Source organism: Cucumis melo, chromosome 11 (genome assembly GCF_025177605.1).
Source record: "Cucumis melo cultivar AY chromosome 11, USDA_Cmelo_AY_1.0, whole genome shotgun sequence".
NCBI classification, from domain to species: domain Eukaryota; kingdom Viridiplantae; phylum Streptophyta; class Magnoliopsida; order Cucurbitales; family Cucurbitaceae; genus Cucumis; species Cucumis melo.
In genome coordinates this window covers 26,916,656-26,988,744 of record NC_066867.1, presented here as the reverse complement: position 1 = coordinate 26,988,744, position 72,089 = coordinate 26,916,656, and the positions used below count along the sequence as shown (strand labels likewise).

General features: G+C 34.3%; 3 protein-coding genes across 4 annotated transcripts; all 3 read right to left on the bottom strand.

Annotated features, from left to right (window-relative positions):
- Nucleotides 1-35,823: 35,823 nt before the first annotated feature.
- On the bottom strand, nt 35,824-37,611 carry LOC103501885 (UDP-glycosyltransferase 87A1-like). The gene is made up of 2 exons (XM_008465620.3): nt 36,866-37,611; nt 35,824-36,786 (listed from the first exon to the last, which is right to left on the bottom strand). Exons 1-2 carry the CDS (start codon nt 37,344-37,346, stop codon nt 35,897-35,899), a joined length of 1,371 nt encoding a protein of 456 aa, XP_008463842.2. The 5' UTR covers nt 37,347-37,611; the 3' UTR covers nt 35,824-35,896.
- An 8,575-nt stretch (nt 37,612-46,186) lies between these two features.
- On the bottom strand, nt 46,187-47,237 carry LOC103501884 (LOB domain-containing protein 12-like). Its single transcript, XM_008465619.3, has 2 exons — nt 46,961-47,237; nt 46,187-46,613 (listed from the first exon to the last, which is right to left on the bottom strand). Exons 1-2 carry the CDS (start codon nt 47,117-47,119, stop codon nt 46,287-46,289), a joined length of 486 nt encoding a protein of 161 aa, XP_008463841.2. The 5' UTR covers nt 47,120-47,237; the 3' UTR covers nt 46,187-46,286.
- A 9,752-nt stretch (nt 47,238-56,989) lies between these two features.
- Nucleotides 56,990-60,119, bottom strand: LOC103501883 (glucan endo-1,3-beta-glucosidase 9). Of its 2 annotated transcripts, XM_017047612.2 has the most exons (3): nt 59,560-59,968; nt 58,256-58,358; nt 56,990-57,901 (listed from the first exon to the last, which is right to left on the bottom strand). In XM_017047612.2, the coding sequence occupies exons 1-3, from the start codon at nt 59,907-59,909 to the stop codon at nt 57,245-57,247; spliced, it is 1,110 nt and encodes a 369-aa protein (XP_016903101.2). In that variant the 5' UTR covers nt 59,910-59,968; the 3' UTR covers nt 56,990-57,244. The 2 variants fall into 2 exon arrangements, with proteins under 2 accessions (XP_016903101.2, XP_008463840.2); XM_008465618.3 differs by having other exon boundaries at nt 56,990-58,358; nt 59,560-60,119.
- Nucleotides 60,120-72,089: the final 11,970 nt, after the last annotated feature.

Genomic DNA, 72,089 nt, shown 5'->3' with positions numbered 1-72,089 from the left:
ATAGCCAAAATAGTCTATAGTATATAAATAAAGGTTAGACGTCATATTTAGAGGTACTATGGATGCAGCCCGCTTTGTAGTTAATATAAACGATGTAATCCTGAACCGTTCATGAGAGACATAAAAGTGGGGGCACCCTAGGTAAAAGGTTTACATAAGACAGAACCCTGAAATAGTCACTTTTACGTTATAATGTTGTTTATTATTTAAAACTGACTATCTCGATTATTGATGACCTAGGTAACTTAATCTTAATCTTGAGCTAACTGTGAACTTCTGTTCACACAAGAATATCCTTAGATCTTCATAGGAGAGGACAACGCATTAGCGTTGACCCAATAAGCCTTCCATTTTAGAGGTAAGATCTAGTGGATAGTTGGAAACATAGGGTGTAAGACGGAATTCACTCCTACCCGCTTTAGGGTTAATAGATAGGTTGTTCCCTTAAAGACTGAATCTAAGTCTTGAACAAAGGGACTCACCCTCTCATTGGCTCGAGAAAGACTCGGTTTATAGGTTGATTCTTATAACCAATTGTTCAATAGTGATCAGTGGGACTTAACGAGAAAGATATAGTCTTAAGGGTAAAACGATACTTTTTGATCCAGCCAAGCTTACGAACAACCTGCGAAGGATTAACTTACTAATCAAGGTTATATCAAATGGACATAAATATATCTATAGTGAAGGGAGTGTAACTACGAGACTTTAGTGGAATGACCTGTTAGTTAACGAATGTTGATTAGCTCGGTATAAAAGAGTTTTAGCCAGTTAATCTCAGATTGTTGAAGCCCATGATCTATAGGTCCATTAGGTTCCTCTGCTAGCTTATATGGAATAAACTTAGAACAACATGATGGAATGAGTTGAATTATTTGATTTTGGAGATGAGAGAGAAACCAACACGTAAATGTGATATAGCCGTTGGTTTTTAGATTACTAATAGAGCTTTATGCTTAAATAAGATTTAAATATTAAAGATATGAATGTGGATTCATACTCGGAAGCTCGAAAAAGATGGAAATAGTCAAATATGTAAAAAGTCAAAATGTTGACTTTTAACTTTGAAAAGTCAAACTTTGACCGGCAATATATTCAAATGTGATTTGAACCTTGAGAAAATAAATGTGGATTCATGCTTGGAAGGTTAAAATTATTCAAGATGGACAAAATTGTTAAAAGTCAAAATGTTGACTTTTTTTGTTTGAAAACTCAAAGTTTGACTTTGACCAAATGACAATTTTACTCTGACCAAAGTTTGTGGAAAAATCCAACATTTTGTTGGATAAACCCACTAACTATAGTGTGCTAGGTGTTAGCGAACTATGAAGACATTAAGTCCACTAATGGTTAGTGGGTTATGTGTTGTTGGCCCATATGTTTGCATGCACATGCAACCTTGCATGTAAATTCTCTATAAAATGGGCTCTTGAGGCCTTAAGAAAAAGGCTTAGAAATTTTTCTAAAAAAATTGGCTTCTATTTTTCTGTTTGGTTTTTTAAAAATAAAAAATTAAAACCCAATCCTTTTCCATATTTTTTCATCTTATTTTTCTCTCTCCCAGTTTCCTTCATCTAATGGATCCCACAACCCGGTTCTAAGTCTGGAGGATAGTAAGTCAACCCTAATGGTGGTTCAAGCATCAATTGGAGCTTTGAACGTAAGTTTCTCTTTAAAAACCCTATATTTAATCTTATTTTGATTTAGGGTTCTTTGTTAATTAATTTCAATTAGGGTAAAATGTCTTTCTTCTGCCCTACTCTTTTAATCTCTATCCCTCGTAGTTTGTAATCATATTCTATTCAATAAAGTCGTTATTGAGAAATTAAATACTATAATCTTAAATCCAATAATTTCATCATACAGTTTTAAATCTATTCCATATGCGCTAGCAGGGAAACCTAATGGACCTATAGATCACAGGCTCCAACGATCTGAGATTAACTAGTTAAATTCTTTTATACCGAGCTAATCAACATTTGTTAACTAACAGGTCATTCCACTAAAGTCCCGTAGTTGCACTCCCCTCACTATAGATATATTTGTGTCCATTTGGTATAATCATGATTAGTATGTTAATCCTTCACAGGTTGTTCGTAAGCTTAGTTGGGTCAAAAAGTACCGTTTACCCCCAAGACTACATCTTTCTCCTTAAGTCCCACTGGTCCACTATTGAACAATTTGTTTTAAGGTTCAACCTATAAACCGAATTCTTATCAGGATAATGAGAGGGTGAGGCCCCTTTGTTCAAGACTTGGATTCAGTCCTTAAGGGAACAACCTATCTACTAACCCTAAAGCGGGTAGGAGTGAATTCCGTTTGACACCCTATGTTTCCAACTATCCGCCCGATCTTACCCCTGAAATGGAAGGCTTATTGGGCCAACGCTAATGATCTGCCCTCACGTATGTAGATCTAAGGATAATCTCCCGTGAACAGGAGTTCACAGTTAGCTCAAGATTAAGATTAGGTGGATAGTTGGGAACATAGGGTGCAAGACGGAATTCACTCCTACCCGCTTTAGGATTAGTAGATAAGTTGTTCCCTTAAGGATTTAATCCAAGTCTTGAACAAAGGGGCCCAACCCTCTCGTTGCCCCGAGAGGGATTCGGTTTATAGGCTGAACCTTAAAACCAATTGTTCAATAATAGATCAATGGGACTTAAGGAGAAAGATGTAGTCTTGGCAGTAAAACGGTACTTTTCGACCAAACCAAACTTACGAACAACCTTTAAAGGATTAGCTTACAAACCATGGTTATATCATAGTGAGGAAAGTGCAACTACGGGACTTTAGTGGAATGACCTGTTAGTTAACGAATATTGATTATCTCGGTATAAAAGAATTTAGCTAGTTAATCTCGGATCGTTAGAGCCCATGATCTATCGGTCCATTAGGTTTTCCTGCTCGCTCATATGGAATAAACTTAGAACTGTATGATGGAATAAGTCGAATTGTTTGAAATAGGAGAGGAGAGAGAATAATTCATACGAGTACAATAAACATACAAATATAATAAACTAGGGCACATGCCCAATACCTTGTTCATTGAGGTGGTGGGATTCCTAGATCTAGTGGTGGGTGGATCACTGATCAAAGAGATCATATCATCCAGAACGGTTGGGTAGCCGCATACCACTAACCTCAAATCAACCCCTAGTTCATTGGTTATTCATGGATTTCTTTCTTCTTGTCTTTTCTATGAACAATATTGACTTCGAAAACCTCTCGTTTTAGCTCAATTTCCCACTCGGACTCTACAAAGCCTCGTTACCCATTGAGGGGAGGCCCGGACGATTGTCAAGTAATGGAATCTTTGATTTAGTTGATAAAAAGGAGACATTCAAAGGCGAACTTTCTGTCGCTTCTCAAATTCTTTAAGCGTCATCCGGACCTATCCACTTTAGTTTAATTCTAGTGGAATTCAAAAGGCAGTTTTGAATTCTTTGCACCTCTCCTTCTTAGTCGAGTTGCTTCGCACCTTTCAGATTCATATAGAATTAAGCTACTCTGCAAATTCTTTGCTCCTTAATTGCCACTAATATTTGAACCTAGACCTTTGTTTTTGGAAAGATGAAAGTAGCCTATTCATTGAATTTTGATGCCTCCTCCACCACCAGGCCGAAGGAAAGGCATGAAGCGAAGCGACTGATGGATGTTGTTGTCAATCAATGAACAAGTCAGAGCCTCGGACGGAGAATGAAAGCCTATACTTGATACAACTCTTTCGACTCAATTACATCGAACTGCATAGTGGGCTTCTTGATATGTACTTATTGCTGCGGAAGGGCAAGAAAGCAAGGCAAAAATTTCTCTATTGGTGGTTGCATGAGTACCCGCAGCTTTTGTACTTATTTCAGGTTCTGAGGACCTAACCAAGAAAAGATGTCTTTTGTCTTTCATTTCCCATGGGAAAATTTCAATAAGTAGGCTTTGAGCCTCCCCGCCAATCTCGACTAACTAATCTCCTTGTCTGCGTGAGAAGAGAGTGAAGAGTTCTTTGACTGACGACTTTCCTCTTACTTACTAGTAGGTTTCTCTTCTATCAGGTTAGTCTCCTTCGGGGAATGGTGTGATCCTTCTATCATAGTTTGAAGATTGAAAGAAGAGAAAAGATGGAAACAACTTCCCCAACGACTACGACTGCTGGTCGAACAATTGCTTCAACAAAAACCTCAACAGATACGGCGCAAAAAATATTGAGAGCTGGTCAGATTCAGATCTATCTAGGTAAGACGCCCCTCCTCTATGACGTGACTGGGGCTTTTCCTCTATTTGTCTCGCTGACTCTTCCTCTTTCTTTCTATCTTCCCTTCTTTTTATCTGTGGATACTCTGCCAGACGTTTACCGACATCTTCGGGCACCATTTCTTGATCCACTACTTTTGTGCTCTATTAGGCTGTAACAACCCAACTTTCCGGACTAAGCTGAGATCATTACTTACTGCTAAACTCACTGTAAAATGTACAAACTCATAAAATACCTGTTTACGATTCATTAAAATCTTTCAATACATAAGAAAAGTAGTTTCGGACCCTATTTTAAATAACTTTCCAAAAGTTCCAACGCATAATCCATGAAGTCATCATAAAAAGACAGGGAAACAATTGTTCTAACCATGGCTCCATTTAATAAGGAAAAAAAGAAACAGAAACAATAAATACGTTCAGCGGAAGTACAAAAAAAAATAGACATGTTCATATGGCCTTCATGTGTTCTTCTTGCCTCTCGCCAATCGACTCACGTTACCTTTGCCTGAAAAAGTTAAAGAGTAAAGGGTGAGTATAAAAACATACCCAGTAAGAGACCCACTACTGGGCCCGCTAGGGTAATAACGGTTAGCTTCCTATTAAGGGGGTACCCTACATAAACAGTGTAGTGGTTCCGTAGAACGCACACATCAATCAGTCTAGTGATCCCGAAGGATATACGTATCAGTTGAGTGATCCCGAAGGATACACATATCAGTCTAGTGATCCCAAAGGATGCACATATCAGTCGAGTGATCCCGAAGGATACACATATCAGTCTAGTGATCCCGAAGGATGCACAAATCAGTCGAGTGATCCTGAAGGATACACATATCAGTCTAGTGATCCCGAAGGATGCACATATCAGTCGAGGAATCCCGAAAGATACCGTGCCTGTAAGGTATACTACCCCATAGATAAAGCTAACTGTTACCCCTCAGTCCATACTTAACCGTCTATAACCGTCACATCACAATATCGTTCAAGCTAACAGTTCAGTTCATAAGCTTAGCCAGTCAGACAGTTTAGGTTTAGTCAACAGTCTCATCAGTCGCTATACATAAATCCAATCCACGCACTACCGTCACCTTATCTAAATCCAGTCATAATCAATCATCTCTATGTAATTACACCTGGCAATCATTTCGCCTCAATTCAAACCCTAACGCAACTACAGGTAATCTATGTTATGCATAAAGTCCATATTATGCATAACGGTCGTATTCAGTCTATAACACAGTCCAATAGCAAATACACAATCTACACCCGAGGTTCCCGAATTCTTAGTCCATCAACGACATAACTTGATAAATAGGTAACCCAACAACATACCTCAACTATACATAACATCAAGATTTTCATAACCCATCGACATTACTATTTCGGTTAACAGCACGACCCATCAATATAACTATATCACACGGGACATCCGGGCATCCGTACTCCATCAGCAGAACCACCCCTTTACCATATATATATATATATAAGCTACAACTAACAATCATGTCACCAAGTGCATACTAGTGGTGTTTCTAGGCATACGTGCACCGGTCACTTAAGTGCAGTCTCTATTGTGCAACCCTCATTTGAGTTACTACTTATCCCCTTAACAGCTTGACTCAAATAAGATAAGTAAACTATGCCTCACACCTATGTTCAGTCTGCAACATAGTTCTTCAATATATACGACTACACACTATAGTCTAGAACCCATACTCCATCAATAGCACGACCCGACCCTATGCACAGACTACACATAACCACTCAAACATCACTATTCCATTAACAGTACAACCCATCAGTACGAATAAACTGCATATAACAGCCAAGTCATTTATACTCTGTCAATAATGTAACCCATCAATATAGATGATGATATATTTATATATAAACCACTCATAATGGTCCAAACATCCAAAATCAATCGACAGCACAGCCCATCATTATACTAGACCACACATTGCAGTCATGATGTTTACACTCAGTCGAAGGCATAACCTGGCAATACTTTTTGGTTTATACAAACAGTCGAACAATACAGTTATTATATTATAATTCTCATATCAGCCAATACGAGCCAATCTAAAATTGAGTCTAGTAGTAGAAGTCCCTTACCTGAACTGTAGCTAATATCCTTGTTCAATTCGACGTCCAAACGAATCCACCTAAACACAAACATGAGGGTTTAACAATGACATCACCAAAATCCACATTACAAAACGTTCCAAAGAAAAATCTACGGACTTACCCAAATAGAGGAGAGTTGTCTCCACTACACTTGCCGTAAAACCTCAAAACTCGAGTATTACCTCTCTAACCTTCAGGGGATTACCAGTTAACCCAACCAATAAGTTCAACATTTTAATCTAACATTTAAACTCGCGTTGACTATAGAAAACATTAGGAATTCCTTACATGGTCCTTACCAAAACTCACCGAGACTCAGCATGGATAGAAACGGCTTACGTGGCTCGGTGAACAGGGAGATTAGCTTAAAAAAATGACTTGGCTCGGGAGGCGGCTCGGCTCAGACTCGGCTCAATTCTCAGCTCGACTTGGCTCGACTCGCGGCTTCGTTTAGCTTGGCTCGCAACTCTGTTAGGCTCGGCTCGTGGCTCGGTTCACGGGTCGGATAGAAAGAGAGGATGGCTCAGGTCAGGTCAACTTGGTCGGCTCGGGCATGGTGTGCGGTGGGAAGAGGGTCGAAGGTGGAAGAAGAAAGGACGACGACGATGGCGACTGGGCGTACGCAGCTGGACGAGGTCAGGGCGGTCGATGGCATTCAGATCTACGGTTGGAAAGAAGACAAAAGGATTGGAGGCGGCGGTGGATCCGAATGCACGAACGAAAGAAGTCGAACGACGAGCGGCTGGGCTTCAACTACCACGGACGAACGAGGCAGCTCAGGCGGGGGGCGTCGGAGCACAGCAGACAACGACCGAGAGGGAGAGATCTGAGATGGTGGCGGCTGTCGGCTTTTGGGTGAAGGAGATGAAGGAGAAGAAGAAGTTGATGGGGGGGTGGCGGCGCGGTTAACCCCTTTTCTTTAGGTTTTATTTTAAATATATATATATATATATATATATTTAAATTAAATAATAATAATAATAATATTAATAATAATAATAATAATATAATTTTTATTATATTATTATTATATTATTTTATATCATATTATATTATTAAAAACTTACACCCTTCATTTTCTTTTTCTTTTCTCTTCCAAACCAAACAAAATTTAACGCCAAAAATTTTAAATTCTCGAAAAGTAACATAAAAATGTTAAAACTTACCTCGAAATTTTGGGGCGTTACATAGGCACTGGGTTTGAGAAAGGAAAAGAAAAGAAGAAGATCGAGATCGAAAGCTAAAACTATCTACATCATATAGATTCTCTTACTTCCCTTGTTCATTGATCAAAATCAAAAGGACTTGTCAAATTCTTCTTATATTTCATTGACCCGATCCGCGTAGAAGGATGAGTTTCTACCCTATAGAAGGGCTTGTTAATTCTAAAAAATAGCCATAGGAGAGGAGTGCAACTCATGAAATTCCACTACCACTAATAGGACAACTTTCTCTTTATTTGGACATTCTTCTTCCTTTATCTAACTGAACTTTCTTTTAAGCCTTTTTAGTAGGTTCCGACTTACCGTAGGCTCATTTTCTTAGCTTTCTTTACCCGCTCCGTTAGTTTCCCTGGGAGAGATCAGAGGAAGCTCCTCTTTAGGCAGTGGCTTTTGTTGTAGCTGTAGCCATCATCCCAGTAGTAGTTCAGCTTTACTGGCTTTTCTTGTTGGATTATCGATTCTGATGCACCCTCACTCTGAATTATAGGGGCGGAGACTAAAAAAAAGGATATGCTTGACCACCATGAGATCATAGGGAGGAATTCACTAGCGAGACCATAGGAATCTACAATTCTTGCATGCTTTTTTTTCAGCTCTAGCTTTCGTTCTTTCCCTTTCTGCTCTTCCTATTTCAGCTATAGATGAGGCTTGATCGGTAAGCTTTTCCATGAGATCTGAGTTCTAAGGCACGAGGCTTTTCACTCTTCATCCTCGACATCTACGTCCCACTCTTTACTCAAAAAGACTCTTTTTCTTCTAGTTTCCCAAGACAAAGCCAGTTTATTTTCACATTCAAAGTAGGGATCTTTATTATTCCAATGCAGATCTTTCATAACAAGTTCTCTTTGAGACCTGATCAAACGAAAGTAGTGGACAAGAGGTCCATATGAAAGCACTCGACCAAGAAGACAAGGCAGAAAGGAAATTCGACAAGAAAAAAGGAAAGTGCGAGAGGAAAAATAAAGAAGAGGGGTTGACTTTCCGAGGATCGGAGGCAGGCCGTAAATTGAGTTTGAGAGGTTTTTTAATAGAAGCTGCTAACCCAATGCTGAAAACCCTAGGTCAGAAGAAGTTTTCGGAGTAAGTGTCAGATGTCTATGGAGTTCTGAATCTTTCTCAAGAGTCACAATACGAAGGAGAGGTTCTCAGACTATATCCCAAAGATAGTACTCCACCGTTGATGGATCGCTCTGGGAGCCCACGATAAGTCAAGAGTAAGCGAGACCAGCCGTACCGAAAAAGTGGATAATGCGACATGTGAGTTTGCTCCTTTGTTCATTGACTTTATACTGAAAAGGCGAAGCTATTCCTCAACCCTATAGAAGGAGTTTTTTGGGTGTCTGAGATTCCAAAAGAACCAAGAAAAGAGGATAAACGATCAATCTCTACCTACTAAATAAGACGAGAGCGAGAGGCTTATTCATAGTTTGAAAGTGGAATGCGACAGAAGAAAGAAAAAGGAATTCTCAGTGAATTAGTAGTTTTAGTCTTCCACGCATTTCATGAAATCTTTTAGAAATTTAGATAAGTCAAAGTTCTTGTTCATTGAGTGGGTGGTTAAGTTATTCCTTGATTTCTGAATCAAGGGTAGAAATCAATTGTCGTCTTCTCGATTAGAAAGATCCCGAAGAGGGGAAGTGCCGAGTTTCATCAAGAAAGAGTCAGAATTTTCTCTTTCATCATGAAAGGATGAAGATGAAAGTAGGGATATGGTAGAAGGACTTGTCCCTATATTTTCGGAATCAGATAGGTAAGAAGAAGAGGCGCAAAGAATTTGCGAGTCATTCAACCTTTTTTCATTGCTCTTTCACCCTTTCCATAGGGTTCAACTATCTATCAATAAGCAACGATAAGTCACTAAAATCTCCATCTTATCTTTCAGGTTGGGATCGAGGAGTCTTCCTACTTATTCTATTCCCTAGAATAGTAGTAGATGCTGGAAAGCTTCTCGACTAAGCTGCTATCTTGATCCTTAAAGTAGTTCACATAAGAAAGGGAATGAGTGGAAAAGAAAGAGAAATTTTTCTCAGTAGTAGCCATCTAAGAAGAATCAGTATCGATCAACAGTGGAAGGTGAAAGAAAGAGATCGTGCACCAATATACCTTCCACGAGGTCTACAGGCTAGACACGCGAAGAAAGTAGCTCAACGCCCACGTAGCAGTAAGAAGAAGAAATGAAATCATTAAAGAAAGAGAGAATTCTATCATAGAATAAATAGTTATGACTTGATACACCATTTCTGATTATAAGAAGCAGATATAAGTCGATGCAAAGCAACTACCCACAAAGCAGATCAAGTTTAGTAAGAAGAATCGGAGGCAAGTCAGATAAAAAGCCAAAGAAGACTCAAGAGGAGAGAGGCAAGGAAAGAACCTAAAATAAGTACGAAGACTCCTAATCTCTAATTTATGGGACTAGAAATGTAACGCACTGAATTTTCGAGGTAAATTTTATCATTTGGTGTGATTTTTCGGAAATTAAAATGTTGGTGCAAATTCTCGATTTTCCTTCGAAGAGGGTAGAAAAAGAAATTTAGGGATACGAATTTCTTTAAATTTAATATTTCGTAAATTGATATAATAATAATATAATATTAATTATATTATTATTATTATTACTTATTATTATTATTATTTAATATTATTATTATTATTATTATTTAATATTAATATTATTAATTATATTATTTATTATTTATTATTATTATTATTATTATTATTATTATTAATTAATATTAATAATATTATTATTATTTGATATTATTATTATTATTTTATATATATATATATATAATATTTTTTTTTTAAAACCAACCCTAATCCCGCGCGCGTCTCCCCCCCACCCGCCGCCGCCACTTCACTTTCCTCTCCTCCCTTCTTGCCCGACAGCTGCCTGCCTTCATAGAGCCAACGCCACGCCGTTCTTCTTCTTCTTCTCTTCAGCTTCTTCACCCAACGAACGCAGCCATCATCCGCGCGTTTGCGTCGTCTGCCATCTTCGTATCCCCACATCACCATGGAATCCTCGAATCGGCGTCCATCCGTCTGCAGCCGACGTCTCTCACTCTCTCTCTTCGTCTCTGCCACCGCCGGCGGCTTCTCCCTCCTCATCTCGTGTTCCCGACGCAGACAGAACACCAAGGGGAGCTGCTCTCTTCCGCCGTCGTTGTTGAGTGGAGAAAGGATTTGAACCCGAGCCGCGAATTGAAGCCGACCCGAGAACCTGCTTCCAGTCCGACCCGCGATGCAAGCCGCAAATCCGAGTTGAGCCAAAGACTGAGCTGATCCGCGAGCCAAGTCAAGCCGAGTTGAGCCGAGAGCCGAGCCAAGCCGAGGGTGAGTCGAGCCGAGCCGAGCCGAGGGTGAGCTGAGCCGAGCCGAGGGTGAGCCGAGCCGAGCCGAGGGTGAGCCGAGCCGAGCCGAGGGTGAGCCAAGCCGAGTCGAGCCACCTAAGGCATATTTTTCTCCCTCCACTTCGGGTCACGGTGAGTCTTCGGTAAGGATCATTTTGGTAATTTACCCAATGTTGCTATAACCGTTTCGAGTTTGAATATTGGAGTAAGACTGGGTCCTATCTTTCGTTCCTTGAAGGTAATAGGGGTTTGACGCTCAAGTTCTCGGGTCCCACGATAAGTTCATTTGAGAATAGCTCCCTTTACTCAGGTAAGCCGACGTTGTTGTTTCGAATGATTCAAAAAGGTGACTTTTACTGGTGTCATCGTTTAAACCCTTGTGATTTCGTTTAGGTGGATCTGTTGAGCGTGGACTCGATCGAGGGACATAACCAAGTATCAGGTAAGGGTTTTCCTACTACTGGACCTCGGATCGAGGCTGGAAACGTAGTAATCCACAGGGGATTACACATTAGTAACTGTACTGAATAAATGGATGTATGTTTGACTTTTAAGTATCGTTGCTGTGCTCTTGTCTGATGTAAAGGTAACGTGACCGCTAGTTGTAGCTTGTGTGCTATCGGGTGTAAGGAGTTGTTTATGGATAGACACCGATGCCCGGATGTTCGGTATATTGTAGTTATGTTAATGGGCTACGTTGTGGATTGGAATTGTATGTCGATGGACTTTAAAGTCTTACGGTTAGGTATGTGGTAGTCTTTTGTCTGGACATTGATCATGGAGTTTTGTCGTGGAAGGACTGTGAGTCCGATTCTGATTGACTAGTTGACTGGATCTAGGGATATCACAATGGTGTGTGAATTGGAAACGCATATAGCAACTGAGGATGTAGTTATTTAAACCTATACTATCTGACTGGCGAAGCCTATGGCGAAATTGTAATATGAATGTTGTTGGGGTATGACTGTTGTAGACGGTTTAGTATGGACTGAGGGGTAACGGTTAGCTTCATCTATGGGGTAGTATACCTTACGGATAGGTGTATCCTTCGGGATCACTAGACTGATACGTGCATCCTTCGGGATCACTAGACTGATATGTGCATCCTTCGGGAGCACTAGACTGATATGTGCATCCCTCGGGATCACTAGACTGGTAGGTGTATCTTTCGAGATCACTAGACTGATACGTGCATCCTTCGAGATCACGAGACTGATGTGTACGTTCTACGAAACCACTAGACTGTTATGTAGGGTACCCCTGAATAGGAAGTTAACTGTTGTTCCCTAACGGGCCCAGTAGTGGGTCCCTTACTGGGTATATTTTATACTCACCTTTTCTCTTCTTTAACTTTTCAGGTAAGGGTACAGCGAGGGGCAGACCGACGAGGGGCAAGAAGGATGCATGAAGGCCATATGGACGCGTCTGGTTTTCTTTATGCTTCCGCTGATGTATTTTGTTAGAATATTTGTTTTTGTGATTTTGAGTTTGATGACTTGAGTATTGTATTTGAAACTCTCGTGACTGTGATTTAAAATAAGGCCCAAAACTGCTTTTGTAATATTTCTAACGTTTTTAATGAATCGTAATTGGTCCGTTATGAGTTTTTTTATGTTTTGTGGTCGAGTCTTAGTACTGAGTAGTGACCTCAACTTAGTTCGGAAAGTTGGGTCGTTACAGTTGGTATCAGAGCCTAAGTTTTAGGTTCTGTAGACTGACTTATGATGTGAGTGCGTGTTTTTGTGTCCTTATGGCTAAAACGATCCTTGCCACTCGTCAGGTACGCTCTCATGAAATTATATGTATAACTCTATATGCATTACCTTACCTAAGTTAAACTGCGGAGTTAATTATCACTTATGGCTAAAGGGATCATTGGTGGTTGTTAGGGAAATACCGCCAAGGAGAGGTGCACGTAGGGATGGCCGAAGAGGCCGAGGAAGGGGAGCAGGACGTATTCAACCTGAGGTACAGCCCGTAGCCCAAGCCACAGACCCAGCTGCGCCAGTTACTCATGCAGACCTAGCTGCTATGGAACAGAGGTTCAGGGATTTGATTATGCAGATGCGGGAGCAGTAGCAGCAGCCTGCCCCGCCAGCTCTTGCTCCAGCTCCGGCTCCAGTTTCAGTTGTGCCCCAGGTCGTGTCGGATCAGTTGTCGGCAGAGGCCAAGCACCTGAGGGATTTCAGGAAGTATAACCCCACGACATTTGATGGGTCTTTGGAGGACCCCACCAGGGCTCAGCTGTGGTTATCGTCTTTGGAGACCATATTTCGGTATATAAAGTGCCCTTAGGATCAGAAAGTTCAGTATGTTGTTTTCATGTTGACAGACAGAGGTACTGCTTGGTGGGAGACTATAGAGAGAATGCTAGGGGGTGATGTGGGTCAGATTACGTGGCAACAGTTCAAGGAGAGTTTCTATGCGAAATTTTTCTCTGCCAGTTTGAGAGATGCCAAGCGGCAGAAGTTCCTGAACTTAGAGTAGGGTGACATGATAGTGGAGCAGTATGGAGTTTGACATGTTATCCCGCTTCGCTCCCGAAATGATAGCGACTGAGGCGGCCAGAGCTGATAAATTTGTTAGAGGCCTCAGACTGGACATCCAGAGTTTGGTTCGAGCCTTCCGACACGCCACTCATACCGATGCACTACGCCTGGCAGTGGATCTCAGTTTACAAGAGAGGGCTAACTCGTCTAAGGTCGCAGGTAGAGGTTCGACCTCGGGACAGAAAAAGAAGGCTGAGCAGCAGCCTAATCCAGTGCCACAGCGGAACTTCAGACCAGGTGGTGAGTTTTGCCGCTTCCAGCAGAAACCTTTTGAGGTAGAGGAAGCTGCTAGGAGAAAGTCGTTGTGTACCACTTGTAGGAAGCACCATCTGGGCCGTTGTTTATTTGGGACTAGGACTTGCTTTAAGTGTAGGCAAGAGGGGCATACAGCTGACAGATGTCCGATGAGACTTACGAGGAATGCGCAGAATCAGGGAGCAGGTGCTCCACATCAAGGTAAAATATTTGCTACCAACAAGACTGAGGCTGAGAGGGCAGGCACGGTGGTGAAAGGTACGCTTCCAGTATTGGGGCATTACGCCTTAGTTTTGTTTGATTCGGGTTCGTCACATTCTTTTATCTCTTCTGCATTTGTGTTGCATGCCCACTTAGAGGTAGAGCCCCTACACCATGTTTTATCAGTAGCTACTCCTTCTAGGGAGTGTATGTTGTTGAAAAAGAAGGTGAAAGCATGCCAGATTGAGATAGCAGGCCATGTGATTGAAGTAACGTTGTTAGTCCTGGACATGCTCGACTTTGATGTAATTCTGGGTATGGATTGGTTGGCCGCTAACCATGCCAGCATAGATTGTTCCCGTAAAGAGGTAGCGTTTAACCCTCCATCGATGGGCAGTTTTAAATTTAAGGGAGAGGGGTCAAGGTCGTTGCCTCAGGTAAGCTCAGCCATCAGGGCCAGTAAACTGCTCAGTCAAGGTACTTAGGGTATCTTAGCGAGCGTGGTGGATACTAGAGAGGTCGATGTATCCCTGTTATCAGAACCAGTGGTGAGGGACTATCCGGATGTCTTTCCTGAAGAACTTCCAGGGTTACCTCCTCACAGAGAGGTAGAGTTTGCCATAGAGTTGGAGCCGGGCACGGTTCCTATATCCAGAGCCCCATACAGAATGGCCCCAGCAGAGCTGAAATAACTGAAAGTGCAGTTACAAGAATTGCTTGATAAGGGATTCATTCGACCGAGTGTGTCACCTTGGGGTGCGCCAGTTTTATTTGTTAAGAAGAAGGATGGATCGATGCGTCTATGCATTGACTATAGGGAGTTGAATAAGGTAACTGTTAAGAACAGATATCCCTTGCCCAGGATCGACAATCTGTTTGACCAGTTACAAGGAGCTACAGTGTTCTCTAAGATTGATCTTCGGTCGGGATATCATCAGTTGAGGATTAAGGATGGTGATGTACCGAAGATAGCATTTCATTCTAGATACGGACACTATGAGTTTATTGTGATGTCTTTTGGGTTGACGAATGCTCCGGCAATGTTTATGGACTTAATGAACAGGGTGTTTAGGGAGTTCCTGGACACTTTTGTGATCGTGTTTATTGATGATATCTTGATATATTCCAAGACGGAGGCCAAGCATGAGGAGCATTTACGTATGGTTTTGCAAACACTTCGGGATAATAAATTGTATGCAAAGTTCTCGAAATGCGAGTTTTGGCTAAAGCAGGTGTCCTTTCTAGGCCATGTGGTGTCTAAGACTGGAGTTTCTGTGGATCCAGCTAAGATAGAGGTAGTCACCAGTTGGACCCGACCTTCCACAGTCAGCGAGGTTTGTAGCTTTCTGGGCTTAGCTTGTTATTATCGACGGTTTGTGGAGAACTTTTCCCGTATAGCTACTCCTCTTACTCAGTTAACCAGGAAAGGAGCTCCTTTTGTTTGGAGCAAGGCATGTAATGACAGTTTCCAGAACCTTAAACAGAAGCTAGTTACTGCACCGGTTCTTACTGTACCTGATGGTTCTGGCAGTTTTATGATTTATAGTGATGCTTCCAAGAAGGGTTTGGGTTGTGTATTGATGCAGCAAGGTAAGGTAGTCGCTTATGCTTCTCGTCAGTTGAAGAGTCATGAGCAGAATTACCCTACACACGATTTAAAGTTGGCAGCAGTGGTTTTTGCATTGAAAATATGGAGGCATTACTTGTATGGTGAAAAGATACAGATCTTCACGGATCATAAGAGCTTGAAATACTTCTTTACTCAGAAGGAATTGAATAAGAGACAGCGAAGATGGCTTGAGTTAGTGAAGGATTACAACTGTGAGATACTGTATCATCCAGGCAAGGCAAATGTGGTAGCTGATGCTCTTAGTAGAAAGGTATCACATTCAGCAGCACTTATTACCCGACAGGCCCCATTGCATCGAGATCTTGAGCGGGCTGAGATTGCAGTGTCAGTGGGGGCAGTCACTATGCAGTTAGCCCAGTTGACGATACAACCGACGTTGAGGCAAAGGATCATTGATGCTCAACGTAACAATCCTTATTTGGTTGAGAAGCGTGGCCTAGCAGAGGCAGGGCAAGCGGTTGAGTTCTCCATATCCTCTGATGGTGGACTTTTGTTTGAGAGGCGCCTCTGTGTGCCATCAGATAGTGCGGTTAAAACAGAATTATTATCTGAGGCTCACAGTTCCCCATTTTCCATGAACCCAGGTAGTACGAAGATGTATCAGGACCTGAAGCGGGTTTATTGGTGGCGTAACATGAAGAGGGAGGTAGCAGAATTTGTTAGTAAATGTTTGGTGTGTCAGCAGGTTAAGGCACCAAGGCAGAAACTAGCGGGTTTATTACAACCCTTGAGCATACCGGAATGGAAGTGGGAAAACGTGTCCATGGATTTCATTACAGGACTGCCAAGAACTCTGAGGGGTTTTACAGTGATTTGGGTTGTGGTGGACAGGCTTACCAAATCAGCGCACTTCGTTCCAGGTAAATCCACCTATACCGCTAGTAAGTGGGCACAGCTGTACATGAAGTGCCAGTGTCGATTGTTTCTGATAGAGATGCCCGTTTCACTTCCAAATTCTGGAGGGGTTTGCAAATCGCTATGGCACGAGGTTAGACTTTAGTACAGCTTTCCATCCACAGACTGATGGTCAGACTGAGCGTCTGAACCAAGTTTTAGAGGATATGTTGCGAGCGTGTGCATTGGAATTTCCAGGTAGCTGGGACTCCCACTTACATTTGATGGAATTTGCTTATAATAACAGTTTTCAGGCTACTATTGGCATGGCACCATTTGAGGCCTTGTACGGCAAATGTTGTAGATCCCCCGTTTGCTGGGTGAGGTGGGTGAGCAGAGATTGATGGGTTCTGAGTTAGTTCAGTTTACTAACGAAGCGATACAGAAAATTAGATCACGTATGCAAACCGCATAGAGTAGGCAGAAGAGTTATGCTGATGTTAGACGGAAGGATCTTGAGTTTGATGTGGGGGACAAGGTGTTCTTGAAGGTAGCACCTATGAAAGGTGTCTTACGATTTGAAAGGAGAGGAAAATTGAGTCCCCGTTTTGTTGGGCTGTTTGAGATTCTGGAGCAGATTGGCCCTGTAGCTTATCGCTTGGCGTTGCCACCATCACTCTCGACAGTTCATGATGTGTTCCATGTTTCTATGTTGAGGAAGTACGTGCTAGATCCATCCCATGTAGTGGATTACGAGCCACTAGAGATTGATGAAAACTTGAGCTATACTGAACAACCTGTTGAGGTGCTGGCTAGAGAGATGAAAATGTTGAGGAATAGAGAAATTTCTTTGGTTAAAGTCTTATGGCAGAATCACCGTGTCAAAGAGGCCACATGGGAGCGAGAAGATGACATAAGGTCCCGTTATCCCGAACTGTTCGAGGAATAAAACTTTTGAGGACGAAAGTTCCCTGAGGAGGGAAGAATGTAACGCCCTAAATTTTCGAGGTAAATTTTATCATTTGGTGTGATTTTTCGGAAATTAAAATGTTGGTGCAAATTCTCGATTTTCCTTCGAATAGGGTAGAAAAAGAAATTTAGGGATACGAATTTCTTTAAATTTAATATTTTGTAAATTGATGTAATAATAATATAATATTAATTATATTATTATTATTACTACTTATTATTATTATTATAATTTAATATTAATATTATTATTATTATTTAATATTAATATTATTAATTATATTTATTATTATTATTATTATTATTATTATTAATTAATTAATTAATTAATATTAATAATATTATTATTTGATATTATTATTATTATTTTATATATATATAATATATTTTTTTTTAAAACCAACCCTAATCCCGCGCGCGTCTCCCCCCTCCCACCGCCGCCGCTTCACTTTCCTCTCTTCCCTTCTTGCCCGACAGCCGCCTGCCTTCACGAAGCCAACGCCACGCCGTTCTTCTTCTTCTTCTCTTCAGCTTCTTCACCTGACGAACGCAGCCATCATCCGCGCATTTGCGTCGTCTGCCGTCTTCATATCCGCACATCATCGACGAAATCCCCGAATCGGCGTCCGTACATCTGCAGCCGACGTCTCTCTCTCTCTCTCTTCGTCTCCGCCACTGCCGGCAGCTTCTCTTCCTCATCTCGTATTCCCGACGCAGACAGAACAACGAGGGGAGCTGCTCTCTTCCGCCGTCGTTGTCGGGTGGAGAAAGGATTTGAACCCGAGCCGCGAATTGAAGCCGACCCGAGAACCCGCTTCCAGTCCGACCCGCGATGCAAGCTGCAAATCCGAGTTAAGCTGAAGACTGAGCTGAGCCGCGAGCCGAATCAAGCCGAGTTGAGCCGCGAGTCGAGCCGTGAGCCGAGCCAAGCTGAGGGTGAGCCGAGTCGAGCCGAGGGTGAGTCGAGCCGAGCCGAGGGTGAGTCGAGCCGAGCCGAGGGTGAGCCGAGCCGAGCCGAGCCGAGTCGAGCCACCTAAGGCATATTTTTCTCCCTCTACTTCGGGTCACGGTATGTCTTCGGTAAGGATCATTTTGGTAATTTACCCAATGTTGCTATAACCGTTTCGAGTTTGAATATTGGAGTAAGACTGGGTCTTATCTTTCGTTCCTTGAAGGTAATAGGGGTTTGACGCTCAAGTTCTCGGGTCCCACGGCAAGTTCATTTGGGAATAGCTCCCTTTACTCGGGTAAGCCGACGTTGTTGTTTCGAATGATTCAAAAAGGTGACTTTTACTGGTGTCATCGTTTAAACCCTTGTGAATTCGTTTAGGTGGATCTGTTGAGCGTGGACTCGATCGAGGGACATAACCAAGTATCAGGTAAGGGTTTTCCTACTACTGGACCTCGGATCGAGGCTGGAAACGTAGTAATCCACAGGGGATTACACATTAGTAACTGTACTGAATAAATGGATGTATGTTTGACTTTTAAGTATCGTTGCTATGCTCTTGTCTGATGTAAAGGTAACGTGACCGCTAGTTATAGTTTGTGTGCCATCGAGTGTAAGGAGTTGTTTACGGATAGACACTGATGCCCGGATGTTCGGTATATTGTAGTTATGTTAATGGGCTACGTTGTGGATTGGAATTGTATGTCGATGGACTTTAAAGTCTTACGGTTAGGTATGTGGTAGTCTTTTGTCTGGACATTGATCATGGAGTTTTGTCGTGGAAGGACTGTGAGTCCGATTATGATTGACTAGTTGACTGGATCTAGGGATATCACAATGGTGTGTGAATTGGAAACGCATATAGCAACTGAGGATGTAGTTATTTAAACCTATACTATCTGACTGGCGAAGCCTATGGCGAAATTGTAATATGAATGTTGTTGGGGTATGACTGTTGTAGACGGTTTAGTATGGACTGAGGGGTAACGGTTAGCTTCATCTATGGGGTAGTGTACCTTACGGATAGGTGTATCCTTCGGGATCACTAGACTGATACGTGCATCCTTCGGGATCACTAGACTGATATGTGCATCCTTCGGGAGCACTAGACTTATATGTGCATCCCTCGGGATCACTAGACTGATAGGTGTATCTTTCGGGATCACTAGACTGATACGTGCATCCTTCGGGATCACGAGACTGATGTGTGCGTTCTACGAAACCACTAGACTGTTATGTAGGGTACCCCTGAATAGGAAGTTAACTGTTGTTCCCTAACGGGCCCAGTAGTGGGTCCCTTATTGGGTATATTTTATACTCACCTTTTCTCTTCTTTAACTTTTCAGGTAAGGGTACAGCGAGGGGCAGACCGACGAGGGGCAAGAAGGATGCGTGAAGGCCATATGGACGCGTCTGGTTTTCTTTATGCTTCCGCTGATGTATTTTGTTAGAATATTTGGTTTTGTGATTTTGAGTTTGATGACTTGAGTATTGTATTTGAAACTCTCGTGACTGTGATTTAAAATAGGGCCCGAAACTGCTTTTGTAATATTTCTAACATTTTTAATGAATCATAATCGGTCCGTTATGAGTTTTTTTATGTTTTGTGGTCGAGTCTTAGTACTGAGTAGTGACCTCAGCTTAGTCCGAAAAGTTAGGTCGTTACAAGAAAGTTCAGTCAAAAAATCAAAGCCTATCCTTCCATAACAGACAAAGGTAGAACCTACTATTCAGATATAAGGAGAGGGAACTTAGAAAACAAATAAAAACAAAGGTCTAAATTAACTTAATTAGACGAGACTGAAAGATGCGAAGCAATTTGACGAAGAAGAAGAGGCGAAAAGAATTTGCGCGAAGTTCAGAAGAATTTGAAAGGAGCCCTTAGATTAGTAGAACCTACTATTTCTAAGAAACTGAATAAGGATATAAACAAGTCCAGAGGCTTAAAGAATTTGAGAAGAATTTAAGAGGTCAAAGCTCTCAATAAAAAATAAAGGAAATGAGAGGTGCAAAGAATTTGTGGAGACTTCATAGTCGTGGAAAGACGTCGAAGGAGTCGAGAGGAAAATTCGAAGAAGAGGTCTTAAGTTTTGGTGTCTATTTGTTAACCATTCTCAATTAGGGTAAATATCAGTTCTTCACCCTACAAACCCATGTAGCGGGAAAGTCTACCTTTCACATAAAGGCAGACAGCAATATTACCTGATGGGCTACTTTGAGGGAAAAGCTCTATCTCAAGGATGAGGATCAGAAGACAGTTGGACGAAGTGCCCTCTTCTTAACTCCTACGGAACCTCTCTCTTTCTGTTGAAGTTTTTTTCGATGATCATTGGGTATTCTTTGAGCTATAACCTTGCTTTTCACTCCGGTAAGCCAACTCCCAATTAAGGGTAGAAAAGATCTTTCGCAAATAAAGAAAGAAGAAAGGCGAAAGGCCTTGGCAAATCATGCTTACGAATAATGAAAATGATGCCTCAACCCAAAGCCTACTTATTCTCTCTCATACTGACTCAAGATCTCATTCTGCTGCCTAGCAAATCAACTTCCGATCGATCCCGATCTTTTCACTCTTCCCCAACCAACGGGGATTCCTCTACCCCTGCCTCTGATTCTGATTCCTAAACTTAGAATGCTAACTCGGACTCGATGACTCTTGAAGTTATTAATGAAATGAAAGAGAGAAGGCACAATGAAATGTGCGTGGAGTTGAGAAAAATAAAGAGAAAAAGAATGAGACATAAAACTTTTCATGTTCTTCTTAGCTTTCTTATCTTATTGAATCTTCTAACTATCATCAGCAAAGGTCAGACTCCTCATCTTTACTGCCCCAAATTCATTGTCCTTCTACGTCAAAGAAAACAAAGGCGCAAAGAATTTGCGAACACAATCATCCAATTACTCCGGACTAAAATCACTCAATGAGGAAATATCTTTCTATTTGACTCTTCACAAATTCTTTGCTCCCCTGATTAATCTATAGAGAACAAGTAGTCTTCTTCCACATGATTTCTCATTCTTTAAATGATTCTCATCCTTCTACCCTGACAAAATGATATTCAAGGTCGGTCTTTGAGTTGAAGAAGAAGTAAGGGTCAAGGACTACTAGGTCCTTATCTTCTTCTTTCAGTATTCAATCATTGTCTTTCAGGAATAAGCTGAGGCAGAGTAATCACTCGAGAGCTAAGAGGCACAAAGGAAAGTGCTTGACCGCCATTGTATTTCTGGAATAAGCTGAGGTAGAGCAGGAGTCATCAGTCCCAGTTTTTTTGTAAAGGAGGAGTCATCAATCCCAGTTTTTTTGTAAAGGAATATGCTAACCAACCCCTGAGCATAGAGAAGTTTCAGTTCTTTCTTATGATCAATTCATTCTTAGTTCGTCAAGCCTGATGCCAGCGGGATGACATCGTAGTCTCAGGAATCAGAATCAAGGTAATCATCAGTTCAAACCCCAAATATTGGATAGATACGGCTTAGCCGTATAGGATAGGTTATGCATTCGACTTCAAAAAAAACCAAAATTCATTTTAATATGAATTTCTCAAATTCTTTGAGACTTAACAGAATAAAGGATAAGGACTTTGCTTTCGAGTCCTAACTTTTGTATCTTTTTTTTTTAGTCGAGTTATTTCTAAGTGGAAGGGCGATAAATAAGGGATAATTCCTTATTCAATGAGCTTCTCAAATTCTTTGATCCTTATCATTTGGAGTCGAGTTATTTCTAAAAATAAAGGTCTCCTTCTAAGAACCTTTTAAGTCGCTTCGCCCCTCTCCTTCCTAACCTCAACCGAGTCGCTTTGCCTCTCTCCTCTCCTTCTTAATCGAGTTTCTTCGAACCGTCCCATGGCAGTCTAGTTATTTCACAACCTTCGAATGGACCCTTAATTGAATCCATAATGAATCTAAAAGGAGAGGCTCCGTTAGGAGTTGAAAGCGAAAATCATTATCCCTTATTAGAAGTATAAGTCAAAACCAAATAATAGGATACGTAGGACGAGTCAGAAATCCATATAAATCTTAAAGGATAGGTTCAAGGCTCATTAACTCAAGTGAGGTTAGGAAAGAGAGGCGGAGTAGAAGTAATAAGAGACTGCTCAGGCTCAAAGAGTTTGAGAAATTCCTCTAAGCTGGCTACGGAGGATGAGTAGTTTGAAGGACTCATGAAATTTCATAAAAGCGGTCGCTTTCCATTTGATCCACAAGTCTCAATGATAAGGACTGGATATAAACAAGTCAAGAGGTGGAGTAGGAGCAAAGAATTTGCAAAGGAGATGAGCCATAGTTAGGAGTTTTAAGGTGAAGGACAGGTTATAATTAAGCTACATAGGACAAGTCAGAAATCCATATTCATCTTCAAGGATCAAAGAATTTGAGAAAGGTGTGGAGCAAAGAATTTGCGAAGAGAGGTTTAAAGCTCATTGAACTCGAGTGAGGTTCGGAAGGCTCCATAGGCGCAAAGAATTTGTATGGTCCTTTTCCTTTCAATTTGAAGGAGTGCAACTTAGAAATTCTCCTTATTTCATGAGTCCTCACTAGTTTCATTTAGTTGAGGGTCAAATCCCAAGGTTAATATGGATAGTCCTTCGAACATGTTAATATGTCCTTATCAATGAGAACACAGGTGAAGGTCTAATCTTTCTGTTTTGCACTCCTCTCCTTCCTAGTCTAGCTGCTTCGCATCTTTCTAGTTGCTTTGAACAGTCTTCCCAACTCCTACTCCACCTCTCCTTCTTAGTTGAGCTGCTTCTCACCTTGCATGTTCATATGGGTTTCTGACTCCTTCCCAAATTCTTTGCCTTATACTTGGTAGCTTGTTTTCTTGCTCTTTTTCCCAAGAAAAGTAGATGAAAGTTTCTTCAAGGTGAAATCAAAGTGCTAAAGCACGAATCCCCATTACTGATGGACAATTTGGATCTACAGATCTACTTTCAGATTTCGAGAGCGTGGAATGGTTGAGAAATTCAAATGTTACAACTCTAGTACATCAGGAACGCTATCTCATTGACAACCAATTTCTTTCTTCATGATTATTGATATATAATGAGGGATACTCATATCTCACATCTTCTTTGAACCCTTGTCAACCATGCATTTCACCCACTCTGTGGTCACTCCACCTTTTCGATTCCTCGGATGACGAAAGAATATGCTAATTGGCTATGCCCTTTCTGAAAGGCTAGAAACCTTGACTGCCCATACCTTTCACACCTAGGGGATTTTTTATTCAGGACTTGGAGACTGTCCTAACAAGCCAAAGAGCATATATTCTAAAGGTATCTGAAAGAAAAGCATGGATAAAAATAATGGAAGAGCGCTTACAGTTAGATGTTCAGGCTTACAAGCACTGAGGATTAAAAAAGGCATTATTCGCAAGATCACAGCAAGGAAGTAAAGGTCTTGTTCGCAAGTCATGGTTTTTGGAATGTCTGTAGATAGACGATTATGTTTGATCGTCTTACTATGCAGAAGACAATAGAGATTCCAAAGAGTTAGAATCTGATTTAAGAACATGCAACTGAAAGAAGGGCTGGCCGAGAGAGAAGGAATCAACAACTAAAGAATAGGTCTGATGACTTGACAGGTGCAGTCTCAGTTCCTACTCTGACTGCTCTCGTAGCTGCTACTGGAGAAATTGTTGGAGGAAGGTTGGACACTAAAAAAAGTTCCTTGCCCATTAAGATAAAGAGTAGTTTAAGGCTTTTTTTTTCCTTGTTGAGCTTGCTGGTGAAGAGTAAAATGTTGATTCTATACTAAAGGATAGGCAAACCTTTCGTGAAATGGGCTCTGATGCTTCTAGTTTCAGTTCTATAAACGAGTCCAACAAGAGAAGTCATAGGAGAAAGAAAGTTTGGTCAGGAAAGAAAGGATCTCACTCTCTTTTCTTTATACACTTCCTAGGCTTTGCTTTCTCTTTCGTCAGTGTTAAAGAAAGCCCCACTGAGCATAAGGAAAGCCTAGCCTTTGGAGTGGTATATTTTCATACTCAAATCACCCGCAAATTGTTCGTCTTACTAATTCTGGGAAACCTGACTTCTCCAAAGCCACACAAAAAGAGAACCTACTAAAAGAAAAGGAAGGAAAAATCCTAGACTTTGAAAAGGGAAGAAGATCGTGGTTCTAATATGGGGAGGAAAGACCCGGGAGAGGAGATAGGTAAGACTGAGAAAATAAAGTTTCAGATGTGTTGACGCTTTTTCAATCTTAGTCAAGCTATTATTTCTTTAAATATCTAATCTAAGAAGCTAAAAAGAGAAGCTAAAGAGCTAATTCACCAGAAGAAGAATCTGAATCTAATCAAAACGCATATTCACCTTTACTAAAGTTAGAGGCACGCACAAGCTCCATAAGAGGCAGAGCACAAAAAGGAGAAAGGGCTCTCAAAATAATGGACTAATAGATCCTTCAGACTGGTGGCGGATCGGTCGAAGAATGAGATCTTTAGTGGGACGCCCTAAAGCTAGAACCCAAAGAAAGTAGATCTGAAAAGTAAACCAGGTAAATAGGTATGAAAGTTATAGACGGATTCAAGTAGTAGGTATTCCAATGGTTTCAATCAAAAGGGTCAGCTATCTTAAGTGAGTAGGTAAGACGCCCAAAAGATGAATGAGAGACTCCCTTTCTTTGAGCAAAAAAAAAACTTGATCTACGGCACCAGTTAAAGTAGCTTTTTAGTTCAATCCCCACGTAGCTAGGCTTTCCTTCCGCAGAGTGCTTTCATGACTTGATCCTGTAAGGCCAATCGCCTGGCTTCTTTCTTCATATACGAATCTCAACAAGCATTGACATCTTTCGTAAACAAATCAGCCTTGATTTTTGCCTCGGATACCTATATATTCAAGACCAAAAGCAAGTACATCAGCAACAAGAACTGCCACTAACAAAGAAAGAAGAGTCAGAGAAAAGGATGAAAGAGATCGAGCAGATCCCTTCCCGCTCCGTAGGGTCACCACTGATAAGAACCTATCCTTTTTTTTTGTCTACCCCTCTTGATAAAACATTGGCACATTCGTACCTTCTCTTGTCCTACATCTGAAAAGCAAACAGACAGGATTCCTACGATCCATGAACTCAACTTCTTCTATAATCTAAGGGCTCTTTCAAATAGTGAAGGGATCATGACTTCACTTTCTCTTTATTCAATGAGCTTTGATCCTTATTATTTTTAGTCGAGTTATTTCTAATCTTAAGGGATCCTTCAAATAGTGAAAGGATCAAGACTTCGCTTTCAAATTCTGAGATAATTCTTTGATCCTTTTATTTTGAGTTATTTCATAACCTTCGGATAGAGCGGGAAGAAGAAGATCAGACTACTCCTACTCCACCGAAGCCCGCCCCAAGATAAGGATGTCTTACTGGATCAAAAGTGACTAAACTGATCATATCAGCTGGGGAAGAAGGCAAGGAATAAGACGAGAAAGGACCTTAGAGGAGCGTAAAGTCTATAGGAGGGGAGTGTAATCAATGAACGTCCATAAATTAAGGGAGGAGTGCAGAATTAGAAAAGAGAAGATTTTGCCTAGGCTCAAAGAATTTGAGATGATTCTTCGATCAGTAATCTAGTACTCTCGACCGGCTCAAACCACTACCTTATGCATGTTTCGGCTCATTCGTATGCTCTCTCTTTTTTATGTCATGCCACCAGAACCTGTCAGAAACCTTCAAACCATCCAGTTACAAAGGATCTTTGGATTTCAAAGGGAGCGTCGAAGACTGAAAGTGAAGTTCCTCCTACCTACATGAGCAGTAGCCTTTTTAGGGGAAAGGGAAGAGGCAAGAAGGTGTGAGGTCTGAGGTCAAGGGTAATATGCCACCCTGCTTTAAAGCTAGTACTCTTTCCATTAGGAGCTTTGCCTAGCTGAGCTAGGCTACTTCCCTAATTCAACTAATTTTGGTATAAATAAGCTTTTCTAAATCAGATAAGTTGATTATCCAATTCCGTTAGGCTGATGAGATTCAACGAACATTTGTCTCATTCAACTCTCATATTACATTGAGCCTCACCTTTCAGTCGAGTCTTGTTCATTGATTGAAATAGTCCTTTTTTTTAATTCTATCTCAATAAAAGACAAGAAGAAAGATCGTATTCTATTTTGATAGGTCTTAAGTAGCCAATTTTGCCTAGTATAGTCCTCATTGGATTACCATTCCATTATTAGTTTTATGGCTCGAGGTATGCTTCGGCCTTACGATCCGAGAGGGATCGAGGTTTTGGTTATCACAATGAAACTGTCCTTTTGAGGAAGTCCAAGAATGAAATCGAAGGAGAGACCTACTACAAAGGGAGGAGAAAGGGAACAAGAGCGAGTGAACTTCTTTCATTCCCTCTTTAGAAGGTTTCAGGACTGGAGGAGAGATGATGGTGGTCGTGACTGGCACAGCTGGTGGAACTCCTGCTTTCGCTCAGTGAATCAGAATCAATCCTTTGTTCTTTGGATAAACGACTAGATTTTAATCTGAGAATGATATCTGCTTCGTGGATTAAGCGGTGGTGGTACCTCTCCCATTGCTTATTGGTGGGTTCTCTTATGGAAAAAAAAAAGAGTTGCTAACTAAATTCAAGTGGACAATGCAATTATGGCTCGATCTTTTATCCATGAGATGACTTGTATACCAAGAGTACTGCAGCTAGCTCAAAAGCGGATGGATCAATAATGGTAACTCAAAGAGGTGTAGAAGGACAAGCATCTTTTTTGTTGGGGGTAAACTGACTGCTCCTGGCTTTAGGGGTAGACAAGCATCTTTTTTACGAGGTAAAAGGCTGATTCTTAGTCTTCTCAATTAGCTTCCTCTGCTTCCGGTGGTGGGCCAACCACTAATGCGTACAGAGGCTAAGTAATCTCTCTCCAACTCAGCAGCTGAGCTAATTCGAATGAGTGAAGGACATTCAAGCCTTCCTTCCCTTCTTTAAGGCTTTCAGGCTGTAAAGACTGAACTCTCTCAACTCATTATGAAATAAAGAACAATTAAGAAAGAAAACCTATGTCCCTCACTCTCCTTTCAATCAAGACCTCCGTTAGGATCAAAGAGGTCTAGAGGACGAGTTCATATTCCATTGAATGACTCCTTCTATGGTCGGCCCACAGTCCTTGTTTATATCCATATTCACTGAACTTTCTTAATCTATGATTTTTGGCTTTCCTCTATATAGTACTCCTTTTGAGCTCTTTTCTATTGAACATTCTTTGAGCCTCCCGCTCCGTCTTCCTGAAACTTCCTTTTCTGCGTCGTAGGTTTCTGGAATGGGACATCTTGAGATCATAGGCTTTCTCTTTTTAGGATGGGAGTCCGAAGAAGGCTCCTCGGTCGATTTGTGCTCATTAACATAGGCTTTCTAAAGGCATCAAAATTCCATTCTTCTTCCTTGAACTCCTTCGCTAGGCTTTCGTATTGATTTGAGGTTTAAAGTTCAAAAAGGAAGGAACTCAGTCTCTTTCTGCTTCTACTAAAATATAATGAAATCGAACCTTATAAATGAGATGAAAAAAGGGGACAACTTTTTTTTATGCTTTATCCATGGCTTTCTTTATTTACTCTCTCATTGGTCGTCAGTAAGAAAGTGAAGTACGAAAGCAGTCAAACCATTTCCTAGTTTAGGAAGATCAAGGAAGTTGGTGAGGGGATCGATCCGCTAGACCTTTTTCATTAGCATTTCTTTCCATTGCAGTCCTTGTTTTTGTAGTTTCAAGAGTTTTGGAACTCAGTATTCTTTTTTTGCCATATTATGAGAAGGAATTGTTGAACGAGAAGAAATGGAAGAAGTCAAGGGATTCAATAGACTAATAAGTTAGTAGGAATAAAGAGGCCCACTCTGCACCTCCTCGTACACCTTTTTATGATTGACTCTGAATATCAAAACTTTGATTCAATAGACTAATAAGTTAGTAGGAAGAAAGAGGCCCACTCTGCGCCTCCTCGTACACCTTTTTATGATTGACTCTAAATTCAAAACTTGACTGACGGGAAAATCTCCCAAAAGAGGGATCTATAAGGCCTCTCGAGCATATTTATTCTTTTTCCACTTTTTTTCATTTTTCATCTTTTCTATTAAGAGAGGATCAATCCTTAGCTATTTTATTAGAGAGGATTCTGAGGCAAAGAATGAAAGAAAAAAAAGAGAGGTTTTGCTTAATTGTCTAATTCCATTTGGTAGTAGTTGATAGGATATAAGAGATATGCCAGGCAAATAAGGATCCAGTTGACCCTACTTAGCGGGAAAGGAGAGATCATAAGCTAATGGTGGATTCTGGGAAAGGTTTGAATCGCTTTCTATAGGTTGCAAACTTGAAGAGCCCGTGGATGGGAATTGAAGAATTCCTTGCTTTCTTTTAGTTGATGGATAAGTTGGATTGTAGAAAGCTCGGAAGAAACTAACTCTTTACTGCAAGAACTGGGTCCAATATACCAACCATCATATCCCCTCATTATCTCAGACTTTTGTCTAAAGAGATGAGAGAGCCATGATTCTTGGTCAATTTGTCCTCTCGTGGTTCTAGTTGGGGAGGCGACTTCTGATGGAAACGAACATTAGCAGCGGAAAAACGGATCGAATTTTACACTAATAGAACCTAAACATTTTAGAAGTTAACATGCTTTAAACACAACCCTAATTACACTAAATTAGAGTTCAAAGAAAACATACCTTTGTAGCTTCCCGAAATCTCGAAATCTTCTCTCGAACTTGAACAGACCACCAATAGAGTTAACCCACTAATCTTCAGACTTAGAACCGGGTTGTGGGACCCATTAATCAAAGGAATTAGATAGAGATGTGGAAATTTGGAAGGAATTAAGTTGAGATGAGTTTAATTTTTGAAGAGAGGAAAAATAAAAAAGGCAAAAAAATCTTTTTCAATTTGGAAAGCGGACTATTTATAACCTAATTACATGCATTTTAATTGGCCAAAATCTCAACACCTAGCATTCCACTAACATTTAGTCGAATTAATCACCATTCCATTTTCTCTTAGTGTCATCATCATAAGCTTCCACATATCCCACTAAGAGTTAGTGGGATTATCCAACAAAATCTTGGATTTTACCACTAACTTTGATCAAGAGGCAAAATAGTCATTTGACCATTCTAGTCAAAGTCAAACTTTGACTTTTAAAGTCAAAAGTCAACATTTTGACTTTTTATCATTTTGTTCATCTTGACTAAATCTGACCTCCCGAGCATGAATCTGCATTCATTTTCCTGAAATACAAATCACATTTAAATATAAAGCCAGTCAAAGTTTGATTTTTCCAAGTCAAAAACCAACATTTTGACTTTTTACAACTTTGACCATTTCCATTAATTTCGAGCTTTCGAATATGAATCTCTATTCATATTTTTAATATTTAAATCACATTTAAACATAAAGTTCTTGCCCAAAGCTATAACCGACGACTATATCACTTGTAGTTGTCGGTTTCTCTCTCTTTACCTAATTCGAACAATTCGAATTATTCCAACATGTTATTCTAAGTTAATTCCATATGAGCTAGCAGGGGAACATAATGGATCTATAGATCATGGGCTCCAACTATTTGAGATTAACTGGCTAAACTCTTTTAGACTAAGCTAATCAACATTCGTTAACTAACGAGTCATTCCACTAAAGTCTCGTAGTTGCACTCCCCTCACTATAGATATATTTCTACCCATCTGATATAACCATGATCAGTAAGTTAATCCTTCACAGGTTGTTCATAATCTCGGTTGGGTCAAAATATCGTTTAACCCCGAGACTACATCTTGTTTCTTAAGTCCCACTGATCGACTATTGAACAATTGGTTTTAGTTTCAACCTATAAACCAAATCCCTTTCAGGCCAATGAGAGAGCGGGATCCCTTGTTCAGGACTTGAATTCAGTTCTTAAGAGAAAAACCTATCTACTAACCCTAAAGCGGGTAGGAGTGACTTACGTCTTGCACCTTATGTCTCTAGCCATCCATCTAGTCTTACCCTAGAATATGAGGTTTATTGGGCCAACGCCATTGAGCTACCCTCACCTATGTAGATTTAAGGATAATACCGCTTGAACAAAAGTTCATAGTTAGCTCCGGATTAAAATAGTCAGTTTATATAGTCAATGGTGTTATAACTTAAAAGTGACTATTTCATGGTTCCAGTCTTATGCAAACTCTTTACATAGGATGGCCCCAGTCCCATGTCTCTACATGAACGATTCAGGATCACATAGTTTGTACTAATTACAAAATGGGCCGCATCCATAGTGTTTTCAGAATAAGGCGTCCAACCTTATTCATTCACTATAGACCGTTTGGGCTATATACTCGAACTTGATCCAAGTTTATGTCTCTACATAAAGTTCAAGTCTACACTAGATAGCCTCTAGACCTTAGTTTATTAGATTCAAGATTATAGTATTCTACTTTCACTAATAAATCCTCAATAAACACTTTCTTAGATAGAATATAGTTTTAACTACAAACTACGAGTTTTAGGACATAAATTCCAACAGTTCATGCCTTCTGAGTGAATTATCTTTCATCTGACAACTCATTCCTTCTCCACTTTCTTCTAGCATTTCCAGTCATATTAATGCGCTTGTTCACAATTTCTTTAAGTTAGACCGCGTAGTGGGCTAAGAGGCAAAGAGTTTCGACTATTGAATCAAAGTGAGCTCTATTATATGCTATTGTCCAATTATAGCTTTCTTATGGGAGTACCTCATTCGTGTAGTCTCATAGTGTTGGAATTTATGTCTTAAAACTCGTAGTTTGTAATCATATTCTATTCAATAAAGTCGTTATTGAGAAATCGAATACTATAATCTTAAATCCAATAAACTAAGATCTCAAGGCTATTTTGAGTAAACTTGAACTTTATATAGAGACATAAACATGGATTAAGTTCGAGTAAATAGTCCAAATAGTCTATAGTATATGAATAAAGGTTGGAGGCCTTATTTAGAGATACTATGGATGCAGCCCGCTTTGTAATTAGTACAAACGAGGTAATCCTAAATAGTTCATGTAGAGACATGAAAGTGGGGGCATCCTATGTAAAGGATTTACATAATACAGAACCATGAAATAGTCACTTTTACGTTATAACGTCGTTTACTATTCAAAACTGACTATCTCGATTATTGATGACCTAAGTAACTTAATCTTAATCCTGAACTAATTGTGAACTCTTGTTCACATGAGATTATCCCTAGATCTGCATAGGTGAGGGCAACTCATTTGCGTTGGCCTAATAAGCCTCCTATTTCAGGGGTAATATCGGGTGGATAGATAAGAACATTGGGTGCAAGACGGAATTTACTCCTACCCGCTTTAGGGTTAGTAGATAGGTTGTTCCCTTAAGGACTGAATCCAAGTCTTGAACAAAGGGGCCCCACCCTCTCATATGGAATAAACTTAGAACAATATGATGGAATGAATCGAATTATTCGATTTTGGAGAGAAGAGAGAAACCAACAAGGATATGTGATATAACCGTCAATTTTTAGATTACTAATAGAGCTTTATGCTTAAATGGGATTTAAATATTAAATATATGAATGCGGATTCATACTCGGAAGCTTGAAATAGATAGAAATAGTCAAAGTGGTAAAAAGTCAAAAAGTTGACTATTGACTTTTGAAAAGTCACACTTTGACCAGCAATATATTTAAATGTGATTTGAATCTTGAGAAAATAAATGCGGATTCATTCTCGGATGGTCAAAATATGTCAAGACGGACAAAATTGTAAAAAGTCAAAATGTTAACTTTTTTGTTTGAAAAGTCAAAGTTTGACTTTGACCAAATGACAATTTTACCCTTTGACCAAAGTTAGTGAGAAAATCCAACATTTTGTTGGATAAATCCACTAACTATAGTGGGCTAGGTGTTAGCAAACTATGAAGACATTAAGCCCACTAATGGTTAGTGGGTTACATGTTGTTGGCTTATGTGTTTACATGCACATGCAACCTTGCATGTGAATTCTCTATAAATTGGGTTCTTGGGGCCTTAAGGAAAAGTCTTGACAATTTTTCCAAAACGACATTGGCCAGTTATATTTTCTATTTTGTTTTCTAAAATTAAATATTGAACCCCAACCCTTTTCCATATATTTTCCATCTTTTTTCTCTCTCTCGATTTCCTTCATCCAAAGGGTCCCACAATCTGGTTCTGAGTCTGGAGGATAGTAGGTCAACCCTAATGGTGGTTCAAGCATCAATTGGAGCTTCGAACGTAAGTTTTTCTTAAAAAAAATCCTATATTTAACCTTATTTTGATTTAAGGTTTATTGTTAATTAATTACAATTAGGGTAGAATTTCGGTCTTTCTTCCGCCCTGTTCATTTAATCTCTATCACATAGGTCTAACCAGGTTCCAACTAGCTCCATTGGAACAAATTTTGAAAATTCACGAAGTGCCACCATCAATTTCAGATGTAAATGAAGAATGTCAACTGGTATGTATACACAACAACTGTGTAGTCCTTTGAATTAAATTTTTTTCTTATTTAATATTTTGCGTTGTAGTAAATACAAAAAAATGATCAAGCAGTTACTTTGGTTGAGATACAAAAATAAAATGAACCAGTAACTAAGGAACAAAGTTTAACAATTGACAATGTGCAGCCATCTAATTCGGCTGAAAAAATAGAATCTCAAGTGGTATGTATAGACAACAATTGTGTAGTCCTTTAAATTAAGAGTTTATTTCATGTCTAATACCATACATTGTAGGAAAGAGATAAACAACAAGTTGAGATTTAAAAAATGATGAAGCAGTTACTTTGGTTGAAAATGAACCAGTAACTAAGAAACAAAGTTCTACAATTGACTTAGAATCTCTATTGGTATGTATATATAAGAACTTTGAAGTACTTTGCATCAGTTTTCTTCTTTTTTTTTTTTTTTTTTTTTGTTATTTAATATTGTGCATTATAAGAAATGAAGGAACAACAAAAATCAATGAAAAGAAAGAAGCTATGTAAAATAAAAGATAAAAAGGTGCATAATCAACAAGTTAATCCACACCCACAACATTTACTGAGGTCATATTAAAACCTAAAATACATGTCTCAGATGTCAAATTGCAAGACGTAGATAGTTATGATCCCGTGTGGCCAGTGGATCCAAAATTCTAGAAGGCATACTTATCTTGGAAGAGATCTAGAAAAACAATTAATGAAGAGAGGACATTAGTGTTCACATTTAAAAAGAATGAATTTTTCAAAAAGTTTGAAGAAAACACATGGATAATAGGAGACCTAAGTACTCTTTCCAAATTTTATTTTATAGATAAAACTACACGATCGAGTACAATATTCTTTATTTAACTAAACGATCATTTATATATAATACACGATCATTTGATTGGATAAACGAACAAAAAACATTGTACATGATCGCTTAGTTTAGAAAAGAATGCTATAAGCGATCATTTGTATTTGCTAAACTATCGCTTGAATTTTGATAAACCATCGCTTGTATTCACTAAACGATCATTTGATTTTTTTTTGTAGACCATGGATTTGTTATTGTATCACGTACAGAATAAGATGTTACATATGAAGCATCTTTGTAAATATAGTTTTACAGTACTAGATTCGTCATTTATGGTAAGTTATTATTCTTTAAAAAAATCTTTTTCTATTTTTTCTTCTTTTTATAGAAGTTAAACTGAATAATTATATTTTGCCTAAATTTTTTTATTTGTTCTTCAAGACTGACATCAACAAAGAACCCATAATTAGGCAACGACTTTTTGATAATCATGTATTGACAGCAAACAATAAAGAGGTTAAATGGACAGACAAAATAGCATACTTAGCACTATGGTCAGAAAGTGATTTAGATTACTATTTTACTTCAGCTATTGGTGCAAAAACACTTTGAACGCACTTCTTTACTTCCAAATAAACATTTTTCCTTCAAATCAAAATAATAAAATATGTCTCTTATAACTTTATCATTTGAAACAGAAGAAAAAGAATCTATATTCACTGAATTATCAACATTCTCTAATACACTACTAGATGAAAAAGACATTCCCAAACAATTAACACTTACATGGCAACTAATGGATGTCTACTAGTTGCATCTTTAGCAAAAACTAAATACCAAGCAACATCATTGTCTTTCTTTATTGGCACCACAGTTTGAACATTAGTTTTACCAAAATCAAGTAAAACAGATAATTCTACGGATTCATCTAATTCAATTTGTTCATATGTCAAAGCAACCAAAAAATTAAAGTTAACTCGCATATCTACCAAAATTCCGAACACTTGGTAATTCTCGTAAACATTACAGTCATTCCATTGACCTCCATAAAAAACAACAATAGAAATAGACATTCTAATCTGGAAAAATATATATATATAATTAAGTATTTAGTGGTGAAAGAAAGAATTAGATAGATATCTATCACAGAATAAGAGAATAAAATGTACTAAACAATAAAAATAAACACAATGAAAAACATAAATAAACGATCGTGCAAAAAAGTAATAAATACTTAACGATCATTTAACAACAATAGACAATCGTATAAAATAAATTAAATCATCATATAGAATAAACTAAATGATAATGTTGACAAATACACGATCGTTTTAAGACGATGATCATACGAAATTTTTCGTGTTAATAAAGATGAAAGATTGTGTTCATATAGCAAAACAACTGTCTCTATATAGATAAACGATGATGTTGATAGAGGTAAACAATCAAGTCATTCAATGAAAATTATCGTAAAAAATTTTAAATTATCGATCTTCATAATGAAATACACAATTCTTACAATAATTCTTAAAAGTTCTAAATGAAAAAAAAAACTTTAAAATTCTTACAAACAACAAAAAAAAAACAAAAGCTACATTCATATCAAAATATAAATTCTTAGTTCGACATAAACAATCATCAAAATCTTCAAACTAGTAATCTTCATAATGAAAAATCGGATGTTTTACATTAATACCTGCATATTCTAAACATTATAACTTGACGCCAAAATATATAATTCTGAGCGAAATTTTATAATCAACTAAGTAATTCGAACAAAAAATAATATTTAAAATACTCACTAAAACCAAAATCACTGAGACGATATTAACATAGCAATATAGACGATCTTGATTATTCAATATGACAAGAAGAGAAACGATGTTATGAAAGATAATGAATATGAGAAAGAATGTTATACAAAATTACGAACAAGAGAAAAAATGATCAAGATGAAATATATATAAAAGACGAGTTCAATAACTCGAAAACGACGATCGTGAACAAAATCAAGAATAACTATTAGATTTGAAAAATCTTTATAGAATAGTAAGAGCAAATAAAAAATTCTAAAAAAATAATTTCTCTTGATGGATTTGTTCCAAGCACGGTAAACGGTTTTGTTATATACCAACAGATTTCCCAAAAAAATCATCCTAAAATCTTACTCCCTCCGAGTTATTGATCAATGCAACCATTAACATATTTAAACCAAATTCATATGCTTCTAAATTCTAATTAGTTCTAGATTAAAAGCATAGAAATAACACCCCATTTTTATTACAAGAACCAAATTATGTGTTTTCAAATCTCCCAATCGGATCAATACAACCTAAAAATCTCAATTCTTTCCAAATCTCCCGAAATATGGTTGAGAAATGCATCGATATTGGAATCAGAAGAACCACCTTTTGCCACCGCTCGCCGGCAAATCTCTTGAGATTCTGATACTCTCTTCCTCATCTCCTTACTTTCAACGCTCTCTGAGTTCATAAATTTCTTCACGAATTCTGCAATTTCCTCTCTCCTCACCAAATCCTTACCCCCAGCTCCTTTAAATCGGACCCCAACTTTCCAATCCTCCGCAATCTTCTTACTGTTCGGAAACTGATCCCAAAATATCGGCCAGACAAGCATCGGAACGCCGGCGAAAACCCCTTCCAAAGTCGAATTCCAACCGCCGTGAGTCCAAAACCCCCCAACGGCGCGATGGCACAGAACCCTCAATTGATCGCACCATCCAACCACCATCCCAGTTTCCCTGTCCACATCCTTCCACCGATCGTCATCTCCACGCGCCACCCACAAGAACCGAACACCGCTGGCTTTCACACCGGCGACGATCTCGTCCATTTGGGCATTTGAGACTGAAAGAAAACTCCCCTGTGAAACGTACAAAACAGAGCCATCTGTTTGGGAGTCCAGCCACCGGAGATAGTCGTTTGAGACAGAGCTTTCTAGCTCGAAATATGGAGTACTGGGTCCGATGGTGTAGACCGGGAAGGGAAATTTTGCTTTTAAGCTATCAAGAACAGAGGATTCAAGCTCGTAAACCGAGGTGGAGATGAGAAATTGGGCTTTATCAACGGAACGAGCTGATTTCACAGCGAATTCGATGCTTTGAAGACCATTGCCGGAGAAGAAAGACGGCAAATCAGCAAGACGAATCTTCGAAACTCCAGGAAAGTAATCCACAATCTCTTCTCCCCGCTCTTCAAAACAGAGTGAGTAAGAAAGAACTTAAAATCCGGTTCCAAAAACGAAATTTCCATAAAATGAATTTGATTTTACCTGAGAGATCAGCCGGGAAATGCCCATTTTCCTTGAGAAGATCGAAATGATATAGAATGGAGAAAACCGTAGCGGACATGGGCCAGAGTGAAGCGACTGGAACATCGAGGCGTTTCCCCAACTGGACAGCCCAAATGCCAAAGGTATCGGCGATTATGGCAGTCAGCGGCGGCTCAAGGCGGCGGAGTAAAGTCTCAACGGGAGCTTCCATATGGGTTTGGACAGACCGGATGAAACCCGGGAAGTCGTTGGCGCGGTGGAGCTCAGAGGGGATAACATTGGGGATAGTGACGAAATGGATGTTTGGGGGTTTTGGATCAGCGGCGAGGAAGCTGAGCCACTCCTCGGTGACGATGAAGGAGATGGAGATGTTGGGATTTTTGAGGGAAAGGAGCTTGCAGAAGTTCATGAGAGCGTTGATGTGACCTCTGCCGGGGTACGGCAAGGCCGCCAGATGAACCCGTTTACTGACCGGATCCATGTTGGGGTTATCGGAAGAGTGAGCAAAGGCGGCAATATCCTTGAGGGAAGCAAAATGTGCAGAAGGGTGTGGAAAGGTATAGAATTTTATAAGTCGAAAACACGGCGGTTTTTTGGTTATCGGTAGAGAAATTCAAATTTAGTTTATGTTTTGAGATAGAGCACGGAGTGTTTGGTTAGGGTTGTTCTGTAAGTTAACACCACTAGCTTTTCATTGTTAGTGCATTTAAAATTTAAATCGTGGGTCAACTTTTTTTTATGCATTAAACTCAATTACATATTGAATATCCGTAGAGTTTTAACACAATTTGATTTTAATTATTTACCTAAGGGCTATCTTAAAAATGAGGTTTTTTAAAAATATAATAAAAATATTTACTTAAAACAATTTCGAAAATTTATTTCGAAAACGAATTTTCTTTTTTTTTCTTTTTTTTTTTTTTGATAAAAACACTCTAAAGAATTTGAGAGTGAAGAGTAATGCGGGGTAAAAGAGACAAAAGAAAGTTTGTCTTTGAAAGAATGTTCCCACCCACGTTCAGCAGCCCTTTAGAAATGGCCAAATCTCCTCCATATTCTTCACCAAACTAACACCACTTTTCATTGGGCATCCTCTACCCCACATTTTTTTGGTTTGAGCCTAAAGTCACACAATAACCAAAACTTTTTCAAGGTTTTGTCATTGTCTATCCTCCATAGTTGATGATGGACAAAGCTACAGCTTTCTCTATCATTTTGCAATTTGATTATTGTATGTGAGGAGTGTTTATTTACTTTATCCTTGAAAGAAAGATGGAGATAGAACTCACCCTAAATATAGAATACTAACAAATGGAATTACTATTGAATTGTATTTTCCCTATAAGGAGATATTTATTAAAGAAGTATACTTCAAAAGAAAAATGCATCGTCTCAATAGAACTGAAAAATAAATTAATAGAAATAAGCTCACTTTAGAATTTATGGTGAAGACTAGCAATCCACGTGTAAGAAAAATGAAAGAAGGCAACAAAAGAAAATGAAGAATCCATGTTGAATGAGGACCTCTATGGTTACTTGGATGTGAATATTTTATCCTTTTGTAATTTTTGGACTTTCCTATATATTCTTTGAAAAACTTTTCTTAAAATATAATATTAAATTTACTTTTATCTATTAGCTTAAGCTATTCGGTTAATTAATAATTTTAGATTGTATCATAACAAATAATCAAAAAAAGTCTTGTGCTCCACTCATGCAATATTATTTCTAGATCTTTCTTTCATATTTTGAATCCCCAAATAAGAATAGTGTTAGGTATAATATTAAATCCATCTTCATTCACTAGGCAAGTTTTTTGGTTAATCAATGATTTAAAGACATTGATATATATTAAAAGACAACACATATTTAATAGCGTAATTTGTTGACTGGTTCCATTACACAAATAGTACTTTTTTTTCTTTACCACCGATATATGTTAAAAGACAACACATAGTCGGATTTGGAAGAGAATTTTTTCTACCATAATTCCCCTTGGAAAGTGACTTATTGGATGAGTAGTTTTAGAGGCAAAATCAAAAACTTTATTTTTAGAAAATACTATTTAGCCATGAAATTGAAAAGGATAAAAAGGTATAATCAACTTCAAATAATAATAATAATGAAATCCAACCTAAAGTTAATACTCTAAGACCAAAACCGGGGGTAGAAGAAAGGGGGAACTTCATATTTGATTAATCTAATTAAAGTCGAGATGGAAGCTACCATAATATATCCCATGAGGAGCATATCTCAAGTGTGTATCCCCAATCCGGTTTAGTGTGTGGTTATCCCCACTCCACGCTACCCCAAAATCTTGTTTAGGGTGGTCAATGCTCTTCTACTCTTATGTGCACATCATGGTAGCTGAATTAAGTGAGTTACATTCCTAATCTCCCACTCTAAACTTTATATACTAATTAGCATGCGCATGGTAAACTAAACACTACACCCATATACATAACTTTTTTAACAATACTTAGAGTGATAACTTGTTATTAAATGATTAAAATTGTTAACACTTGATAGAATGAAAAGTTTATCTAGAATTTGTATTTGATTTTTACCCAAGTTCTTGCTAAATTTAAGAACCAATAAAGTTTTTGGGGTATGTTTGTTTGTTATAGTTTCCATTTGGTCGCTGTCTTATACTTTTTTTTTTTTCCTTCTGTTTTTAGTTTCTCATCCCGAAGGAGGGCATGGATGCGAGGGTATGGGATTTTATTGTTATTGTTGTTTATTTTAAATAGTGTTGTAAGGTATTGTATTATTAATACAATAATGATCTTAAGAAATAATAAACATTTAACAATTTCGTTAAAGATGGAAGGACATAACAAGTTAAATTCATTTTAACATTTTTCCTTTAATGGATGTGCCAAATTCAAACATTTTTAAAGTTGGAATTTATATGGTTGTCTTTTTTAATTTTCAAATTCTCAAATTCAGTGACCAATTTGGAAATGATTGATTATTTTAAACTATAAAACTCTCAAAAATACATATACACATATATCCAATTATCGCAGTCGATAAACTATAATAGATTAAAATAGGCTACTATAGGGCTATCCTTCCAATGATTTCTTTCAAGAATATTCCAACAATTTTTTTTCAAGATACCAATATCGTTTAGATTTGATAGCCAAATCTAAATATCAATATTCCAACAATTTTTGTTTGTAACCAAATCTTTTTATATTACATGATCTTGAAAAAAAAATAGTACAAGATTTCCGATTCATTGAAAGCAAAGATCACGATTTCGAAAAAGATATAAAAGAAAAAACTGGAGAGAAGAAAGAAAACGAAAAGAAGAGAAAATTAAATTTGCAAACGAAAACGAAAAATGGTAAAAAGAAAAGGTAAAGATATAATATTTAAAAAATGGCAGGCTACATGCACTCTTTATTTTGCTATGTCAATCGTAAATATTTTGATATATTATTGTATAGGATCTTTTTACAAATAGAACAAAGCGCTAAAATATGTATAGAACTATTCTGAAAATGGAAAAAGCCTACAGACCCACCGTGTAAAATATCAAAAATGCCCCATCAACAACACAGCGTAATATATTTGGTATAAAACGTGCACGTAATATATTTGGTACACGATCGTTTAGATTTGGTTATTGTTTGCACACGATCGTTTACATTTGGTCATTTAATTTGGCAATTATTTTTTTAATTTTATTGTTTAATTTGGTTACACGATCGTTTAATTTTACACGATCGTTTAGATTTGGTTACGTCTAAAATTGGTTACACGATCAAATCGTTTTTCTTTTGTACACGGTCGTTTAGATTTGGTTAAACAATTGTTTAAAATTTTTTTGTACGCTATCGTTTACTTTTTTTAGATCGTTTAGATTAAATTTTTACACGATTGTTTAGATTTGTTTACACGATCATTTATTTTTTCAAAATTCTTTAGTACGCGATATATCATTTGGATTTGAATAAACGATTTTTTTAATTATTTTGGTACGCGATCGTTTAGATTTATCTACACAATGGTTTGTATTTTTACACGATCATTTACATTTGGTTACTCCAATCTAAATGATTTTTTTCAAGATTCTTTATACGCGATCTTTTAGATTCTGTTATTTTTTGTATACGATAGTTTAGATTTGATTACCCAAATTTAAACGACGTAAAAAGAAGAAGAAAGACGATGGAAAGAAATCGCAGAGGAAAAAAGAAGAAGAAAAGAAGAAAGACGACGGAAAGATTAAACAACGTATAAAAAGAAGAGGAAAATAATAAAGACGATGGAAAGAAATCGCAAAGGAAAAAAAAAAGACGATGGAAAGAAATTGCAGCGTAAAAAAAAAAAAAGAGAAAAAGAAGAAAGACGACAAAAGAAATCACAGCGAGAAGGAAGATGATAAAAGAAATTGCAGCGAAGAAGAGAAAAAAGACGGAAGGACAAACCTGAAATATCTAAAAAATGACTAATTTTATGGGCTTTGTTAACAGATAGTTTGGTATTTTTGTTATGGGTTATTTCATGATTAATCTTTTTTTAATAATTGTTATTTTTTTTAGAAGTCCAAGTTTACCCCCTCTAGGTAGGGTACGCCACTTTCAGTAACTCCCAATTTTATCGATTTACATTCGAATTTTAGATATGTGTTACTATGTTTAAAACATTTACTTTATTCCAAAATAGTCCTATGATTAATGATAATCACTAGAGAAAGTCCTTATAAAATATTTTGTATCTTTTTTCTCTTCACAATTTATACTTTTAAAATATTTTGATTATATATATATATATATATATATATATATATATATATACACGCGATGGTCTTTTAAAAAATATAATAAATCAGCAAAATATTTATAGAACAATTTAAAAAACAAAAAAAAAGTTCATAGCCCACAATGAAAATTACCAACGAGTAATATATTTGTTACACGATCATTTAGTTTTGGCTATTGTTTGGTAGACGATCGTTTAGATTTGATCGTGATTCTTTATTGTTTAATTTGGTTAATGATAGTTTATATTTGAATTTAGATTTTGCTAAATAATTTTTTTCAAGATTCTTTTGGTACACGATGTCAATTTTTTTTAAAATTCTTTTGTTAGACGATCGATTTGGATACATGATTGTTTATTTTTTTATACACGATCGATCCAAGTCTAAACGATTTTTTTGGAGGTTAGTTGTTACACGTTTAGATTTTGTCTATTTTAAATACTCGATCATCAGTACATTTTTTTTTAAGATATTTTATATTTAATACATGATTTTGAACCAAACAACAGTTTGAAAAAAAAAAGAGAAGAAAGAAAAAAATACAAAGAAGGAAGAGAAGAAAATAATGAAATAAAAAGGTAAACCTCAAATATTTAGAAAACAGTCATTTCCTTGATATTTTTTATTTTTTGTTACACATGCCGTAAATATTTTGTCACATTTTGTTATATTTATAAAAAATTTCCTATATATATACATTACTTTTAAGTGCATTATATTATTTATCAGTATAAGAATTACTTGTTAGAGGAGAAATAGATACGATTCATTTTATTTTATTTGATTAAGAAGAAGTATACGGACGATGTTATTTAAAGAAAAGTTGGGGCTTAAACTAATTGATTTGAAAATTTAGAATATTATAATTTGGTTTTTGTGAGGAAACTTATAAATGTACACATCGATTTTAATTTATAAAGAATAAAGTTGAAAAATTAGTATTCGTAGAGAGTAATTAATTGTTGGTTGTTCAATAATTTATTTTTAAAGCAGAAACAAATTTTAAAATATGTGAGGATAAATCGTATGATTAAGATAGCAACTTTAACAAATTTATTAAGAATCAATCATACAAAAGAGATTAAGGTTTTTAACTTTATGTAACTATACTTTTAACCCCAAACATTCCACATAATTATTGATTCATTACGTACTTACATTAATATTTAGGCCATAGTTTTAGAAACAATAGAGATCATGAACTAAACGATATCAATAGTCTATAAAAATACATATTCACATTGTTTGAAAATTTTCTAATTTTAATTTAAAAAAGAAAAAAAAAACAAAAACAGAACAAGACTATTTCATTAGTTCATGAATTTAGACACGAATTAAAGAATGAATTAATTATCTTCTTTTGGTTTAGAAAAGTAAATTTATTATTTTTGCCACTAAAAAATATTTCTTTTATGGCTGCTAATATTAATTATTGAATTGAATTCTTTTCACTTTTCCATTTATGTTATAAAGGAGATATACTAATAATAAAAATACAAATTATTATAAATATTAATATAATAAATAGATACTCATTTTTCATTAATATGCTTAGTGGCCACAGCCACGTCTCAATTTATTTATAATCAAGACTCATGTCATATGTCAAGCAAACATTATCTCTTAGTAATCATGTAATGTCGCATCCTACTTGACAAGTTATCTATAAATAGTAGCATTTAGTAGAGTTGTAACTTGTACATACATTGAAGAGAATTCCACGGAAAAAAAAGAAGAAAAATTTAAAAGTTTAAAATTTTTCTTTTAACTTCTTTAATTTCTTATTTATAGTATTTAAATTTTATTTTATTATTATATTATTATTATATTTTATATAATATAAAATAAATATTATTATATGTTATCGATTTCCATATTTCGGTTGTGCCCACATTCTCAAACCACAAATTTCATTTTTGATAGGCATGCCATACATTTAATGGGGAAATATATAATAAATAGACACATATACTTTGAACCAAAATGTAGGGGCAGTAATATTTAGATATTAATCATATTTAGTAATATTTAGATAGTAATGTTACCAAAAATATAATAGAATTTAGGTAAATAATTTTTAACCATGGATAGTAATTTATGCCAATTTTGAAAAGTGAGATGGAAGAAATTATTTTATCCTTACTTACTTGTACAAGGGAACGACTTTTAAAAACAGAAAACACAAAAATATAAATCTAAAAAACATTTTTAAAAAAAAAAATTGAGCTGAATAAATAAATAAATAGCGTATGGTAAAATTTTAAAAAAAAAAAAAGTATGAAAAATAGTCGGTGGCTGAAAGGCAACGGAGACTTCTAAACTTTGATTAAAATTTTAAAAGTAAACAAACACCGTTTCGCTACGTATTTAATTGAAAATTTTTGCAATATCTTTGTTAATATGTTGTTGATTTATTTAATTTATAAATGTTCTTTTCTTCGTAAAAATAAATATTTCTTTTTAATTCAACCACACCATGTGGTGAGGGAAGAGCTTAGAGTATAAAATTCTTTATCTTGTGATCGATGTGTATTATTTCTTTTTATTTGATAATTTTGTAAGGTCAAAACATCATTTTTGTTCTAGTTTAATCAAATTGAGTTCATGTATTTTTATATATTCAATTTTGGTTTAAATATTTTTTAGGGGTCTTTTCAAAAATATATAAAAACAGCAAAGTATTTGTATAGATCAATTCCAAAAATGGAAAAAATCTAGAGGTTCACCGTGTAAAATATCAAAAATGTTTCGTTAACAATGAGTGTCATATATTTGGTAACGCGATTTGGTACAAGATCGTTTAGATTTGTACACTATCGTTTAGATTTGGCTACACGATCGTTTAGATTTGGAGTTCCAAATCTTAAAAAAAAATCAAATTTTGGTATACGATCGTTTATATTTTGGTAGATAATCGTTTAGATTTGGCTAGACGATCGTTTGCATTTGGATATGTTTAGATTTGGGGTAACAAATCTAAAAAAAATTCAAAATTTGGTATACATTTACATTTGTCTACAGGATCGTTTAGATTTGGCTAGACGATTGTTTAGATTTCCTATCCCAAATCTTCAAAATTTGATATAAACGATTTTTTTCAATATTTTTTATACACGATTTTTAATTTTAAATCCCTAACCAATTTTTTCAAGATTATTTATACATCTAAAAAATGACTAAATTTATGGGATTTGTTACACGGGCCTAAATATTTCAATAATTTGTTATATTTAAGAAAATTTCCCTATTTTTTTATAAATCATACATTAAAATTAGGTTATATTTTTTCTTTATTCCAAATTTATTATATTGTTATAAAAGAAATTTTATTAAAATAATGAACATTTTTAAATATAATAAAATGAACTAAAATATTTACGGAGCAAATTTTGGATTCTGTCAATGATAGAAACCGATAAAATTTTATCAGTGTCTATCATGATAGAATATGAAATTTTGTTATATTTTGTAAATAGTTTATCAAGTTTTTCATTTTTGATAATTCCTCCTAATGTACTAAATTTAATATTGACTAAAATAATACAGTAGGTTTCTTTTAAACATAGAAAATTTTGACAAATAATTACACTCGAACAAAACTATTAAAAAACAAAATTAATTATACTTGGTTTTTGTAAATAATTTGTCAAATGTTCTATTCTTTTTTTAACAACTTTCCATAATAAACAAACTAAAATTGAGCAAAAATTTCTCAACCAAAATAATATTTGATTTTTTCTTTATTAAGTTACGCTCTAAAAAATTACTTTCTTTTTATTAAGAGTTCTATTGTCTCTTTCAAATCTAACCTACACTTTGAATCTTTGTTTTAAAAATAATATGCAGCTCTTGAAATCTTTTTTATTTTTTATTTTTAATTTTCTTAAATTGGATTCTGATTTAAATATGATAATTTTCAAAGAAACATAAAAATATTTGTAAAAGATATTATTTAAAATAAAAAAGCCAAGAAACAAAATTGTTATTCAAAATAAAGTCTTAAAATTTGTAATGATTTCTTTAATTTTAGTACGTAATTATAAGGAATTTAGAGACCGTTTGATATAATAAATTCAAATTGTTTTCTTAGAGTTTGTTTGTGTGGTTTTTATTTGTTTTCTTAAATTTTAAAATACTCAAACATATATAAATATAATGTTGACTTTAAGTATCATTTTTACTTTATATTATTAGAATTTAAAGTCCTATAATATATTTATCATTTCTTTGGAAACAGCAGAGTTAGCTTTGTAGACTATACATCTTCACATGCAGCCATTGACTATTTTTCTCCACAAACCTTTTTTATTTCTAAGTTGCAGGTTGAAGACATGATTCAAATAAAAAACAATAATTTAAATTTTTATTTATTTAAAAAAAAAGAGAGAGAGAACACCGTGTATAAGATATCTCTATTTACACAAAACATATACTATCAACTACAAGATTAGAAGTTTGACATTTTACTCCCATGTTATAGAAAAATAAAGAAATGACAACAAGAATAGTCGAAGAGAATAGGGGAAAAAAGTAGTAAAATATATATAAAAAAAATTGTAAGCTTTTTTGTATTAATGTTTATATGTCTATATATGATATATATACTTCATGTTACATGATGATGATAATAATAATCATGAAAGTTATTCAAGTCCACATATGGTAATAATCCTCCGTTGCTCGAAAAATATGTAATGAATTAGAAGAATCGGTATTTGAGAAAATCATAAGATTTTGTTCATCTTGATCCATTTGGGTTGTAGTCGTTGGAAATGTTGTTGAGGTCTCTTGTTGTCGCATTTGTAACGTCAAAATCTCTGCTTGAGCTGCCCCTAGTTGAATTTCTAATCGAGACACTTCGTTTTGCAAAAACGCGATTGTTCCTACACAACCATATACTGGATCTTGCATTCTTGCACTCGCTTCATATACCATACTACTCACTGCATCTGCTCTTTGATCTATTGGAACCTCCTAATAAAAAAATCACGTTCATTTTTTTTTACAAATAAACTAAAAAGTATTTTGGGGAAAATAATTTAATGCCATTGTTATAGTTCTACTACCATGCAATGCAAGTTCAATTTTATATCTTCAAAAGCTCTTAAATAATGAATTGAGTTTGAACATAGTGATCAATGTAACCATTCCATTACCTTCTTAAATCTAATTGACCCGAAAGTTTTGAAACAAAAATTATATCATAAACACCAATGAGTAATTGTACGTCTAGAAACTAAAACATTGGATAATGTTCGAATATGTAATCCAAACTACCAAATGGAACTAAAAAAAGAGAACTAGATTTAAGAAGAAGAGACCTGCAACATTTTGCTGACATTGCTAGCACCAAAGATCTTATGAACAATGGCGAACTTGAGAGGGTCTTCGGGAGGGAAATAAGGAGCAAAAATACAGTCTTTTGCACACCGTCGTCGTAGCAATTTACAAGAGGCGCAAGGCGATGAACCAACTCCCATCGGCAATAATATTAATACACAATAATTTTGTTCTTCAATACTAAAAGAAGAAAAGATAAACCCAATGATTAAAGTAATGGGTTTTTTTTTCCGAATGTTGAGAATTGGATTTGGAGAGTTGAAGAGGGAATCCAAAAGATGGAAAAAGAGAGAACCCCATTAGTGAGTTTATATATAGGGAATTGAGGGCATGTGATGATCTGAATCAATTGAAATTATTAGAATTTTTTTTTTTTTTTTTTTTTTTTTGAAAAGTTAAAGTTTCTTTGTGTACACATTTGACAAATTGAGAACCCAAAATGGAAAGGGTAATATGGTCATTTTAGGATTTGATTGATATTCAATGGATAATTGAGCTGGTTTTGAGTTTTGACTAACCAATGGGGAAGCGTGTGGCGGTGTGAGTGTGAATGTGAATGGAGATTATTTATTTATTTATTCACTTTTTTATTATTAAAAATTTTAGATAAAATAAATTAAAATATGTTGAGATAGAGATAAATATAAATAGTAGTCTACTTTGATTTATCATGGTATATTATACATAGGTGATATTTAATTATATTTGTATATATTTTCAAAAAATTTGTTATTTAAAATAATTTTCTTCTTCATTTTTATCCTTAAGAGATAATGCATTTCCAATTTCTAGATTTTGAATTTTTTGCTATTTATTTCAAAATGTGATGTTTTTAGTTGTTAAAGTTTTGGTTTTGGTTTGAAAATGTTATAATTTTTTTTTTTTGTTGATACTTGACCTTTGTTCTTTTGACAAGATTTGCACTTTTGGCTTCAATTGAGCATAATCACTTCTAATTTTTGTTATGGATGTCTATTAATTAATTAAAAATGGTTAGGAAGTGAAATTTATGAGAAAAGTAATGACAATTAATTATAATTCTTTTAAATTAATAAATAGACATTAACCTTGTTGACTCAATTTGAGTGTTAAGAGAAAAACCAAAGTTAAAAGTGTAAATCTTGGAAGCTATTTGCCATATTGAAATAAAATTCAAACCTCAATCTAAAATTATTTTAAACTTATGAATTAAATTGATATTAAACTCATAACTTAGGACTAAAAGTATTAAATTATAAAATCGAGGTTTTTATGTAAACTAGACCCAATGTATGGACTAAAAGGTATATTAAGTAAAAAAAATTCATGAAAAAGCTGTGAGATAATCAATAAAACCTTTAGGTAATCCTAAAGTTAATAGCTAGATGAACAACAAAGTAAATAACACATGAAGCTTTGGCAACCCAGTTTGGCGAATACCACCTATGTCTGAGGAGCTTTCACAGCTCATATAAGAAATATTATTAAGATTCAAAGTTGTCAATATAAATCAATACAATAAGGAACATTCTTCTTATGTAGATTATTTAAGTACAATATAAAAAGGATTCAGGCTCTTCCTAAATTTATGGATGGATCTTCTTGAAGATAAACTCAGGCTCCCCTTGAGTTCATTGACCGTAGTTAACTATTTCAGTCTTCTTTCATATTTCTTATCAACTCGTACATCGTAAGATTATTAGTAGATCTTCAATAATTTGTCATCACAAAAAAAAGTAATTAATGTACCTTCGAAATCTTTCTCTTGAAAGAATGCTTTCTTGAATGTTCAATAATCCCTACACAAACCAAGAGCTCCAATATATAACCACTTTATCAAATCTTCGAGATCTTTTTTTACAAAATATAGATAAAAGATTCTTATTTATGGGAAAGAACTTTTTAAAACAAATATCTTTTTAACCTCTTTTTAAATAATCCTTAAATAATAAAAAGAATCTCATTAATTCTTTTTGACAAAAATCTCAACAAAATTCATCTATTTTTCCCATATTTTGTAGAATAAAACAATGCATAATATAATGACATGATATTTACAAAAATACAAAAGACATGTACTATTAGATGATATATAATTTAATATACCTTCATTCATCAGCTTGTACTTTATTTGAGATGATATCAAAATATCTTGGTTCAAAAGGTTGAATATCCAAATTTACAATTAAATCATTCACTCCTTTACCTTGAACTTTTCAACAAGTTTAAGTTAAAAGGTGATTTAAGAGAAAAGTATTAAGAATTTTAAGAAAGTTTGACTTTTATGAGTAAAGCAACGTTAGAAATATAGGAATTTTGTGTTCCTTGTTATAAGTGATTTTTAAAAGCAAAATTATAAGTCATTATTGCCCTCATCAATTTCAAAGAGGAGCTTTTGAAAATTAGGAATTTTGGTTAAGTCTATCAAATGGCATTGTAAAAATTTATTCACGTTTGCTTGGTAAGAGAGTTGTTTATCATGATTTTATAGTTTTTTTCTAGTATAATAATTTGGGTAGAAATTTGAATCTGAAACCTCTTGTCTTCAGATATATGCGAGTACAAATTGAACTGAGTTAGCGTTGAATTTGAAGGAGAATGTTTAATAAATATATTAAATACATGAATGCATCATTTTGAGGCTATTTTAATATATGGAATATGTTAGGTTCTTTAGTGAGTTTAGAATAATTTATCGATAAAAATCTATTTCTGCTATGGGGGATGTTCGAGTGACATGCCAATAAGTTAGTGGGTTTATCCAACAAAATGTTGAGTTTTCCTACTAACTTTGGTAATTTATTTAATTTAATTGAATAACTTATTAGGCATATGCCCTAGTTTATTATATTCCTATGTTTATTGTACTCATATGTATTATTCTCTCTCATGGTTAAATTCAAACAATTTTATTTCACTAGGACAGTTTTAGTCCAAGTGGGAGTTTATTGGGCACATGCCTTAGTTTATTATATTCGTACGTTTATTGTACTAATACGTTGGTTTTTCTCTCCTCTCCAAAATTGAATAATTCGACTCATTCCATCATACTGTTCTAAGTTTATTCCATATGAGCTAGCAGGGGAACCTAATGGACCTACAGATCATGGGCTCCGACGATCCGAGATTAATTGGTTAAACTCTTTTATACCGAGCTAATCAATATTCGTTAACTAATAGGTCATTCCACTAAAGTCCCATAGTTGCACTCCCCTTACTATAGATATATTTTTGTTCATTTGATATAATCATGATTAGTAAGTTAATTCTTCACATGTTGTTCGTAAGCTTGGCTGGGTCAAAAAATATTGTTTTACCCCCAAGACTACATCTTTCTCCTCAAGTCCCACTGATCTACTATTGAACAATTGGTTTTAAGGTTCAACCTATAAACTAAATCTCTCTGGCTAAAGAGAAGGTGAGACCCCTTTGTTCAAGACTTGGATTCAGTCCTTAAAGGAATAACCTATCTACTAACCTTAAAGCGTGTAGGAGTGAATTTCGTCTTGCACCCTATGTTCCCAACTATCTGCCCGATCTTACCCCTGAAATGGAAGGCTTGTTGGGCCAACACTAATGAGTTGCTCTCACCTACGCAGATCTAAGGATAATCTCGTGTGAACAGGAGTTCACAGTTAGCTCAGGATTAAGATTAAGTTACCTAGGTCATCAATAATCGAGATAGTCAATTTTAAACAGTAAACGGTGTAAACTTTTTACATAGGATGCCCCACTTTCATGTCTCTACATGAACAATTCAGGATTACATCGTTTGTATTAACTACAAAGCGAGTCGCATCCATAGTATCTCTGAATAAGGCATCCAACTTTTATTCATATATTATAGACTATTTAGGCTATTTATTCGAACTTAATTCATGTTTATGTCTCTACATAAAGTTCAAGTCTAAGTTTACTCAAAAATAGCTTTAGGATCTTAGTTTATTGGATCTAAGATTACAGTATTCAATTTCTCAATAACGACTATACTGAATAGAATATGATTACAAACTACGAGTTTTAGAACATAAATTCCAACACAATGAGTGTTTAAGGTTTTTTTAGAAAAAAATATGTATCAATAGATCTATTTTAAAATATAGTAAACTAAACCAAAATATTTACAAAATCTAATAAAATATCATCAGTCTATCTATGATTGGTCATAATAGACAACTATTTATATACTGTCTATATCATGATAGACAACTATTTATAATATTTATATCATGATAGATATAGATATAGTAGTATATCTTTGGTCTATTGAAATCTCTCATAGATAAATTGTGATAAAAATTTGATGTATTTATAAATATTTTCCAAAGTTTTATGGTTTAAATTGTTTTGTTTTGAATATGTTAGGAAAACAATCATTTAAATGATACATCAATTTTTATTGATAAAATTTAATATTTTTCCTAAAGATAAAAGAGACGTCCTTATCGAAAATTACTTCAAACATCATAAAATATATATTTGATATAACCAAAATTGTAGAAAGAGAAATTACATTGAAAAAAATTTAATGATATAAACATAGTTACATATTATATGGTATATATGCTATTGCATAACATTTCTTTTTTCTTTTTTTAGTACGAGATACAACAAGCTTAGAAACTTTTCGCCTTGAAGTTACTTAACCATATTGGATTTTGCAACGACTTATGTTCCTTCACGAAGTTAACACATCCAAATTAATATAAAATTTTAAACATCTAAATTACACTATTGCAAAAGGCTCCTTTGAACCAAAGTTTCATATTGACTTTTCTTTCAATTTTTAATGTATACTGCTAGTTCTTTAACATATTCACTATTAATTTTTAAAGATTTTCAAATTAAGTAGATACAAAAAAAAAAAAAAAAAAAATTAAAATCATACAAAATTAAAATTAAAGGTTTAGAATGTTTAAGTTGAGTTTATATTTATATATAAATCAATAGAAATTATAAGTTACGTTCATGCATTTGAAGATTGAATATATAACCAACCAAAAAGAGAGCAAAAAAGGGCATGGATTTGAGTCTCAAAATGGGAAGCATGTGATTATACTTTGTTTAAATCAAGAAATAAATAGTGAAATGTTATTGTGCATATCTAACATGAAACTCTTCTCCTCCCATACATTTTTTTTCCACCTTTTGTTTCTACTTTTAGATGCCTTAGTATTAACGAAAGCCCTTTTAATTCTATTTTACGTATTTTCATTCGATTATTATCGTGTCAAATTAATGTTAGGCTGAAAACCTAAATGATCATACTAAGATTTAATTGGAATGAAGAATGAAGTTGTGAAATTTGTGATGTTGTAAATTCCTAAATCACCATGTAAAGATCAGTTCATAAGATTGATATTTTCTAGTCGTGGAGTGTATAAACTCCTTGAACTAAGGAGGAAATAGAATTCTGAACTCCACTCCTCGCGACTCTTTAAGCTTTAATCTTGTTATATTTTCAACTGCTCTTAGATTTTAATATTTAATTATAGTATAGAATAAGTAGTTGAAAAATTCGAAACACATATTTCTAGGTAAAATCATTAATAGATTTAGAGTAAGTCCAGGAAAACTCGAACACGCTCATTGTTATGTTCGTTATGTATATATGTGCTTATATATATGAGCGTGTGATTTGGTATTAACCTACCATTTTTACTCTCTTTTGACTTTTTGTAAATGACTTTATGAGTAAAAAAAAGTAGGGGGAAATAATACTGTTTAATATAAAGTAAACATGGAAAGAGAATGTAAAATTGGACCAATTAAAAATCGTTGACGGTTCTTCTTTGTATACAAACAATTATCATGTAAGCTCATATTTAAAATTGAAAAGGAAACTAAATAAAGCAAGAAACAATAAATTCATTGAACTTATGAAATTGATTAATGAAAACATAAAAAATGGGAAAGAAATAGCATATTTTAAAGTAAAAGAATATATATCCAATTATATCCGGTTAAATGCATTCAAAGCTTGATTTCACCCTTCTTTGATAACAAAATTCATAAAATTAACCATTTTTTAAAAAAAAAATTAAATATTTCAGGGTTGTCTTTTCATCTTTCTGATTTCTTTCATCTTCTTTCTTCTTTTTCTTCTATTTTTTCTGCTGTCATTTCTTTCCTTTGTATTTTTTCTTTTTCTCTTCTTTTTTCTGCTACGATTTCTTTCAATCGTCTTTCTTATGTTCTAATTCCTTTTTTACGTTGTTTAATCTTTCCATCGTATTTTTTATTTTTCTTTTTTTTTCACTGTGATTTCTTTCCATTCTCTTTCTTCTTTTCCTCTTTTTTTTACGTCATTTAACCAAATTTAAATGGTCGTATACAAAAAATAGCAAAATCTAAAAGATCGTGTATAAAAAATTTTGAAAAAAAATCATTTATATTGAAGTAGCTAAATGTAAACAATCGTATAAAAAAAATAAACGATAGTGTAGAAAAAATAAAAGATCTTGTATAAAGAATCTTGAAAAAAAATCATTTAGATTAGAGTAGTCAAACGTAAACGATCGTGTAAAAAAAATAAATTATTGTTTCGTAAAATCATGTACCAAATTTTGAAAAAGAAATCGTTTAGATTTGGGTCCCTAAATCTAAACAAATCTAAACAATCGTGTAACAAAATTAAACGATAGAATTGAAAAGATAAATTACCAAACAATAACCAAATCTAAAGGATTGCAAATATATTACGTGGCATTGTTGACAGCGTGGAAGACGGGGTATTTTTGGTATTTTACATAGTGGGCCTCTAGATTTTTTTCGTTTTCGAAATTGTTCTATATATTTTAAATACTTTGTCACTTTGTTATATTTTTTAAAAGATTCCAATGAAACATATAATTTAAAAATCTAATTAAAAATAATTACTTGATTATTGAAAACATCCCTAAAAAGTGAATTAAAGCAAACAAATTTAGAGGTGAAAGTAACTTTTATAAATACTTATTAAAAGCCAAATAACTATCAATTACATCCTTACCTCCACGGAAGCACTTGATTTAGAAATTGAGCTTCTAAATAATGGCGGGCCGTTTGAGGAAAGGGTCGAGTTATAGATGGTTAGTGTTATAATAAAACTAATGTTGATAAAATTAGCATTATGATACTATACGTTTGGAAGAGGATTATGTAAGTATTGTTATGGTAAGATTTGTTTGGGGGAAAGGTTATGTGGAAAGGATTATAGGGTGGTTATGATAAGATGTGTTTGGGGAAGAGTTAGGTAAGTAGTATTATGAAATTTATTTTTTTATACATTTTTTAAAAATTCGTATTCTAAATACAATACACAAGTTTTGTATATTTAATTTACCAAATTATCTTATTTTTATAAAAAAAAGTTCAGTAATTTCTTTAAATGTGACGTCCATTTTAAACATTTTTTGTGTGATGCTACGTGCAAATAAATTATTAACTTTTTTAAAAAAAATTGCATTCTAAATCCAATACACAAGTTTTGTATATTTAATTTTCTAAAATGTTCTATTTTCGTAAAACAATTTCTAATAATTTTCTTAAATACGACGTCTATTTTCAATCTTTTACGTGCAAATAAATTATGATTTTTTTAAATTCATATTATAACTCAAATCCACAAATTTTGTATATTTAATTTACGAAATCGTCCTAGTTTCGTAAAACAATTTGCCAAATCTTTTTTAAGCAATCGCTATGTGACAATAACTTTTTAAAAAATTTATACTCTAAATCCAGTACACCAATTTTATATATTTAATATACGAAATCGTCTAGTTTTCGGAAAACAATTTGCCAAATCTTTTTTAAGTAATCGCTACTGAGAATAATTTTTTAGAAAAAAAATTCATATTCTAAATCCAATACACGAATTTCATATTTTTAATATAACAAATCATTTTAGTTTTCATAAAACAATTTGTCTTAATTTCTTTAAACACAATCTGAAATGTTCAACTTTTTGAAGTAATCGTTACGGTTGAATAATTTATTGTTTCTTGATATAAAAATAAGGAAGAAGAAAGAGAAAAGACTACATTTTGGAAAAGTATGAGCATAGTTTGGTTAAAAGTTTTAGATTCAAAATTTAATTGAAATAAATCTTAAATCAAATCTCATTATTAAATTGAATTTTTTTTAAAAGAAAATTCTTATACATTTAAAGTTTAAATATTTTTTAAAATATTTGTTATACATTTTTTAGGTTATTTAAGGATAACTTGATTTTGTTTGGATTTTTTATAAATTTAATAAAATTCATTTTTTTAGAAATTCATTTAACTTAGCGGTTTTTTTAAAAATATAAAAAAGCGACAAAGTATTTACAGAGCAATTCCGAAAATGGAAAAAGACCAAAGGCTCAACATGTAAAATACCAAAAATGCCCCATCAACAATGCACGTAATATCTTTGGTAACGCAATTTGATACACGATCGTTTAGATTTGGCTACACGATCGTTTAATTAATTAGGTTACACGATCGTTTAGATTTGGCTACAATTGTTTAGATTTGGGGTTCCAAAACTAAATGATTTTTTTTCCAAAATTTTGGCAAGCTACACGATCGCCAAATCTAAACGATTTTTTTCTTTCAAAATTTGTTATAAACGATTTTTTTCAATATTCTTTATACAGGTTTTTTCAAGATTCTTATACAGCATCAAATTTGGTTACCTAATCTAAACGTAAAAAAAGAAAAGAAGAAAGACGATACACTCATGTAGTGAATGAAAAAAAAAAAAGGAAAAAGAAGAAAGGGGAAGAAAGACATGCACACCCCTAAAAAAAGAGAGAATGCACACCTCTAAAAAAAGAGAGAAACAAGAAAGACGATAGAAAGAAATAGATTTGGTTACCCAAATCTAAAAAAAAATGGAAGAAATCGTAGCTAAGAAAGAAGAGTATAAAGGAAGACATAAAAAAATCGAGATGGAAGGGCAAACCTGGAATATTTAAAAAAATGACTAACTTTATCACTTTGTTACACAGTCCGTCAATATTTCACTAATTTGTTATATTTAGGAAAGTTTTCCTTTAACATAAAAAAAGTTAAGTATGAGAACTAAATACGTAGACTAATCAAAATTAATATTTAATTAAAGTTATTTTTTAAATAAAATAAATTAAAAAATAATATTCTTTTTATATCATTAAATTAATTAAAAACAAACAACATTTTATAAATAAAAGAGTAAAATTTAAAAAATAAATAAAATAATAAAATTAAGAGAGAGTTGAAGAGATAAGGTTAGAGGAAGTTGAATAGGAATTAAGAATAATGAGAGAAAAGGAAGAGGGGTTATGATAGCCTTAAAACAAGGGTTATAATAACCCTTTCTCCAAACAAGGGTTAGTAACTCAATCCAATAGTGATAACCCTTGGGCTAAACGCCCTATAAGTTTTAGAATTGCTTTGTTTTTTTTAAGTTTGAATAAGAGTGTATTTGATAGTGATCACTTTTTCACTAGACAAAATCACTTTTGCAAAAAAAAAATATGGTATTTGACAACTTAAGGAAAGTGATTTTAGAAAAGAAAAATAAATACTCAAAAATAATTTTTGAAGCATCACCTTTCGAATGACAGTGGAAAGATGATTAACCGAGAATCACCATACTTTTATATAGTTTTTGAAATACCCAAAATACCTTTTTAAGTAATTTGATGGTTTTAAAATCACTTCTAGTATCAAACGTAATTATAGAAAATCAATTACCAAACATAAAATTGATTGTAAATCAATTATATCTAAAAAAAATTCTTTTTTTTTACTAAAATAACTAGTCAACTATCACTCCCAAACACATCCTAAAAAATTCAAAAATCCCGTCACTTCCCTCGTAACACACGTTCTTCGTTTCATAGGAATTGAAAATCAATACACGCAATTATAGATGATTCTGTTCTCGAGAAGTGGTTTCTATTTAAATCAGCAGACACCCAGAAATTGAGCTGTTTGAACAAACACACAGTTGAATTCCAAAATCCAATGCTAATGATCTGAACAAAATCTTCTCGATATTATAGTCAAAGCAAAGAAAAATGAGGCCATGTAAAGGAAGTAAATGGGAATATGTGTTTTCGTTGGACAATAATAACAAAAGGGTTCGTGTTAGTCTCTCCTACTCAAACATTACACAAAGTTAGCTACACATTTTAGATATACAATGTAAAACATGCTTACTTTTCCCCACTTGAATTGGAAACATAATGAAGAAAGGAAGCATACCAAGAAATCCGGAGCTTTACCGAACCCGGAAAACGACTCATTTTCAAAATGGAGTGCGTCCACATTGCTCTATTGGAAATAAACAATTTGAGATAGCCAAAAGACTGCTGATAATGAGATTGCCTTCAGAAGAAAGGAAGCATCAAGTGATTGTGAATTCGAGGTTCTAATTTGGACAGGAAATCTGCAGTAGTTGTTTGATGGATCGATGGTTGTGATCAAAGCCAACCCTTGAAAGTCACAACTTTCTGGTCTTTGATCATTCTGCTGATAGTAGCTATTGAATGCATAAGAGATATTGCCAGGCCAACCAATATTGGAGCAAGATGCACCGGGAGCAAGTGCAGTACAATCAGCGACAGAACATGCCTCTAAAGCACTAGCACTTGCATTAGATAAGTCTTTGTTGTTGTTGAGAACACACCACTTGGGGGAGAGGTATTCTACATTTTGAGCATTCACAAGGTTTTTTGTGCCCTGACCAAAGTTTAGGTGGTACTTTGCTTGGCCATCAAAAGTGAACACTCCCCAGTGTCTCTCAAACGGTCCAGTGGATATATTTCTTTGATCTTCGTCTAATAGGCTTAAGATGTAGGTTTCAAGAGGTGGACGTCGAGGCCTAAGGGGGGACCCTGATCTGCTATGGAGGTAATCTAGCAAACCTTTCATAAAGGTTTCAGCTGTTGATGAGTTAGCATTGCCTGCTCCATCAGTAGGCCACCCAACCTGATCCACAACGATATCCACTGTTAAAAATCCAATCTTTGATAAAGATGCAACTAAGGTATCATAAATCAACTCAAAGCTGTTTTTGTAAGTTCTACGGCTATCATCATGGGGGCGTGCTGTTTCCTTGAAGAGGGCAAAGTCCAGAGAAATATTTTTGTTTTGAAGGAAACTTAAAAATGGGGAAATGGATGCAAAGAACGGTGATCTATGTGTGGTAAGAAATGTCAGGAGCTGAATCATTGTTTTATTCAATTCAGGTCGGAAATGTCCCTTTGAAGGAAGGCCAGATTCAGACAGGAATGCGTCATAACTGCATGGTACAACAACTTTTATCCTGCTCTCCAAGTTCACCTTGGTTATAGCTGCCTGAATGTTGGCAACTGCTCCCATGACATACGGATAATACTCGTCCCCATAACTTTGAAGAAATGGTTCATCTCCAACTGCAATATACCTGAAGCATAATAGCAAGCATCAGAGAGAAAGTGAGTGGACATTCCAATCAAATGGATATTAAAACCTTTGGTGCTTCTTCAAAGTTTCCTAGAGAGAAATAGAAATCATTTGCTAACATGAGATTACTCAACAGTCACGACTCACGAATCTAATACCTACACTCATCTAACAATTTATTAGTTCTCACTTAGCTGACTAGAACTGACTGAATCGTTACATATTGCTAAGCAAATCAAGCAATAGGTTGCTCTAACAATACTATAGTAAAGAGGAAGGGGGAACGGTGGGCAGCCATGACAACGATCAGAACTTTGTCCTAGAAATTCATCTTCTAAGAGTGAGAAAATGGGAAACAGTTGGTATTTCCTTGCTCCTAACAAGCAATAGACCCCAAAAATGTACCCTCAGACTACCATCTTGCCCTGCCACTATGTAACCTACTTCATATCTAGTTTTAGAGTAAATTAGTTTGAAAGAGGCATCCATTATATAAAAAAAAAGGTTTGAGACAGTTTGTATACATCCCTTTTTTTTCATTTTTTGAAACGGAAACAAAGATTTCATTAATGTAGTAAAAATGATGTGCAAAGTACAATATTAATAGGATTAGTCAATAAGAAGGTGCGTCCGGACACCCTCATCACATCCAATAGAGCCTTCCATTTCCAAGCACATCACATGAAAAATGCTACACAAAAAATTTTCTAATTCAGCCATGCACCCACCACAGAATAGAGCATAAGTAAATCACCAAACATGTGAAATTATGGAGTTTCTTTAAAACCTAATAATTCGGTATAGTTATTATTGAACATAGGTTATAGCATTAATTGCACAGGGAACATCAACAACATCATTGAAATTGCTCGAGACACCCTTTCTAAATTTAGGGTGTAAAATTCATTTCTTAGTGCAAGATCTCTAGCTGAAATGAATTATAGTTATAAAAGATTTGTTCTTCCTAACAAGAAAATGGGCCAGCATTATGTACTTCGTATCAATAGTCATAACCTATTCCTGATATCTTCGGTCATTGAATATGCAGGTTTTGAAATAGGGCACGGAACTGTTGGTAATAAATTCAGTCGTTAATTGAAGCATTGTTAACAGCCATGCAAACTATAACCAATACGGCTTTTAATCTCTAAATGAGAATGAATTAGTTGATTAAGAGAAAGAGAAGGAGTTAAGAAGCGTACTCGATTCGAACACCGCCTGTACCGCCGGAGAGATACCTAGTGACATTATCGTGGACCCAACTTTCGGCAGCTTTTCGGGAAGAGTTTAAGAGTTTGAGCATGGGATTGGGAATGCCGATGGTGAGTTGGACAGTGGAGCCAGATAAGGCCTGGAGGACGAGGGGATTGGGATCGAGGAGCTTGACTTTGGTGATGTTGTTGGAGTTCAAGAGTTGGACAACCTTGAACGGCGAAAGAGGGTGGGACGCCGCAGTTCCCCAGTTGAAGCCGACGGCGGAGACCGTAGAAAAGGTTAAGGCGGAGAGATTAAGGAAGAAGAAGAAGAGAATGAGGGAAAGATTCGGAGGCATTACTGGAAAGAGAGAGAGACATACACACTGAAAAGTGGAATGTCGGGGAGGGAAAGGGGTTTTGATGGTTTTTTTAAAAGTGGAAGAACATTTTAAATTTTAATATGAAAAATGGTTAAAAAATAGAACATTCCACGAGGAAACTTGTAACAGACCCCATCAAATTTTTCCTCCCATTATTTTCTATCTTGGTCTTTACTCATGCGATTTCTTCTATCATTCTTTTTTTAGATTTGGTCCATTTCTTTTTATCGTCATTCTTTTTTTCTTTTCAGACATGTCTTTCTTCCTATTTCTTCCTGTTTTTTATTCACGGGATGCATTGTATCGTTTTTCTTTTTTTCTTTTTTAAATAGATGGTGTATAAAGAATCTTGAAAAAATTTGTTAGACATTTAATTTAGAGTAACCAAAACTAAAAGATTGTGCGTAAACAATATTGAAAAAAATCGTTTATACCAAATTTTTTTTAAAAAAATAGCCAAATCTAAACGATCATATAGCCAAATCTAAACGATCGTCTAGCCAAATCTAAACGATCGTGTAGCCAAATCTAAACGATCGTATACTAAATTTTGAAAAAAAAAATTAGATTTGAAACCCAAAATCTAAATGATAGTGTAAGCAAATGTAAACAAAATGTAAACGATCGTGTAGTCAAATTTAAACGATTGTATACCAAATTTTGAATTTTTTTTAGATTTGGAATCCGAATCGTGTAGCCAAATTTAAACACCAATTAATTAAACGATCGTGTACCAAATCGCGTTACCAAATATATTACGCCCATTGTTGACGGGACATTTTTGGTATTTTACACGGTGGGCCTCTGGGCTTTTCTATTTTCAGAATTGTTCTATACAATGTAAATACTTTGCCCGTTTTTTATATTTTTGAAAAGATCCCAACCTATTTGCACTTTAATTTTAAAGTTATAATAATATATGTATATATATTGTATAAATACCATTTTGATTTGGAAAATTTGTAATTGATAAATCTTTGAAAGTTACTTTTTTTTATTAAAAGTTTAAATTGATATATTTATTAAAGTTCAAGCTTTAAATTAATACATCTACCAAAGTTCAAGTTTTAAATTAATTCAACTATTAGTTTGAGATTTAGATTAATACAAACTCCTAAAGTTCTGTGTTTAAATTGATACAATTACTAATCTAGTTCTTAAATTTTAAATTAATACAAATCTCAAATTTTAGGGTATAAATTGACATTTTCTTTAATTTTTATAAAAAAATACAATGTGTGAATCTAATTTCAAAACTTAGAGGGATGGGTTAATACTGTTGGGTTTTATATCCTAAAACTTGTAGATAGTAAATATAATTCATTGATTGTTATTAATAAAGTGTTATTATTATAATTTCAATAAATGTTATTGATTTTATTATTAGTTTTGTCTTAATAACCCAAAACAAATAAACTAACATCAAAAGTTGTTTGATGAATCTTGAACAATATGTAGAAACATACATGGATCAATATCCGAGATCAACTTAAAAGGTTATAGTAGAAAGATAATGTTGGGTATCTTATCCTAGTAACACTATGGATACAGCTCACTTTATATTTGATACAAACGTAATGATTCAATGCGTTCGTGTAGGTGACATGCAAGTGAAGGTATCTTATGCAATGAGTTTGCATAAGACCAAACTATAAAATAATAACCACTAGATGTACCTCTGTTAACTAGTTGGGTTTCTATTTCATTAGATAACATATATAACTTAGTATTAATCCTAAGTGTATTATGAACTCCTATTCGCGAGAAATTATCCTTTGATTTGTACGGGTAAGAGTTGTCAGATTACTGACTCAATATGCTTATCATTTTTTAGACAAGATTGAGTAGAAAGCTAAGAACATAATCACATAAGATGAAATTCACTCCTTCCCGACTAGGTAAGTAGATAAGTGTTCTCTCAAATGATGTCTCCGGACTTGAACAAAGGGTCCTACCCTCTTTATGGCACGAGAGGGGTTTCTGTTTAGCAGTTGGACCATAAATAGGTTGTTCATTAGAGGAGCACTGTTATTTAAGGACTATAAGTAACCTATGGATAAAACGATAATTGGACCAACGGGTGTTACGAACACTTGTGAATGACTAACTTACTAGTATTGGTCTATATTCGTGGACACAAAAATATATCTACAGTGAGAAGAATTCAGCTATGAGTCTTTAGTGGAGTGTACACACAGTTAGCGAATATTGATTAATGTAGTGAATGAGTTTAGTCAATTAATCTCATATCGCTATAGCTTCTGATTTGTAGGTCCATTAGGTCCCCTTCTTAGCTCGTAAAGGGTAATGACATTTAATTGTATTGGTTGTAATTTGAAATGTTCAAATTTACTTTGGAAATTAATATAATATATAGTGATACATTATCTATATTATATATAAAAGAATGAAATTGGAGAAATTTTTTAGTCCTACTTTACCCTTCATTATAGCTTTTTTTAGTCTTGTATTGGTGGTAATTTTGTCATTCATATAGATTTAATGTTTTTGCTCTTTTCACATTCAACGAGATAGAATTAACTTTTCATCTCCTTATTATAACTTTTTTCAAAATTTTAAAATTTTCTCTCAAATTAATTATATCATTTAAATTTATCCAAATCCATTACATTCCTCCCCCTCTCTTAATCTTCCATCTTCCAACTATTCCCATTCCTTTTTCTCATATTTAACTCTTTTGTATGCAACCTTTCAAATTCTTTCTTTTCAAATTTTTGGATATAAATATCCCTTTTTTTTATTCATGTTCACAAATCAAAACAAAATGCTAAGGGTGAATAAGAAACCAAATCATGTTTTTCTATTCTCTTCTAATTCTTTTTTTTTTTTGTTGCCTATTCTTTTTTATATAGAAGTCTGTGTGTGTATATTCCTTCATTTATAGATTTCTTTTTAATACACAACACTAGTTAGGGAAACTTGAACCACCAACTTCGTGATGGGCATGTACATATGTCTAATATGCTCTTTATGTTTAAGTCATGTAATATTGAGATATTTTTTAATGTAACCAAGGGAATCTTACTCATGTTTTTTTCTTCATTTAATTTGTTTTTATCAAAGCTATTTTATCAATGAAATGGTTGAGTGACTTATACGTTGATTTTGTTAAAACAATGTAAATATTGTTGGAATTTATAAAGTATATATATAAAAGTAATAAGATGTGTAAAACAAGAAATATTAAAGTATTTCCTTTAATTTTTTACCTAAAAAATCATTAAAAAAAATTATGATTTCACGTTTATAATTTCATAATTTCAAAAGAAATATGATTTTGGTGGTGTTTTTACCCTTTCACTATAACTTTTTTTTAGTCTTATTTTAGTGACATTTTCGCATTTACATAGATTTAATGTTTGTAGTCATTTTCACATTTAACAAGATAGAAATTAGACTTCGTTAACAATTAGACTTCATTAACTTTTCATCTCCTTATTAAAAAAAATGTTTTGATTCCATCACCGATATTAGTTAATGTTTTATGTTATTAGGGTCACAATGTACTTTTCCATCTTCCACAACGTAACTTATATTATATAATGCTATATGTTATTATACAACCTAACAACCTTTCTAACTTCCACCTTATTTGGATATACATAGATTAAATGGTTAAGTTTGTAATGTGTAAGCTCAAGATGTTAAGAAATGAAATTTGAATTATGCAAACAAATCAAACTCAACATTTGATCATTGAAAAACAAAGAGACATAGGAAAAAAAGATGATGAATTTGGAGAATATTGGAATGACTGTTTCAATTTTATAAAGTTAAGTTAAAATTATAATTTTTTTTATGTCTGATTCTCACATGCATAGCATGTGTTGTTTAATATTTTGAATAAGTTCAAATATTAACTTAATGTGAATTAGATTCATACTAAAACTATAGGTTAAAATTTAATGTGTATATGATACATATTAAACTATAGATTATAAGAGAAATTCATATCTGAATATGATTCAAATTTGGATTAAATAAAATATAAGATATTTAATTTAGAAATTAGTTAATTAGAGAATTAATTAATAATTTAGTTTAATTTAATTTAATTAAGAGAAACTATTGCAAAGGTAACAAAACACCAAACTATTTACGGCTCGTGTAACAAAGCCCATAAAGTTAGTCATTTTCAAATATTCAAGATTTGTCCTTCCATCTTTCTTTCTTCCTCGTGATTCGTCTTCCTCTTATATTTCGTCTTCTTCGTTCTTCCCCTGCGATTTCGTCTTTCTCCTTTCCTCTTTTTCTTTTCTGCGATTTCTTTCCATCATCTTTCTTATTTTTCAATTCTTTATTTACGTCGTTTAATCTTTCCATCATTTTTCTTCTTTTCCTCTTCTTTTTTTTTCGCTTCGATTTCTTTCCATCGTCTTTCTACTTTTCCTATTCTTTTTTTTTGCTGCGATTTCTTTCTATTGTCTTTCTTCTTTTCTTCTTTTACGCGTTTGCATTTGGATAACCAAATTTAAACGACTTTGTATAAGACTGTGTATAAAAAAAATAGCAAAATCTAATGGGTATAAGACTGTGTACAAAAAAATAGTAAAGGATTGTGTAAAAAAAATAAAAGATTGTGCATAAAGAATCTTGAAAAAAAATCATTTAGATTGAAGTAGCCAAATGTAAACGATCGTTTAAAAAAAGTAAAGGATTGTGTAAAAAAAATAAAAGATTGTGCATAAAGAATCTTGAAAAAAATCATTTAGATTGAAGTAGCCAAATGTAAACTATCGTTTAAAAAAAGTAAACGATCGTGTGTATAAAAAATATTGAAAAAAATTCATTTGAATTGGAGTAACCAAATATAAATGATCGTGTAAAAAAAAGTAAATGATCATGTAAAAAAAATAAACGATCGTGTAAAGAAATCTAAACGATCGTGTGGTAAAAGAATTAAAAAAATCGTATACCAAATTTAAAAAAAAAATCATTTAGATTTGAGTCCCCAAATCTAAACGATCGTGTAACAAAATTAAACGATGGAATTGAAAAGATAAATTATAGCCATATCTAAACGATCGCGTATGAATTGTAGCCTTATCTAAACAATCGTGTTGTAGCCATATCTAAATGATCGCATATAAATTATAGCCAATCTAAACGATTGTGTATATATTGAACTATATCTAAACGATCGCGTATATATTGAACCATATCTAGACGATCGCGTATAAATCGCAAATATATTAAGCACGCATTATTGACGGCGTGGTTGACTAGGTATTTTTGGTATTTTACATAGTGAGCCTCTAAGCTTTTTCCGTTTTTGGAATTCTTCTATAGAGTGTAAATATTTTACCACTTTTTTATATTTTTGAAAAGATCCCTATAATTAAATTAATTACATTAAACCTATAGGTTATGCAAAAGATATTCATTTAAATATGATTTAAATGAAATTTTAATTAAATATGATATAATTAATTATTAATTTAATTACTTAATTATTAAATTAATTACTTAGTTAATTTAATTATTTATTTATTTTAATATTAATTTCAATTTATTAAATTAATAGGAAACATGAGTGATTTTCCCACGTTCCCATTTTTCTCTCAACTTCTCTCTCCTTCACATTGAAGAAGAGGGAGATACTGTTATGTATGACTGTGATTTTTGAAGAATTTTTTTTTTCTCTCTAATAATTCCCTCCTTCCAATTTGATTCTCACAAACAAAATCTAAATCTAAAGAATAAGAAGGTTTTCCAAATGGCGGTGTTCCAAGTTGGCGTTTGGTAGATTTAGAGTCGTCAACGTGCGTAAGTTCTTCATTCTCTGTATTTTATTTCTTGAAAGCATGTTTAGTCATTAGGTTTTGCCAAAATAATGGTATTTTTAGGTTCCAATTAAAATTGGGTTATAGTTATGTAATTTTTCCACTATACAAGGATTTTTATCCATTCAAATACAAAATGAAAGGTATTGAAAAATCCACAATAACCCAATAGTAAGGACTAAATTTAAGATTTATTGAAAGTGTAAGTCCTAAAATTGAACAAACTTCAAAGTATGCGAGACAATATGATATTTTAATTTTTTTCTAAATTGTGAGTGTTTGAATAAACCTACCAATCTTGAAGCATAACTTGTTTGTTTCTACAACGTTTGGATGTTAAAAAATTTTAAGATATTAGATCCTACTTCACCAATTGAACTCGTGACCTATTAGCCTCTAATCTAAATCGTATATTTTTTGAACTTAAGCATTAGTGAATTATAGGGCTTATAAAGTACAATAAATTTAAATTTCAAGATAATACTCCATTCTTTTTTATAATATGCAGAAAGAATAAATAAAAAATATAAATTTAAAGTCGATAATACAAATTTTAGATCAGTTGATGGATCTTACTTTTAACAAATAATTAAAAAATTAGTAACAATGGGCTTACACATACACATAAGGCCAAACTGCATGATGTTTTTGTAGTATTTATTAGTGAATGACATGTGTGGTTGTAAGTGTAGTTGGTCAAATTTGGATGGGGGTAGGTATGTGTTCTCAATCAAAATTATTATTGTGTAGGTATATATGTCTACAAATGTAATTGTCAATTTTGAAAATGGTTGGGTAGGTTTACACAAATTAATAACTGTATTAGTTGTTTGATCCGTGAATCAATTACTATTCCAAAAATTGATGATTTGATTTGATCTTTCACTGCAACATGTGAGATTGAAGAATTCAGTTCTTCAATAACATAGATGATTAAAGTTACTTTTGTAACTATTGAACCAATATCTTTCCATGTGTATAAGTATTTTTTTTATGTAACTATAAGGAGAAAAATTATTTCATATTCGTACCTCTTTTTAGAAAATAATAATAATTAAAAAAAGTTACACACAATTTTTGAATTTTCTTTAAAAAAAAAGCCAAACTTTATTACACGTTATAATCTTAAGTCTTTGTAGTTTGTGTTTGAAGTGTAAATTATATTTGTTTGGGTTATAGTTGATGGAATGCGAATGCGCAGTGGAAACAAGGATCGAAAAATACTCTATATGCAACTAAACACTTTAGTGATTAACATGCTAAATAAGCCCTAATTACATTAATTAGGATTAAAAGAAAACACTTAACTTTAATGCTCTTTTCAACTTCTCGAAATCTCCTTATGATCAAGAACTAGGACCACCACTAGTGTTGACCCACTATGCTCCAGATATAGAATCAGGTTGTGGGACCTGTTGAGTGAAGGAATATTGAGAGAGTGATGAACAATGGAGGAAGAGATTAGGTCGAGATTTTAAAGAGAAAAAAAAATTATTTTATAATTCAAAATTACAAAAATGGCCAAAGTTCTCTTTAATTTGAAAATTACCCCTTAAATAGATTAATTACATGGAAAATTACATGTACTTAGTTTATTAAATCTCAACACCCAATAGTCTACTAAGTTCCACTAATGGTTAGTGGACCATTAGTGGAACTTAGTGGACCATTAGTGGAACTTAGTGGACTAGGTGTTTACATCTCATGTAGCCACCTATCCCACTAAATGTTAGTGGGATTATCCAATAAAACTCTACTAACTTAGTTCAAGGGCATTTTGGTCATTTGACCATTAAAGTCAAAGTCAAACTTTGACTTTTTTGAGCCTAAAGTTAATATTTTGATTTTTTTACCATTTTGTCCAACTTAACTAATTCTGACCTCCCGAGCATAAATTCACATTAATTTTTTTAAAATTCAAATCACATCTGGATATAAAGCCGGTCAAAGACCTTTCAAAGTCAAAAGTCAACATTGTGACTTTTCAAAGTCAAAAGTCAATATTTTAATTTTTTACAACTTTAACCATTTTCATCGATTTCGAGCTTCCGAATATGAATTTGTATTCATATTTTTCATATTTAAATCATATTTAAACATCAAGCCTATAACAAACTAATAACCGACGTCTATATCACATATATTCGTGAGTTTCTCTCTCTTTACCTAATTCAAATAATTCAAATTATTCCATCATATTATTCTAAGTTAATTCCATATTAGCTAACAGGGAAACCCAATGGACCAATAGATCATGGGCTCCAACGATTTGAGATTGACTGGCTAAACCCTTGTAGACCGAATTAATCAACATTTGTTAACTAACGAGTCATTCCACTAAAGTCCTCTAGTTGCACTCCCCTCACTATTGATATATTTGTCAATCTAATATATAACAATGATCGGTAAGTTAATCATTTACAGATTTTTCATAACCTCGACTTGGTCAAAATACCGTTTTACCCCCGAGACTACTTTTGTTTCTTAAGTCCCACTAATCCACTATTGAACATTTGGTTTAAGATCCAACCTATAAACCGAATCTTTCTCAGGCCAATGAGAGGGTGAGATTCCTTGTTCAAGACTTAGACTTAATCCTTAAGGGAACAACCAATCTACTTAACCTTAAAGCAATGTAGGAGTGAATTTCATCTTGCATAATATGTCCTCAACCATCTATTCGGTCTTACCCCTGAAATGGGAGGCTTATTGGACCAGGGTCGTTGAGTTGCCCTTGTTGGGTTTTATGTCCTAAAACTCGTAGATAGTAAATATAATCAATTGACCGTCATTAATAAAGTATTTTATTATTTAATTTCAATAAGTGTTATTGATTATTTTATTAGTTTTGTCTTAATAACCCAAATCCAATAAACTAACATCCTAAGCTGTTTGATGAGTCTTGAACAGTATGTAGAGACATACAGGGATTAATGTTCAAGATCAGCTTAAAGAGTCTATAGTATAGGGTTAAGGTTGGGTACCTTATCCTGTTAACACTATGGATACGGCTCACTTTGTATTTGAAACAGACACATTGATCAAATGCGTTCATGTATGTGACATGCGAGTGAGGGTATCCTATGCAATGAGTTTGCATAAGACTGGACCACGAAATAGTAATCACTAGATGTAACTCCGTTAACTAGTTGGATTGCTATTTCATTAGGATGACCTAGGTAACTTAGTCTTAATCCTGAGTGTATTATGAACTCCTGTTTGCGAGGGATTGTCCTTTGATTTATACGAGTGAGAGTGGCCAGATTGCCGACTCAATATTCTTATCATTTTGGGGACAATACCGAGTGGAGAGCTGGGAACATAATCACACAAGATGGAATTCACTCCTTCCCATCTTTAGGGTAAGTAGATAAGTGTTCCCTTAAATGGTGTCTCCGAGACTTGAACAAAGGGCCCTACCCTCTCAATGGCACGAGAGAGGTTTCTGTTTAGTGGTTGGACCATAAACAGGTTGTTCATTAGAGGAGCACTGGTATTTAAGGACCAGAGGTAACCCAGGGGTAAAACGGTAATTTGACCCAGCTGGAGTTACGAACACTTGTGAAGGACTAACTTACTGGTATTGGTCTATATCCGTGGACACAGAAATATATCTACAGTGAGAAGAGTTCAGCTGTGAGTCTTTAGTGGAGTGTACACACAGTTAACGAATATTGATTAATGTGGTTAATGAGCTTAGCCAATTAATCTCATATCGTTGTAGCTTCTGATCTGTAGGTCCATTAGGTCCCCTTCCTAGCTCATAAAGAGTAATGAGATTTATTTATATTGGTTGTAATTTGAAATGTTCAAATTTACTTTGGGAATTAATATAATGTATATTGATACATTATAATATAAAGTTTATATTTTAATTAGACTTTATTATATAAATTTAATTTTGGATATGATTCAAAATTAAATTATGAGAGAATAAAATATTTGAATAAGTTCAAATATCAGTTTAATGTGAATTAGATTCATATTAAAACTATAAGTTAAAATTTAATGTGTATATGATACATATTAAAACTATAAGTTATGAGAGAAATTTATATTTGAATATGATTCAAATTATGGATTAAATTAAATATAAGATATTTAATTTAGAAATTAATTAATTGGAGAATTAATTAATAGTTTTGTTTAATTTGATTTAATTAAATTTGATTTAATTAAATTAATTAAATTAAAACTATAGGTTATGTGAGAGATATTCATTTAAATATGATTTAAATGAAATATTAATTAAATATGATTTAATTATTTAATTATTTATTTAATTAATATAATTAATATAATTAATTAATTAATTAATATTAATTTAATATTAATTTATTAAATTAATAAGGAACGTGGGTGGTTTTCCCACGTTCCCAATTATTCTCTCTAACTTCCCTCTTCTTCCGACTGAAGAAGAGGGAATTTTTTGCGTAACAAATTTTCTCTAAAACGGGAGAGAGTTCTGCGAAGAAGTCTATCCATTCTCTCTAAAAAAAAAATCTCTTCATTCCCTTATTCCAATTTTTGGTTCCCACAAACCATCTCAATCAGAGAATAGGAAGGTTTTCAAGTGGTGGTGCCCCAAAAATTTGGTGATTGGCAGATTCAGAGTCGTCAACGAGCGTAAGTTTTATTCTCTGTAATTTTTTAAAGCATGTTTAATCAATATTTTTTGCCAATGTATTGGTATTTTTAAGGTTCTAATTAAAATTGAGTTTCTGTATATTTTCCGCTGTAAAGGGTTTTCATCCTTTCAATTGGTATCAGAGCCATCTCAGTTTTAATTGAGAATTTTAAAAATTTGCATTGGTTAGGTGGGATCTCTGCATTATGAATGTGGTTTTTGCAATTGAATGTTTCTGTAATTTTGGCCATAGATTTACTGTTTTGATAAGATCAAAATGTAAAGGCCCCTGCGTTTTTGGGCATTTTAATTTGTAAATCTGTAATTTAGAGTCCAATTTTTGGATTCGGGGTGTTTTTCTGAGTTTTTTTTGACACCAAATTTGCCCAAAACGGACACCCGGAAGGCCATCAACGAGAGTTTTTCGATTCTGTACAGAAACCGAGAAAAAAAAAAAAAATCCGCGGCTGGAGGTTGAAGAAGGGATGACGTCATCGTGACGTCACTGGATGTACGGACGGCTCCCGCGGCTCGGCTCGGCGGCACTTGTACGGACGGCTCGGGTGTACGGATGGCTCGGCTCGGGGTGTACGGACGGCTCGGCTCGGCTGTACGGACGGCTCGGTTCACTCGGCTGTACGGACGGCTCGGCGCGGTCGGCTCGGTTCGACTCCGATTTTTTCATATGGTGCCGGTTCAAGGGGTTTTGGGCCGGTTCTTCCTATTTTAGGCCGGTTCAAGCATTTTTTAGCCGGTTTGAAGTTTTTTGAAGGTTTTGAGGCCGGTTCTGGAGCTTTGAAAGCACTTTTAGGTTTTTTTAAGGCTTTATTATTGTAATTATTGCTTTATTTTATCCTAGAGGCCAATTTTACAGGTTCAATTGTTATTTAATGCTTTATGGATGTCATTTAGATGAATCCCACCTTAGGTTAAGCATGTTCATGCATTTTTATATATTATAAATGTTATAATGTATGGTTTTAATGCATGATTATGAATTTCATGAGTAATTTAAAATATGTTGATATTTTAAATATATGAAATTGAATAAGCATGATGCATGACATTACTTAGTTAAATATAATTTGTTATATTTAAATTAATGTATTGTGTATGCTTGATTGTTTTTCATATTTTTTAATATAATTGTTATATTAATAAAAGATGAAAATTAATTTGCATTGTGCATATTACATCCATAGTTTAATATAATTGTTATATTAATATAATGTATGCATGTAATATGGTTTTATTTAATTATAATTTGATTTTAATTATTTAAACCATAGTATGTATGATTATAGGGCTAATTAACTAATTTTATAATAGTTATAAAATTTGATTATCAGAAACCGTCAACCTATAATAAAGAGTTGCATGCAAACGTAGGATCTTAGGATTAATTTGGTTTAATTTTAAATTGTTTAAAATTAAATAGACCTAAGATCACATTAATTCTAATAGGATTAGAATTAAGTCTTATTTTTAGTTTAATGAAACTAAATAGGACAAATAGGATTTAAGGTTATAAGGGAACTCCACCAGTAAAGTTCTGTCTAAGGCTGGGGGTACTTAAGTTGACGGTTTACGGAACACCTCCTACCTGGGAACTGACCCGGAACCGGCGTTGAATTAACCTTATTCCTATTAGCATAAGATGTCACTAGGTAAATTAAATGGTTTAATACACCTAGAAACTTTAGTGTAAAGTTTTATTATAAGTGT

Coding starts and splice junctions, on each gene's coding strand:
- LOC103501885 (XM_008465620.3), bottom strand. CDS start 37,346: ATGGATCCGGTCAGTAAACGGGTTCATCTGGCGGCCTTGCCGTACCCC. Junction 36,787..36,865: donor TTTCCCGGCTGATCTCTCAG/GTAAAATCAAAT, acceptor TCTGTTTTGAAG/AGCGGGGAGAAGAGATTGTG.
- LOC103501883 (XM_008465618.3), bottom strand. CDS start 59,909: ATGCCTCCGAATCTTTCCCTCATTCTCTTCTTCTTCTTCCTTAATCTC. Junction 58,359..59,559: donor ACAGGCGGTGTTCGAATCGA/GTACGCTTCTTA, acceptor ATTATGCTTCAG/GTATATTGCAGTTGGAGATG.
- LOC103501884 (XM_008465619.3), bottom strand. CDS start 47,119: ATGGGAGTTGGTTCATCGCCTTGCGCCTCTTGTAAATTGCTACGACGA. Junction 46,614..46,960: donor ATGTCAGCAAAATGTTGCAG/GTCTCTTCTTCT, acceptor TTTTTTTATTAG/GAGGTTCCAATAGATCAAAG.